The sequence below is a fragment of the Arachis hypogaea genome, chromosome 4 (assembly GCF_003086295.3).
Source record: "Arachis hypogaea cultivar Tifrunner chromosome 4, arahy.Tifrunner.gnm2.J5K5, whole genome shotgun sequence".
NCBI classification, from domain to species: Eukaryota; Viridiplantae; Streptophyta; class Magnoliopsida; order Fabales; family Fabaceae; genus Arachis; species Arachis hypogaea.
This window is the reverse complement of record NC_092039.1, coordinates 118,569,529-118,640,698: the sequence shown is the minus strand read 5'-3', so window position 1 is coordinate 118,640,698 and position 71,170 is coordinate 118,569,529. Positions and strand designations below refer to the sequence as shown.

Sequence of the window (71,170 nt, the reverse complement as noted above, 5' to 3'; positions counted from 1 at the left end):
CTCATGGCAAATGAGATAGATCAGGTATCATTTCAAAACTCTAACACTGAAGACCTCCATCTTATGATAGATCACCTTTCTAAAAAAATAAGATGTTTTCTAACTGAGAATCAAGATCTTGAACAACAAAATTTCATTCTTAAAGCTGAAAATGATTTCCTCAAAGAAAAACTAAGAGAAGCAGAAACTGCTTGTGATCTTGTGGAAGAAAATAAGCAGTTAAAAGCCCAAGTTAGAAGTTGTGAAAGTGACCATTCTGTTCTTGCATATGTGAACTGTTTTAAGCAAAATGAAGAGTTGCTCAAAGAGGTTAAAAGACTTAAAGATGACTTAGCCAAGTTCACCCAAAGTTCTGAAAATTTGAACCAAATCTTGGCTAGTCAAAAACCTCTTTATGATAAAACTGGGTTGGGATTTTATAAATCTGAAAAATCACATGTTGAAAATATTGCTTCATCTTCAAATGATGTAAAATATCAAGACCCAACTCACTTTAACAAAATTGCAACTCCAAGATTTTGTAGACTGTGCAACCGAAGTGGTCATTTTCCAGTTCAATGTTTCTTTGGAGAAAGAATGATAGGTGATAAAGTTTACAAAGTTGTTTTTGATTACAATGATCTGGGACATAAGAGATGGTTTAACGTGAAAGGATCCAAGAAAATTTGGATACCTAAGGTCACTTGAGTTTATTTTGTAGGTCTGCCTAGCATCCAAGAAAAAAGAAAATATGTGGTACATTGATAGCGGATGCTCTAGGCATATGACCGGAAAGACAACCTTCTTCATAACACTTGATAAATATGATGGAGGACTTGTTACCTTTGGTGATGATGCAAAAGGAAAAATAGTGGCTGTTGGGAAAGTTGGTAAAAACTTTTCTTCTTGTATAAATGATGTGCTTCTTGTAAATGGTTTGAAACATAACTTACTTAGTGTTAGTCAATTGTGTGATTTAGGTTTTGATGTTATCTTTAAGAAGTTTGTTTGTTTGGTTGTTTGTGAGAAAACTGGGGATATTTTATTTGAAGCTAAAAGATGCAATAATGTGTATGGATTAACTCTTGAGGATTTAAAAGAACAAAATGTAACATGCTTTACCTCTCTTGAATCTGAAAAATGGCTTTGGCATAGAAAGTTGGGTCATGCTAGCATGTACCAAATTTCTAAGCTAGTCAAAAAGAATTTGGTTAGAGGAATTCCAAACATCAAGTTTGATAAGGATCTTACTTGTGATGCTTGCCAATTGGGCAAACAAGTAAAATCTTCTTTTAAATTAAAAGATGGAATCTCAACCAAAAGGCCATTGGAAATGTTACATATTGATCTTTTTGGTCCTACTAGAACTCAAAGTTTGGGAGGTAAATATTATGGTCTTGTTGTGGTTGATGATTACTCTAGATTCGGTTGGGTACTTTTCCTTGCTCATAAGAATGATGTGTTTTATGCTTTTTCAACCCTTTGCAAGAAAATTCAAAATGAAAAGGATTTGAAAATTGCCCATTTGAGAAGTGATCATGGAAGAGAATTTGAAAATCAAGACTTTGAAAAATTCTGTGATGACTTAGGGATTTCTCATAATTTTTCATGCCCTAGAACGCCCCAACAAAATGGGGTGGTTGAAAGAAGGAATCGAAGCCTTCAAAAAATGACTAGGGCCATGCTATGTGAGAATGAAATTCCTAAATTTTTATGGGCTGAAGCTGTGAACACAGCATGTTATATTTTGAATAGAACAATCATTAGAAAAGGATTAAAGAAAACTCCTTATGAGCTATGGAAAGGAACCCCTCCAAATCTTAAGTACTTTCATATTTTTGGATGCAAATGCTTTGTGCTTAATAATAAAGAAAATCTTGGAAAGTTTGATCCAAAATCCTATGAAGGAACGTTTGTTGGATATTCCACCACAAGCAAGGCTTATAGAGTTTATCTCAAGGAGCATAGGACAATAGAGGAATCCATACATGTTACCTTCTGTGATTCTAACTTAATTCCCAGTATTGTGAAGGATAATGATTCAGATTGTGAAGAGGCTGAAACAAGTAAAGAAAATCCCAAATCTGTGCAAAATGAAGAATCTGTCAACCCGGTTTTGTCTCGTCAGATTGAAGGAGAAACTTCCATTTTGTCTCCTGAGCAGGGACGAGAAACTGAAACAGTGAGACCACCAGAAGTTCATCAAAGCTCAACACCTGTCCGAAAGCCTAGAGAATGGAAGTCCATGAGGGGCTATCCTCATGACTTCATCATTGGTGATCCCTCTCAAGGTGTAACCACAAGATCCTCCACCAAAAGGCAAACCGAACCTAGCAATCTTGCTCTCTTGTCACAAATAGAGCCCAACAATGTCAAACAAGCTCTTGAGGATCCATCATGGGTCAAAGCAATGCAAGAGGAGCTTGCTCAATTTGACAAGAATAAGGTTTGGACACTAGTACCTCATCCGAATGGTAAGAAGGTAACGGGTACTAAGTGGGTATTTAAAAATAAACTTGGTGAGGATGGACAAGTTGTTCGTAACAAGGCTAGATTAGTGGCCCAAGGTTACGATCAAGAAGAAGGTATTGATTTTGATGAGTCTTTTGCTCCGGTAGCTAGAATGGAAGCAATTAGGTTGCTTCTTGCCTATGCTGCCCATAAGGGTTTCAAAATGTTTCAAATGGATGTTAAGTGTGCCTTTCTTAATGGTTTTATTGATAGGGAAGTGTATGTGGCTCAACCCCCCGGTTTTGAACATAAAGAATTTCCAAATCATGTTTTTAAATTAACTAAGGCTCTGTATGGTCTTAGACAAGCTCCAAGAGCTTGGTATGAAAGGCTTAGTGCCTTCTTGTTGGAAAATAATTTTCAAAGGGGAACCACCGACACTACTTTATTCATTAAAGTTTCTAATGATGACATCCTTCTTGTTCAAGTTTATGTGGATGATATTGTGTTTGGATCGGCCAATGAATCCTTGTGTGAAGAGTTTGGAAAACTCATGACTAGTGAATTTGAAATGAGTTTAATGGGAGAGCTAACTTTCTTTCTTGGCCTCCAAATTAAACAAACTCCTAGTGGTACTTTTATTCACCAAGGCAAGTATGCAAAAGAATTAATAAAGAAATTTGGCCTAGAAAATTCCAAATCAATGGGCACTCCTATGCATCCCAATACTAAACTTGAAAAGGATGATGATGGCCAAGATGTGGATGAAACAAGGTATAGAGGAATGATAGGTTCACTCATGTACCTTACCTCCTCTAGACCGGATATAGTCCAAAGTGTGGGTGTATGTTCAAGGTTTCAATCACATCCAAAAGAATCCCACCTTACGGCTGTTAAACGCATCATTAGATACATTAAGGGAACTTGTAATTATGGATTATGGTATCCTAAATCTGATGATTTTTGTGCAGTAGGTTTTTGTGATGCAGATTATGCGGGAGATCGAGTAGATAGGAGGAGCACCTCAGGCATGTGTTGCTTCCTTGGAAGCTCACTCAACATGTGGTCAAGCAAAAAACAAGCCACAGTGGCTCTATCCACTGCTGAAGCCGAATATGTTTCCGCATCTGCATGTTGCTCACAATTAATTTGGTTAAAAACACAATTGGAAGATTACAAATTAAAAATCAATAGTATACCCTTATTTTGTGATAATATGAGTGCTATAAACATTTCAAAAAATCCTGTTCTGCACTCAAGAACTAAGCACATTGAGATAAAATATCACTTTATTAGAGAACATGTGCAAAAAGGTACTATTGATATTCAATTTGTAAAATCTGAAGACCAAATTGCTGATATTTTTACAAAACCTCTCTGTGAAGACAGATTCTGTACATTGAGAAAAAGTTTGGGAATGTTTGATTTGAGTTTCATTGAAAATCCGTGAATGTGTGACTCTGTTCTGTTTTGCTCGTAGGTTTGGACGAGATGAAAAATAATGGCATAATGGAAGAGCTGTGGTCAAGGGGGAGGCAACGCAGAATTCAAAATTTTATGGGCCCCACCAAAATTCCATGACCCCACCATAACAGTTTTGTTAGTTTCCCATTTTGTTTGAAAAATAAATCCACAAAATCTCTTGGTTGTCTTATCATATCTTTTGGAAGAAGCATAGGTCAAATCAAATCCCTCTTTTTCAACAAATCCCTTGATATAAGGAAACCATCTTTTCAAACTCTTGGAAACCACCCTGGTCATTAATCACCCACCTTGTGCATTAACTATCTCATATTCTCCTTTCATTCAACATTTATCCCATCCATCCTCTCTCACACAATTAGGTTCAATTCACTCTCTCATCTTCTACCCTTTCACTCTCATTATCATGAACAAAAAGGACACACCCGAAAAGAGCACTTAGAAGTTTAAAGGGATTGCTTTGAATGACACCAAGGAGCCAGCAAATTTGGAGTCATGGGATTTCAAGAAAAGGTTTCATAAGCCACATTCTCACTATGATCCATCTAGGTTCGACTCATGTGCTTCCCATGAATTCCACAATGAAGTTTTGAAAGAACGCGATCTCTGTGCTACTTATCTAGTCAGCCTAGACTCACTCTCCAACAAAGGGATCAATGTCTCCTCTCTGTTTGATAATCTTCAATGGACTCCTCTGCTTCACATCCGGAAGCCAGTTTACCCATGTTTAGTTCGTGAGTTCTACGCCAACATGAGATTTATTGATGGCACAATCCACTCATATGTGAAGAAGCGTCATATCACTCTTGATACTGGAACCATTGGGATGGCTCTAGGTTACAAAGAAGAAGGACCAAGAACATACATGTCTAAGAAATGGGATTTACAGGTTGGAATCACCTACCAGATGGCCTTAAATCACACCTGCGAAGGTCTCTCCAAAATGGATGGTACGGCACCAACTCTCAGAGAACTTGGTCCAGATAAGACAATTCTTCTTTATAAGATCATATCTCATGTTCTCATACCACAAAGTGGTCCACGCCATCGGGTAACAGTGTCTGACTTTCTTGTCCTTTTCACTCTTGTTACTTCATCTCAAATATCATTTGCATACCTTATGATAAGGCACATGTGGAAATCTGTCAAGAGTTCAAAAAGGCCTAATCTTCCATATGTGATGTTTCTCACCTGCATCTTTGAATATCTTAGAGTTGATCTAACAAATGAAAATGTTGAGAATAAGGTTTCATTCATAAAGGGAGAAGGAGATGGTAACAAGAATGCTGATTCTGAATCAGGAGTACAATCTATCTGATGTCTTATGTGAATTCTGATGTTATTTGGTTCATGTTTGAACTTCTAATTGATTGTATCGATACTATGATGTACTTTTGCTACTTTATCTTGAATATTTTGCTATATTGGTCATGTTTTGTGCAGGTGCCCCTTTGATGACAAAAGGGGGAGGAAATTTAGGTTCCAAAATTGAAATTGGAACGAAACAGGGACTGGAAAAACAGGGCAACAGGGGTTGAAATTTTCAATTTTGAAAATTCATGATCACTCTTGTTTAAAAGAATGCATGTTATTATTGCATTTGTTTTACTATGGTCATTACTGTTTGAACTGCATTTTTTGGTTTATCATGATTAGTTTATTTGGCATTAGGTTTATAATGATTGATTTATTCTGATGCCTGGCTGTTTGTTTCATCATTGATAAACTTGTTGGATTGAAAATTTATTTTTGGCAGTTCCTTTAATTTGTGTAAAATATCAAAATTGCCTTGTTTTGTTCTTCAAATATTTTTCATCACGTTGATTTGCTCTGATATTCTAAACAGGAAAATGTTTGAAAAATATTTGGATACCTTTTGTGTTGAGCAGTAAATCAATTTTGATATCAAATGAATTTTGATTATAAATTAAAACTGCTTATAAATCAAGCATTTAGCATTATGAATAAGTATGCTAAATAACATTGTTATTTTGAAGCTTGATTAAAATGTTACAGGTTTATGCTTCCCTTGGTAAAATAGCATATATTAAGGGGGAGCCATGTAACAATTTGGAAAGGGAGAAATTCAATCCTCAAAGGGAGTACTCGTACTCAATCTTTAAATTTCTTTCCATTTCAATTTTAATAATGTTTGTCATCAAGGGGGAGATTGATGAGTTTGGAAAACTCCAAATTAATTTTTGTGATGAACAAACATTATTAAAATATTTAATTACAAAATTATTAATTCAATGTTATTTGATTATATGTTAATTAATAATTTTGTAATGCAGGAATTGAATTGGGCCGAAAATAAAATAAAATGCTGTAGCACAAGTGTGAATTTGCTTTCCAATTCAGCATTGATTCAAAAATATTCAACGATATATGGTTGAATTATTGTGATGGTTAACTGGGCTAGATTAATATTGTTACTACAAGCCCAAAGAAAGCTTCCTATGTTTGATCCAAATCCATCAGGAAAGCAATTGTTACTAGTTGGGCCAAGAATAATCCTTATTGCAACCAAGCCCAAAATTATTGAATGCTTCCATGTATTACCCAAATCCATGAAGCTTCCAACGGATTCCAACTCACTTTTTGAAGGATTTGAAATTTAATTAAACTAGCATGGGGAACATGAGAGAGAAAGTGTGATTGACATGATGGTGATCATTATGATACACGCCACTCTAAGCTAGGGAAGTGGGACTTTAATTTCATTTTGTTATTACCCATTAGTTTGAGTTCAAACTTCTCTCTCTTCTCTCTTACCTTTGCTTCTTCTCTTCGGTTATTACACAGGAAGCCATGGAAGCTACTTGGAGCTACCAAAAGGAAAGGAAAGCAAGCCTAGAGTCCATCGAGTTGATGGCACGAAAAAGAAAAAGAAAAGTATGATGTGGCTGAGATTATCACCTAATCTGGTAAGATTTGGTGAGGTAATCTCGGATCCTTCTTACTCAAAAAGAAGGATGAAGATTCGGCCAGTAAGGAAGATCTTGGAGGCGTGGCTTGTCTTTGATTCTGCTCAACCACCACAGGGAGTAGCTAGAGTGGCGAAGTGATGGTTGAAGGCAGAGATTGAAGCAGATGAAGTCATCATCATCATGAAGCATCAAGGGCCAGAAATCCATCTTGGAGAGGAAGCCAAGGATGGAGTGCTCAGATTGATGAAGAGTGATGACCAAGGAAGGACTAGAGGTATTTGCATGTTGGTTTTTTGCATGAGTTACCTCTTCTCTCTTTGTGGCCGAACCGGTTGTGTTTTGAAGGAAAAGAAGCTGAGCTCGGGTTTGCGTTTCAAACCGTGAAGGCTTCACTTCTCTATAAAAGGGGTGAACAGTCATGGTTTGATTCAAGGAGTAAGGTTTGAGAGTGCAAGGCACAGAGTTCTCAGAGCTACCTAAGCTAGCAGTTCTTCTTCTCCTTCAATGTTTTCTGTTTAGTATTTTTCTGTTTAATTTTGTCATGTCTTGAGTCTCATGGAAAAAGGCAAACAGTGAGGTTTGTAAGAAAAAGCCATAGAGCGGAAAAAGGCAGAGAGTGCAAAATTAAAAGAAAAAGCCATAGATGTCTTAGAGTTCCTTTGTACATCTGTGTTGTGTTTCATGATTCTGTGGGAATCCCCTTGTAAGTTGGGTTAGCACTTTACAAGTTGTAATCTGGATGATTATAGTGAAATTCCATCATTGTTGTGATGGAGACTGGATGTAGGCTGCACTGCACTTAGCAGCTGAACCAGGATATATCTGGGTGTAATCTTCTCTCTCTCTTCTTACTTCAATTCTGTTTTTACTGTTCAGATGAAAAATAAAAAATGTCTCGTGTCAAGTGACGAGATAAAATGAAAATGTCTCGTGGCTAGGGACGAGCTAAAAACAGAAAAGTCTCTTCTAAGTCCAGCAAGTGTTAGCAAGCGAAAAAGGGGCTAAGATTCAACCCCCCCTTCTCTTAGCCACTGAAACCATCAACACGACATTTTACAAACATCTTTATTGGTTTTGATTTTCTCTGATGCCATCATTAAATAATTTTAACTCATTTCTTAGTTTATTTTGGTTCATTTGTGTGTTAATTGAGGTTCACTTGATGCTACCGATAAGTATTGACCAAATTTTTTATTCCCTAAATAATTTCGGTTTATTTCTTAGTTTAATTGATATTCATTTGGATTTAAAAATGAATTCGATATCTTTTTGTTAATGATTGAGTCTTTTTGACTGTTTGTTCAAATCTGAACTAATTTCGATTCATTTGTGTGCTAATTGAGGTTCACTTGATACTTCTGATAAGTATTGACCAAATTTTTTAGTAAGGAAGAATGAAATTATTTATTATCACTTTATTAAATTGCATTAGATTCCACTCCATTCCATTCAATTAGTTCAATTTTGAACAAATAGTCAAAAAGACTCGATCATCAATAAAAACACATCGAATTTATTTCTTAATTCAAATGAACCTCAAATAAACTAAGAAATTAATTGAAATCACTTAAGGAATAAAAAGTTTGGTCAATGCTTATCAGCAGCATCAGACGAACCTCAATTAACATACAAATGAAACGAAATTAGTTCAGTTTTGAACAAGCAGTCAAAAAGACTCGATCATCAACAAAACACTGATTCGGGTGGGTTTCGTGAAAAATAGATTAAGTGAAAAATAATGGTTAGGATGAGAGATTCGGGGTAAGTAAACTTATGAGAAAAAATACTTCTATTAATGACAAATAAGCAATACGAGAACTAATTATGAGAAATAGAGGTGGAGAACAAGTGTTGAGACCTTCACTAATGTCACAAGAGAATGAATGAGCTTTGTTTAAAGTGGACAGGGGTTGGTTAATGGTTGTCAAGTATTTTGGGAGAACACCTGAATGTCAGTTTTTTACTCGTGAAGGCGATTAATGTAATGAAGAACAAAATGAGAGAAAATTTGGGGAGAGAAAAAGATGGGTTTTTTAGTTTCTCAACTTCAGAAGTAAGAAAGGTCTAGAAGAAGGTGAAAGTGAAAGTGAAAAGTCTGGTTGAAGGTCTGTAAAGAAGAAGGTGATAAAGTGAAGGTGAAGGTGAAAATAAAGGGTAAAGGGTGAGAGTGAAAAGTAGTGAAAGTGAAGGTGAAAGTCTGGTTGAAGGTCTGTGAAGAAGAAGAAGATGATCGTAATGGTAATGGTGAAAGTAAAGGGTAAAGGGTGCTTTACAAAGGTGGCTTGAGGTCCTTTTTATAGTGTAAAACCATGATGAATAGGAAATCTATTGTCCAATGGTTTTTAATCTGATATCTGGTTTACTGCTTTTTCCAAAATATCTTTAGGTGTTCTTGTCACCTCAAGTCTTGTCAACTGGAAAGGTAAGAAATTGATTCCCGCACGTTAAACTAAAGCTCCTGATATGTGACATTAGTGAAAGGACATCTAGTTTGGTTTTCTTTTAACTAGATGACACATTTACACTCCAAATCCAACCAATCCACTTCCACCAATATAGTTTCCACTGAAGAGAAATTCAACTCCTCAAGGTGTTCTTTTGGGTTCTATCCTTTTAGCCTAATACCTTTAGGAGGAACTTAACTCTTTTTTGACCATGTTTGTAGGTCATTATAAAAATTAATTATGTACAAAAAAAGGTTTATATTTTTAATTCACAATCATAAGCCCCATGCAGTCTTTGAGGGTAAAAAGTATTTCCTCAAGCTGCATTGAACTTTTTTGTACTCAATAGAACAAGAATAATTTAATTTTTTTTTGTTAACATACCATAACTTTAAAGAATCAAATCTCCCCTCTTTTATTCATTTTTTGTCATAATGAGATATGTATTTGTAAATATTATGATATTAAAATATAAATATTTCTATATAATATGAATATAATTATGTACTCATAAAAAATGAATAAAAGAATATTTTTGTACAAATATTTTAAATAAAATAAAATAAATAAATAGATAAATAAGATTAGTAAATAAATATATTCATAATTTATTTGTATATACGTATGTATTTATTCTTAAAAGTAGTGTATGTGTGTACATAATATTATTATTATTATTTATTTATACATATATATACATATATTTTTTTATGAAAAAAGAGGGATGATTTGATTTAATATAATAATTTAATATATAAGAGAATAAGAAGGGGAGAAACTCTTACCATTTTAATTGGATGCGTTTTAAATTTGAGTACCTGAATTTGGAGAGACACATAAGGAGAGAGAACACCTGGAAGGGTAGAGAAGAGGTGTTCTTCATCATCTCTGCTAGGGTATTTTTTACACAGCGCTATATCATCACTGCTATTACCACCACCATCCAAATCATCTGTCTTCTTCAACAATTGGGAGTTTTTTTAGGGCAAAGGACAATTCCACATTCAACTTTGCTCTGTCTTTTTACTCTGTCTTCTTACTTGGTAAGACCCTTTTTCTTCTTTTCTTGTTTTTGTCTTAACCCCTTTCAGCCCCCATATATATCGGGTTGCTAATTTTGGAATTAGTTATAGAGATTCTTTGATAAAGATCTTTCACCTTACAACTTTGGATGTTATATCCTGATTTGTATATGTTTCCAATGAAATCACAAATAAAAAAAAAGAAATTGAATTAAAATTATGAGCAATGTTCGTTTGTAACCATAAATAGATATTTAAAAATAAAAATAATTTATTTTAATTATTTTTTTGTAGGGGAGTGTATGATTTTAAGAAAAGCAGTAGCCATTTTTTTCAGCTTTTTTTTAGGCCAAAAAAAAGGAAGGTACCTATAACTTTCTTGCCCTATTTATGCTCGACTCTTTTTAGGAGCTTGGAGGGTGGGACACTTCACTTTTTTGAAATAGTTCCAAAAAAAAAAAAAAAACGGAAGGTACCCATAACTTTCTTGCCCTATTTATGCTCGACTCTTTTTAGGAGTTTGGAGGGTGGGACACTTCACTTTTTTGGAACTATTTTGTATTGCAAATTTCTTAAGATGCATCACTCACATTTTTTAAGTGTATGATTGCTAAAACAGTTTTCTCATGTATTGCAGGAATCAGGATGCTTGCAGAATAATATAACATAAACATTGGCTCTTGATAAAAAAGCCTTTTGGAATTAAAATTTTAACTTCTAAAACTGAAATTAGGCATAGCACTGTTTAACGTACTTGAAATTGATGGGGCCGATAGTTGTTCCATGATCTGGGTCCAGCAAGATGCGGTGTCTGTTGGGGTGTACCTCAGAAACAATGTAAGGAGCCTCCCATTTGGGAGCCCATTTTGGCAAAGACATCTTTCTCATTACTGCGTCTACTGATTTTTACTACCAGATCTCCCTCTAGGAACACCCTGGACCGAATGTGCTTGTCAAAAGCTAATGCTGGTCTTCTGGTGATATTCTTCCATCTTGCTTCCCACAACTTCTCTTTTTCCTTCCAACTCTTGCAACTCAACTTCAAGATCCTTTGCCTTTTAGAATACGCGTCAACTCCCTACGAGTAATTGGGGTGTTATCGTCTTCCTCCATATTCTCCAGATTCGCAAATGGAGGTGGTGAGGGAGTTCTATACCTCGTTTGATCTCTAGCCATCACGTCGAAGTGGTCCTCCCCAGTGGAGTCGCCAGGTGATTCGGGTGGGTTTTGTGAAAAATAGATTAAGTGAAAAATAATGGTTAAGATGAGAGATTCGGGGTAAGTAAACTTATGAGGAAAAACACTTCTATTAATGGCAAATAAGCAATACGAGAACTAATGATGAGAAATAGAGGTGGAGAACAAGTGTTGAGACCTCCACTAATGTCACAAGAGGATGAATGAGCTTTGTTTAAAGTGGACAGGGGTTGGTTAATGGTTGTCAAGTATTTTGGGAGAACACCTGAATGTCAGTTTTTTACTCGTGAAGGCGATGAATGTAATAAAGAACAAAATGAGAGAAAATTTGGGAAGAGGAAAAGATGGGTTTTTTAGCTTCTCAACTTCAGAAGTAAGAAAGGTCTAGAAGAACGTGAAAGTGAAAGTGAAAAGTCTGGTTGAAGGTCTGTGAAGAAGAAGGTGAAGGTGAAGGTGAAAATAAAGGGTAAAGGGTGAGAGTGAAAAGTAGTGAAAGTGAAGGTGAAAGTCTGGTTGAAGGTCTGTGAAGAAGAAGATGATCGTAATGGTAATGGTGAAAGTAAAGGGTAAAGGGTGCTTTACAGAGGTGGTTTGAGGTCCTTTTTATAGTGTAAAACCATGATAAAGAGAAAATCTATTGTCCAATGGTTTTTAATATGATATTTAGTTTACTACTTTTTTCAAAATATCTTTAAGTGTTCCTGTCACCTCAAGTCTTGTCAACTGAAAAGGTAAGAAATTGATTCCCGCACGTTAAACTAAAGCTCCTGACATGTGACATTAGTGAAGGAACATCTAGTTTGGTTTTCTTTTAACTAGATGACACATTTACACTCCAAATCCAACCAATCCACTTCCACCAATATAGTTTCCACCGAAGAGAAATTCAACTCCTCAAGGTGTTTTTTTAGGTTCCATCCTTTTAGCCTAATACTTTTAGAAGGAACTTAACTCTTTTTTTTTACCATGTTTGTAGGTCATTATAAAAATTAATTATGTACAAAAAAGGTTTATATTTTTAGTACACAATCAAACACATACAATTTATTTCTGGATCCAAATGAACCTCAATTAAACTAAAAAATGAATTCAAATTACTTAAGAAATAAAAAATTTGGTCAATACTTATCAGCAGTATCAAATGAACCTTAATTAATTTAAAAATAAACCGAAATTAGTTCAATTTTAAACAAGCAGTCAAAAAGACTCAATCATCAACAAAACACACATCAAATTCATTTTTGAATAAAAATGAACCTCAATTAAAAGGAGGAAAAGAAAAAGCAACAACAACATCAATAAAAGAATTATGATTGAGAGAAAACATGCGAAGAAGAAGAAGACAAAGAAGAATATGTGTTGCATCAATGACTAATTTAGTGGCTGATTTTTTGTATATATAGTATTTTTGTAAATTTTTATGTGCATAGATTGTTTTCAATTCATTAAAAGTCAAATTATTTTCGAAATATATTAGGTATATTAAACTTTTTCGAGTTAAATAACATTCAACGTAATAAGATATCATTACACAATAATCCCGTCCAAATTTATTTCTTTACAGAAAAATAAATCAACTCATTAAATATTTAATTTACATTTTCCCCTAAAAGGGAAAAGAAAGTTGACCTCTTATGTAATGATTAAGTTAGCTATAATACCGGGTCATTTAGACCCTTTTATATGTGGAACATTATTTCATCTCTGTTTCTTACCACTATTGAGCGCTAATTACTCTCTTGTATGCGACTAAATCGCTAAGGAATAATATAACACTATATATACATTATTTTTCACAATGATAAAGAACAAATTAAAGCAAAGAAAACTTGCATATACAAACTAAACGTATTAAAAACAAGAAGAAAAAGAAAAGAAACAATGGCAGGAAGAATTAATAGCCTAGTTAGCTCCCTCCCCAAGTTTGGGCATGCTGGTGCAACCATTGCTAGGGCTCGTGTATGGAACCCTAGGGTTTTTGCAGCTGTTACGCCTAGGCCTATCCAAGTAATTTACTCATATCATAACAATATAAACAATTTATATTCATATTTATTTATTTACGTGTCTATATAACTATTCATGTATATATTTTTTGTTTATCAAAATTTTTATAACTTAGAAAGTTTGAAACTTTTTTTTATACTGTATTATTAGGTGTGAAATTTTTATGATAAACTAAACTATGTGTTAAATATTGTTATGGCTATTTACAAAATATCATTAATGTTTTGTGTTTTGATAATTAAAATAATATTTTTTAACAAAACATCATTGGTGTTTTGTATTTTAATAATTAAAAAATATTTTTTTATTATAAAACGTGAGTAACATTTTGTTCTTTTATAATAAAATTTTTTTTATTACAAAATGTTAATATTTGTGCTACTACTATAACCTTATAAAATACTAAAATAATCAAATATTTTTGTATTTCACATTAAAATTATTCATATATATATAAATTTTAGCCGAAAGTTTGAATTTCAACTTTTATTAACCCATAAAAAAAGAAAGAAGACCTATATATCTAAAATTTACAGTGCGTAGTTTAATTTTCTTTATATATATATATATATTGTGAGTATTACCAAATGATGGTCTTAAACTTTAGGTACCACCCCATAATAAGGCAGAAGGCACAGCACCTGGTACTGATGGCATGACGAGGCAAGAAACAACTGAAACTGTTTTTAACAGCATGAATGATACTACCCAGCAAGACAAGTCTTATTCCACAGCTGAACATGTAATTACCTTTTAACTTCAATTTTATCACATTTCATACATTCATACAATATATTACTAAATTATTTTTGTGGAGAAAATGACAGGTGGCACACAGGGCAGTAGACAAGGCAGGAGAAATGGCAAATCAAGTGTCACAAACAGCACAAAACATAAGTGAGAAAGCAAAACAAACAATGCAAGAAGCATGGGACACAACAAAGAGCACAGCCAATAGGGCAGCAGCACATACCATCACTGATAAGGCAAAGCAAACCATGCAAGATGCTTGGGCATCTACCCGCAACTCTGCTAATAGGGCTGCTGATTCTGTTCTTGAAAAGGCTCAAGATTCTGCTGATGCTGTCAAGGAAAATGCTGAGGCTATAAGGAGGAACATCAAGAAGAACTAACTCATTTAATATATCTATCTATACACATGCTAGTGCCATGTTTTCTATTTAGACAACCTTTTCTTTTTAATTTTGTTATTTTTCTTGGCACCAATTGTGAGAAGATTAGATGTGTCTTCCCGGTGCCTTTGATTTGGAACAATTAAAAAATGCCATTGTTTCAATCATTAATAAAGATTTGGACTTTTTTTTAAGATTTTGCTAACTTGTGCCCTTAAAACATTGGTTAAACATATTATAAAAAAATTATTTTATAAAAATTATTACAATTTTTTTTACGTTTTTAATGCATTGAATACATTTAAAATGTTAAAAAATGTTATTATTATATTTTTAAAATGTATCCTTGTAACACAAGTTAGTTAAATTTTTTTATTAACTAAAACTAAAAATAGAGAATTTACATTAAAAAATTAAAATGTTCAACTTTACAATGCATTAGATATTGTAAAAATTTTTTACGACTATTAAAGGTGCTACTAAACACACATATGAGAGTAGACACCAAAAAATAAAAACACACACACACACATATGAGAGTAACTCTCGAGTCAAAGGCCTTTCTTTACCATTTAAGAATTTCATGGAGTTAAATGGTAAGTTTTCATTTGAAGAAATAAATTGCACATGAACCAAAATTAAGATGAGTAAATTTCAATTTATCCTCTTTTCTTTTAACTAAATTTTATCCTACACTTTATTGAGTCCTTTTTTAAAAGTTGAGAAATAAGAGAAGGTTGTTTCCCTTTAATCACATAAGAAACTAAAACAACACAACTAAAGTTATTCCAGATTTTCTTATCCATTACATAGTTTATCTATCTATCTATTCTTAATATATAAAAGTAAATAAACAAGTTTATCTACTTTACTTGTAAAGTAAAACATTTCTTTCCTTCTATTAATACCATGTCAGCAATATCGCTTATTTGGCAAAATTTTAAAATTAACCACTCAATTCTTACCAAATCAACTATTATTTTTAAATTAACAAAAAACTAAAAAATACAATACAATGAATTTGTAACCTACAAATACATTGAATTCATATTCCTATATTTATTATATCTTACCGTTATAAACAATACAATAAATTTATAACCCCAACAATTAATTTATTAATTTTTATAAATAACTCACTAAAGATAATAAACATCCATATTACAAATGTCATAAAAATATTATTAATCATAATAAATTTTACGTTACAAATATTTAATTCCATACTATTTAAATTACTTATATAAGTCTCTTATGACTATTCCTTCCAATAACATCAAATTTAGCACAAAAAATTTATTTTCAAACTACACATCTTAAACTTACTCAATAGAGCATAATTCTTTCAGAGCAGAATGATTAGAAATCGAATAACTATCCAAAATCTAATGGCCATGCAATGAGAATCTGATGATCAGGTATGACAAAAAAAAAAACACACAACATGCATCTTACATTCATACTTACTCAAATACCATATACCTAATGATAACATAAATTGAATATTAGAATAGGAAAAGATCTTCACAATTTTAGTAACTATAAACGAAATTGATAACAAATTTGGATGGAACTATGTTAAATGTGAAAAGTATAAGAAGAAAGCATATAAAAAAGGAAACAATTACATTTATAGAACATGTAATTAAACACCACAATATCCAACAATAAGGTAACTCTATATAGTTTTTATAATCTCATCTATCAAATTATTAGTTACTAACCCAATATTTATTCTAGGTTCAGACTTCAATTAAAGGTTTCAGATTAAAGTGTTGCAACAACTTTTATACTATTTGATGACGAAGCAAAAAAAAAAAATATTGGACACAATTGTTTCAAACTACCAACTAAAAGAAATGCAAAAATCAAATTGTCAAATAAAAATGTTACTTTTTACAACTCTAACATTCAAATTTTTTATACTACAAATTATTTTAAATAAAACACTTTTTAAATTTAACTTTAATTTACATATATTTAATTTATTTCTACAAAATATAATAATTTTTAATATTTATTCTATACTATTATTAATTTATCGCCCCAAACATCGTGCGGATCTCATTTTAATTTGAAGTAAAATTAGTAAATATTCTTAAGTTTCAGTCAGTAATAACCCGTTCAAGCTAAGTAGTTGATTTAAAAGATCAGTGTTCCAATCTTTAATGAATGATAATTGAATCAAATCAAATAGATTTATAATAAACACTATAAAAAAGTAGTTGAATACCATCGAATTTAATGGTGAATTTAATAAAAAAAATTGTCAATAGTTTATTTACTATCAGATTTAATGGCAAAATAAATCTGATGATATAAACATCACCGATAATTGTTTATCGGCGGATTTTTTCACCTGTCGCTAATTACCAGCAGATATAAATTTTTAATTACAAAATTATGGAGCCTGTTATCATTTGATTTTTTTTCGATAAATCCAACGGTAATATATGATTTATTATTAATAATTAAATTAATAATTACCGGCAGATTTAACTGACGGTAAATCTAATAGTAAACGTAAATTTTAATTTTTTTTTTAAATTTTGTTTGAAAATTTACTATACAATTTTAAATATTTAAATTTAATAATTTCTAAACTAATAAAATTTAAAATTTTAGAATTTCTTATAATAATTTGTCTATAATTTTTAGTTGAAAGTTCACAAACAAAAATTTTGAATACAGAAGGTGAATCAGATTTTTTTTTAATCTCTTTTCTTCTACTTTGGAACTACTTCATTCATTCATGAATGAAATCTACCACTTACACTGAAGTTAAACAATGACAAATCAGAAAGCTAAAGATTCAAAAAATAATTTCTATATAATTTGCAATCCAATTCAACAAATCACAAGATCATCAAATTGAACAAACTCCTACACCCTAAATAAATCACAAAATCATAGGAAAGTTGAAAACAAAAATAACAAAGTATAAAGAAAGGCATAATTGTTCATTTTATACAAGCAGTACACAATCAAATGTCACGAAAAGAAAAAAACCAATTACTTACCTTATAAAACATACACATATCGATAACATAAATAGAAATCATTACTATGTTATTCTCTTTATTTTCAGATTCTACATGTTACAAAATCACAAAACCAAATTTAATGAAGTAATTTAACTTAATTCAGTATCACATAATGTTATCAAACACCATTTGACAATGAAGTAAATCACCATTAGGGAATAAAAACACAAAAACAAAAAGAAAAAAGAGAAAGAAAAAACAAAGTAAAAACAAAATAAAACAAAAACTAACTTATATTATATCATCCTCCATGATGTCGTTTTCCACCATTTTACTATCAGTAATTGCTGAAAATCAAGTGGATGAGTTGCAACTTGAATTAAAGGATTGCAAAACACTATGGAAATTATGAAATATATAATTTTTACCTACAGAAAAGTGCATAAACAGAACTATAACCTAATCAAATACTGTAATCACCGATAATAACTGATGCCAGGGCATTTAGGCCAGTTTTACTGACCTTTTCTTTACTATTTTATGGTAGTTTCATGCATTTTCTTAGTGAATAAGGCAAGTTTTGGATGAAAATACACTTACACCTTGATTCAAGCAACTATTGTGAATTTTACATGATTTCATGAGGATTTTGCAAGGATTGAATGACAAATTGATGATGCATAATCTCATGACTTGGGCTAGAGCTTTGATGCACTTTATTTGCTTGATTTCAGGACAAAGAAAGCAAGAAAGAACCATGTTAATAGCCACGTTAATCTAATTAACGTGACCACTAACGTGGAATGGGAATGAGCTTGCAACGTTAATGAGAAAGGTGGTCGATAATAACGCCTGCGAAGCCATCATAAGCCCACGTTAATTGCCACGTTAACTACATTAACGTGGTTGTTAACGTGGAGATAAAGAGAGCTCCAGCGTTAGTAGTAAACGTGAACACCACTAACACTCCAAAAGTTGGCAATTGGCCACGTTAAGAGTCACGTTAACTTAGTTAATGTGAACTCTAACATGGAAGGGAAGACAATGCCAACGTTAGTGATACTCACCTTTGTCACTAACGTTGGATCAAGCTAGCATTGCCCACGTTAGTGGTCACGTTAAGACCACTAACGTGAAAGTTAACGTGGAGCTAAGATTGATGAGCCAACGTTAGTGACACTCACCTTTGTCACTAACGTTGGAGATGGCATTCACTACCATGTTAACCTAGTTAACATGAACTGTAACGTGGGGAGGAGGGACGTTTGGAGCGTTAGTGACAAAGGTAAGTGTCACTAACGCTCTCGAAGATTGGCATGCCCACGTTAAGAGTCACGTTAGTTATACTAACGTGAACTCTAACGTAGGAAAAGAGGGGCACAAGGCAACGTTATTGGAAAAGGTGATTCCCAATAACGCTTGCGAAGGATCATAAGGCAACGTTAGTGGTCACGTTAGTGCCACTAACGTTGAAGTTAACGTGGACTATATGGGGTTGGAACGTTAGTGAAAAAGGTGATTGCCACAAACGTTCTCGAACCCACAATTTCACTTAACGTTAACATTAGTAACGCCCATGCCTAACTCACACTTTTCTGCAAGCTGAGTCCACTAAAGATTGTAACTGCTTCAACTTAAGATCTAAGGCCCACATCCAAAACTTAAAGAACTCACTAGAAGATCAAGAAGAGTAGTATATATAGGAGTAGTTTTGAACTATAGAGAAGCTTGGCACTTTGGAGAACTACCCTCTGTATATTTACTTTTCTGCATTTTGCTAGTGAAGCATGTATTCTTTTCTGCCATTTTCCATTTCCAGAGCTATAAACAACTAATCCCCTTTCATTGGGTTAGGGAGTTTGTTGTAATTTGATGGATCAATTATAGTTTTCATTCTTCTTCTTCTTTTTTCTCTTTTGATTTACTAGAAAGCTTTTGATCTTAATTCAATTGGTTAGTTGTCTTGGAAAAGAAACTCTCCATAATTGGATCTCCTCTGAGCCTTGGAAAAGGGATGAGGAGATCATGCTAGAAATGCTTTCTCATGTTGGACCAAATTGGGGTTTGGGCGGATATAGTGACATGTAATCCTCCCAACACTTTGATTTGGAAATACATGTGGTATAATCAGTGACCATACTTTATCTCTTCCCATGAGCAATTAAATCAAGGAATTGGGCAATTGTTCAAGCTTAGAGAGATTGGATTGCCAAGGAATTGGGATCCAATCACCTAAGATTGCCAAGGAGATCAATAGATGCATAGATTGAGGAAGAGATGAAAATGAACTTGATCCAGAGAATGCAACATCTCCTGAGCCCAATGAATTTTCCATTTCTGATCTTACCCATTCTCTTTACGTTTTGCTATTTATTTCCATGTTCATCTCCCTGATTCCCCATTTAAGATTCTGCACTTTATTTTCTGCTATTTACTTTTCCGCCATTTAATTTTCTGCAATTCTCAAGCTATACTCTGTTTAGCTCAACTAGCATACTCTTCCAACTAAAGTTGCTTGACCAATCACTCCCTGTGGGATTCGACCTCACTCTATTGTGAGTTTTTACTTGACGAAAATTTGGTATACTTGTCGAAGGAAAATTTGTTGAGAGATAAGTTTTCGTGCATCAAGTTTATGGCGCCGTTGCCGGGGATTGATTTTGTATCAACAATGATTAAGTTGGAAGTTCACTAGATTGAGCATTTTTTTATTTTGTTTGTTTACTTTATCTAGTCATTTACCTTCAGTTTATTCAGTTTTTTCCTCATCCCCTATGCCCTTTATGTTTTCTTTCTTTCTTTGTTATTAATTACAATTCTGCTCACTAACCTACTAACTGTTTGATAAATTGCACCACTCACACTAACAATCACTCTAACAAGAATAATCTCTTCATTTTATTTCTTGCTGTGTGCTATGTTTGTTGTATGACAGGGAGAAGAAGCGAAGCTTCAACTTCCTTCGATTCAGAACCTGAGAGGACCTTCTGGAGATTAAGGAGGGAAGCAAGAGGAAAAGGAGTTGTTGGTGCTGAGGAAGAGGAAGAGTACTTTGAAACAAATATGGAGGAGAATTTGGAAAACAATCATGAAGGAGAAGCTCACAACCATGCCAGAGAAGGCCCTGTAAATCATGCTGGGCAAGAGAGGAGAGTTCTAGGCTCTTACATCAATCCAAATCCAGGAAACTGTGGAAGTAGCATCCAAAAGCCCACCATACATGCCAACAACTTTGAATTAAAACCCCAGCTCATCACACTTGTTCAGAACAACTGGTCATTTGGAAGAAGTGCCCAAAAAGACACCAATCAACATCTAACCACCTTCCTGATAATATGTGACACTATGAAGTCTAATGGAGTTCATCTGGATGTCTATAGGCTGCTTTTGTTCCCTTTTTCACTCAGGGACAAAGCATCCAAGTGGATGGAGTCCTTCCCAAAGGAGAGCTTAACAAATTGGGAAGATGTGGTGAAAATTTTTTTGGCAAGATTCTACCATCCTCAAAGAATTAACAGGCTGAGAGCTGAGGTGCAAACTTTCAGGCAACAAGATGGTGAAACTTTCTATGAGGCATGGGAGAGGTTCAAGGACTTAACAAGAAGATGCCCACCGGACATGTTCAATGAATGGGTTCAACTTCACATTTTCTATGAAGGTCTTTCCTATGAGTCAAAGAAAGTTGTAGACCATTCATCAGGGGGCTCTCTAAACAAGAAGAAAACCATTGAAGAAGCCATAGATGTCATTGAAACGGTTGCTGAGAATGACTACTTCTATGCTTCTAAAAGAAGCAACACTCGAGGAGTAATGGAGCTGAATCACATGGATGCATTGCTGGCTCAAAATAAGATGATCACCAAGCAGCTAGCAGATCTTACCAAGAAGGTGGAAGAAAATCAAGTTGCAGCAGTCATCACTTTATCACCAGCTCATGAAGGAGTGAATGTAGGAGAAGAGGCTGATTGGGAACAAGCCAACTATGTTGGAAACTCACCCAGACAAATCCATAATCCATACTCCAAAACTTACAACTCTGGATGGAGAAATCACCCTAACTTTGGATGGGAAAATCAACAAGACCAAGGTCAAGACCAGAGACGCCACAACCACAACTCCAACAACAATGCAACTCACCAACATACCTCACAGAGATCTTATCAACACCCACCTAACACCCTTCGTAACCACCCAATCTCAACCTACCATCACCAATCGAAGATAGACGTTCCAAGATCGAGACTCTTTTTGAAAGCATATGTAAGGAAATTCAAGATAGTAAAGCTTTCTAGGAAGAAGTGTGATCCAATATGCAGAATCAAGATGCTGCCATCAAGAAACTTGAAACACAAATTGGTTACTTATTCAAGCAAGCCCATGGCCACAACATTTGCAGCAACACTAATTCAACGCCAAGGGAGGAATGTCAAGCTATCACCCTCAGAAATGGGAAGGAATTGAGGGAGACCCACAAGAAACTACCAGAGAAGAATTCGGATGAAGAAGAAAAGGGACAAGAGGGAACTCGAGTCTCCACTCCTAAGTCACATCAAGAGGGAGAAGCGCTCAAACCATGCCTTTCAAAAGCTCCATACCCCCAGCAATTAAAGAAGAAGGGAGAGGATAACCAATTCTCAAGATTCTTGGAAATCTTCAAGAAACTACAAATCAACATACCTTTTGCTGAAGCAATAGAGCAAATGCAACTCTACGCCAAGTTCTTGAAGGAGTTGATGACCAAGAAGAGAAGCTGGAAGAACAATGAGACTGTGGTACTCACCGAAGAATGCAGTGCCATCATCCAGCACAAATTGCCCCAAAAATTGAAGGATCCTGGGAGCTTCCAAATCCCTTGTATCATAGGGGAAATCATAGTGGAAAAGGCTTTATGTGATCTAAGAGCTAGCATAAATCTGATGTCCTTAGCAATGATGCGGAAAATGAGGATTGAGGAGGCCAAACCAACAAGAATGGCCCTGCAACTAGCAAACCGATTATTCAAGTTTCCTCACAGAATAGTAGAAGACTTGTTAGTGAAGGTGGGAGACTTTATCTTTCCAGCAGACTTTGTAGTATTGGACATGGAGGAAGGAGCTAAGACCTCTATCATCTTGGGAAGGCCATTCTTAGCCACTGCCAGAGCCATCATTGATGTCCAAAAGGGTGAACTTGTCCTTAGACTACATGAGGAGAAAATGATATTCAATGTGTTCAAGGCCATGAGTTACCCACAAGACTCATTGGGAGAATGTATGAGGTTGGACTCGGTGGATGCTGTGGTGCAAGATACTCTTGAAGAAGAACTTGAGGAGTTAATAGAAGAAGAGGAATCAGCATCAAGCGAAGAGGCTGCAACAGCTAAAACGCATATTCAAGGCACACTAGAAGGGAAGGATAAAAGAAAAGAAGCACCCAAACTTGAGCTAAAGGCACTGCCACCCACTCTCAAGTATGCATACTTAGGAGAAAATAAAAGCTATCCAGTGATTATAAATTCAGCCCTCAGCCAAGAACAAGAGGAAAAGTTGCTCCAAGTCTTACAAAAGCATAAGGATGCCATTGGATGGACACTTGCTGACTTGAAGGGAATCAGTTCGGCCATATGCATGCATAAGATACTGTTGGAAGATGATGCCAAACCCTTCATTTAGCCCCAAAGGAGGTTAAACCCAGTTATGAAGGAAGTGGTACAGAAAAAAGCCATGAAGCTATGGCAGGGAGGAGTAATCTACCCAATTTCGGATAGCCCATGGGTCAGTCCAGTCTAAGTGGTCCCCAAGAAAGGAGGAATCACTGTGGTACCCAACGAAAGAAATGAGCTAATTCCTACAAGAACTGTCACAGGATGGAGGATGTGTATTGATTACAGAAAGCTTAATGAAGCCACAAGCAAAGATCATTTCCCACTTCCCTTCATGGATCAGATGCTGGAAAGACTTGCAGGACATGCATATTATTGTTTTCTAGATGGTTATTCAGGATATAACCAAATAGTGGTTGATCCAAGAGACCAAGAGAAAACATCATTCACTTGCCCATATGGAGTGTTCGCCTACAGGCGCATGCCATTTGGGCTATGTAATGCACCTGTAACTTTTCAACGCTGCATGCTTTCCATCTTCTCAGATATGATAGAGAAGTTCATTGAAGTTTTCATGGATGACTTTTCAGTATTCAGAGACTCCTTCCCTAATTGCCTAAACCATCTTGCCTTGGTGTTAAAAATATGTCAAGGGACTAACTTAGTCTTGAATTGGGAAAAATGCCACTTCATGGTGACGGATGGAATAGTCTTTGGCCATAAAGTTTCTAACCAAGGCATTAAGGTAGACAGAGCTAAGGTGGAGCTAATTGAAAAATTACCTCCACCAGGTGATGTCAAGGCAATTAGGAGCTTTTTGGGCCATGCTGGCTTCTACAGAAGGTTTATTAAAGATTTTTCAAAGATAGCCAAGCCCTTAAGCAATCTCATTATGTTTGATACACCATTCATCTTTGATGAGAAGTGCATGCTTGCATTTGAGAACTTGAAAAAAAAGGCTATCCTCTGCTCCTATCATTACCCCACCTGATTGGAATCTACCATTTGAACTGATGTGTGATGCATCTGATTTCGCAGTTGGGGCAGTGTTAGGGCAGAAAAAAGAAAATTTGGTGCATGTCATATACTATGCCAGCAAGGTCCTTAATGACACTCAACAAAATTATACCACCACCGAAAAGGAGTTGCTGGCAATAGTTTTTGCATTTGACAAATTTAAATCCTACCTCATTGGCTCTAAAGTTATTGTTTTCACTGATCACACAGCACTCAAATATTTATTTGCCAAACAAGAGTCAAAACCAAGACTAATCAGATGGATCTTATTGTTGCAGGAATTCAACATTGAGATTAGAGACAAAAAAGGTGTGAAGAACAAGGTAGCAGATCATCTATCCATAATTCCTTGTGAGAAAGATGCTACACATGATACAAGGATAAATGAGTTCTTTCCAGATAAGCAGTTAATGTTGGTTCACAAAGTACCCTGGTTTGCAGATATTGCCAATTTTAAAACAGCCGGTGACCTACCCATGGGGTCAACAAACATCAAAGAAGAAAACTCATCAATGATGCTAAGTATTTCATTTGGGATGAACTCTATCTCTTCAAGAAATGCTCAGATGGAATCCTTAGGAGGTGCATTTCAGAAGAAGAAGGACGAGAGGTCCTGTGGAGTTGTCATAACGCTAGCTATGGAGGTCATTTTCGAGGAGAAAGAACCGCAGTAAAAGTACTGCAATGTGGGTTCTTCTGGCCCACTATTTTTAAGGATGCTAAGGAACTGGTGAGGAGCTGCAATGAGTGCCAAAGGGCTGGCAATCTGCCCAACAGAAATGAGATGCCACAGCAATACATTCTAGAACTTGAACTGTTCGATGTATGGGGGATCGACTTCATGGGACCATTCCCAATCTCATATTCGAATAAGTATATCTTGGTGGCAGTGGACTATGTATCTAAATAGGTGGAGGCCGTGGCAACCCCAACATATGACAACAAGGTAGTCATAAACTTTCTTAGAAAAAATATCTTCACCAGATTTAGAGTCCAACGAGCCTCATCAGTGATTGAGGGAGTCATTTCTGTAATAGACCATTGGAGACTCTACTCCTAAGATATGGGGTGAAGCATAAAGTTACCACACCTTATCATCCCCAAACAAGTGGGCAAACCGAGATATCCAACCGAGAGCTAAAAAGGATCTTGGAAAAGATTGTGGGGGTATCAAGAAAAGACTGGACGAAGAAGCTAGATGATGCTCTTTGGGCATACAGGACATCCTTCAAAACACCAATTGGGATGTCCCCATATCAACTAGTATATAGAAAGGCCTGTCACTTGCCATTAGAACTGGAGCACAAAGCCTTTTGGGCTCTTAAGATACTGAACCTGGACAGCACCGCTGCTAGTGAAAAAAGGGTCTTGCAGCTGCAAGAACTGGAAGAGTTTAGGTCTCAAGCCTATGAAAATACCAAGATCTATAAGGAAAAAGCAAAAAGGAGACATGATCTCAACTTGGCACCGAGAAGTTTCGAAGAAGGACAATATGTGCTTCTCTACAATTCGAGACTGAAACTCTTTCCTGGGAAACTCAAATCAAGATGGTCGGGGCCCTTTCTAGTTACAAAAGTCTCACCTTATGGACACATAGAAATCATGAAAGAAAGCTCAAAGAGAAAATTCACTGTGAATTGACAAAGACTCAAACACTACTTGGGCAGCATGGGGGAAGCCCCCAAACAGAAGTATAACCTCAACTAAAGAAGCAATCGTCGAGCTAGCGACGCTAAAAAAATGCTTTGTTGGGAGGCAACCCAACCTGAGGTAATTCTCTTTTCATAAGTTTCTCAATAAAAATTTCAAGTTGAGTTCTCTGCAGTGTGAGTAGCTAAGTTTGGTGTTACACACCAAAACAATTCAAGGGTGAATATAGGACTCTAAGTTTGGTGTTCCACAAAAAAAAAAAACTCCAACTGAAGAGTGCATTGCAACCCTTCAGTGATAAAGCATTGCTCTAACAACCAGAGAACTCACTTGACAGAGGTCTAACCTCTAATGCATAGTTTGTCTTCTTAGCTCATAGTTGTTTTCTTAATTAAAAAGCACATAAGTTTTCTGCATGTATCCAAATTACTGAATTAGGCAAGGAACTAAGTTTGGTGTTCACACACCGAATTAAGTTCAAAAATTCACAAGCATACATGCATGCTAACTATTTTCCAAGTGCTTGGGGAACAAGCAACTTCCAATAGTGTTACAGGAATTCAATCAATCTCAGGGAACAATCATACCTCATCCTCCAAGGAAACAAACAAGGATGCAAATGCTAGGATGAAAATGCCAATGAAGACATCATGAGGTTGTATCGAACTGTCTCTGAGTTGAAGTACTTTAATTGAAAAAAAATGATTGAATGTTGTCCTAGAAACCTTCATATTCTGCTTGTTCCTCTTTATTCACATCCAAGTGTGCTAGTCTAATGTCCCTTCTGCATTTTCACCTTTCTTACTTGTATGCTTGTCCTTTAAGTTAATTAAAAAGATGTTATGAAAAGAACAAGAGTGGAGTTATCTTGTGAAGTAAGTCCTGAATAATTGTGGTAGGGTGATTAATTAGCTAAGTTGCTTCACCAACAAGGTAGGAAGGCAATTATCTATCCTGAATCCTATGCTTGAAACACATCCTATGAGACTAACCAAATAATAAGATCCCAATAAGAAAAGAGAAAGAGCAATAAAAGTTGAAAAGGAAAGAAAAACAATAAGAAATAATGCTAGGCACTAAGGGTTTGAAGATTGAGGCATGTGTCTGTGGTGTTCATGTGCAAAGGATATGCTTGGATGAATAAGCTCTTAGGGGTGCCTTATCATCTGGTAACTTGGGTTAACTAATCCAGGATTATCAGCTGAAAGTCCACTATCAAGAGTTACCTTTGCCACAGAGCACTTAGCAACCCAAAGAGGTACTGGACACCAAGGTCTCAAGGAAGAAAGATAACAAACCATATGCTTGTGGTGTGTATGTATGAGGGAAAGAGACTTGAGGGAGTAAGTCCTTAGGGGTGTCTTAACACCTAGCACCTTGCACCAACTGGTTCGGGAGTGTTGGCTGAAAGTTTACCTTAAAGAGTCGCCCTCTTACAGAGCACTTAGCCTAAAAAGGAATGCAATAAATCCTGGAAGGGAAAGGAGGATCAATAATTAGGAAGTCTCAAAGGATGCAATCAAACAAGTGTTCAAGGGCATGATAAAGGCCTAAAACCCAGTAAAGGAATGAACCTAAGTTGCTATGCATGAAATCCCATAAACTAGGAATTTTACTTTTATATTGTTCATCTTGTTTCTTTCATTCATTCTTCCTATGTTTTAGTACTTGCTTAGGGACAAGCAAGCTTTAAGTTTGGTGTTGTGATGTCAGGGCATCTAGGCCAGTTTTACTGACCTTTTCTTTACTGTTTTAGGGTAGTTTCATGCATTTTCTTAGTGAATAAGGCAAGTTTTGGATGAAAATACACTTACACCTTGATTCAAGCAACTATTGTGAATTTTACATGATTTCATGAGGATTTTGCAAGGATTGAATGACAAATTGATGATGCATACTCTCATGACTTGGGCTAGAGCTTTGATGCACTTTATTTGCTTGATTTCAGAGCAAAGGAAGCAAGGAAAAACCACGTTAGTAGCCACGTTAATCTAATTAACGTGACCACTAACGTGGAATGGGAATGAACTTGCAACGTTAATGAGAAAGGTGGTCGACAATAACTCCTGCGAAGCTATCATAAGCCCACGTTAATTGTCACGTTAACTACATTAACGTGGTAGTTAACGTGGAGATAAAGAGAGCTCCAGCGTTAGTGGTAAACGTGAACACCACTAACGCTCCAAAAGTTGGCAATTGACCACGTTAAGTTAACGTGAACTCTAACGTGGAAGGGAAGACAATGCCAACGTTAGTGACACTCACCTTTGTCACTAACATTGGATCAAGCTAGCGTTGCCCATGTTAGTGGTCACGTTAAGACCACTAACGTGAAAGTTAACGTGGAGCTAAGATTGATGAGCCAACGTTAGTGACACTCACCTTTGTCACTAACGTTGGAGATGGCATTCACTACTACGTTAGTGGCCACGTTAACCTAGTTAACGTGAACTGTAACGTGGGGAGGAGGGACGTTTGGAGCGTTAGTGACAAAGGTAAGTGTCACTAACGCTCTCGAAGATAGGCATGCCCACGTTAAGAGTTGCATTAGTTATACTAACGTGAACTCTAACGTAGGGAAAGAGGGGCACAAGGCAACGTTATTGGAAAAGGTGATTCCCAATAACGCTTGCGAAGGATCATAAGGCAACGTTAGTGGTCACGTTAGTGCCACTAACGTTGAAGTTAACGTGGACTATATGGGGTTGGAACGTTAGTGAAAAAGGTGATTGCCACTAACGTTCTCGAACCCACAATTTCACTTAACGTTATCATCACTAACGCCCATGCCTAACTCACACTTTTCTGCAAGCTGAGCTCACTAAAGATTGTAACTGCTTCAACTCAAGATCTAAGGCCCACATCTAAAACTTGAAGAGCTCACTAGAAGATCAAGAAGAGTAGTATATATAGGAGTAGTTTTGAACTATAGAGAAGCTTGGCACTTTGGAGAACTACCCTCTGTATATTTACTTTTCTGCATTTTGCTTGTGAAGCATGTATTCTTTTCTGCCATTTTCCATTTCCAGAGCTATGAACAACTAAACCCCTTTCATTGGGTTAGGGAGCTCTGTTGTAATTTGATGGATCAATTATAGTTTTCATTCTTCTTCTTCTTTCTTCTCTTTTGATTTACTAGAAAGCTTTCGATCTTAATTCAATTGGTTAGTTGTCTTGGAAAAGAAACTCTCCATAATTGGATCTCCTCTGAGTCTTGGAAAAGGGATGAGGAGATCTTGCTAGAAATGCTTTCTCATGTTGGACCAAATTGGGGTTTTGGCGGATATAGTGGCATGTAATCCTCCCAACACTTTGATTTGGAAATACATGTGGTATAATCAGTGACCATACTTCATCTCTTCCCATGAGCAATTAAATCAAGGAATTGGGCAATTGTTCAAGCTTAGAGAGATTAGATTGCCAAGGAATTGGGATCCAATCACCTAAGATTGCCAAGGAGATCAATAGATGCATAGATTGAGGAAGAGATGAAAATGAACTTGATCCGGAGAATGCAACATCTCCTGAGCCAAATGAATTCCCCATTTCTGATCTTACCCATTCTCTTTACTTTCTGCCATTTATTTCCATGTTCATCTCCCCGATTCCCCATTTAAGATTCTGCACTTTATTTTCTACTATTTACTTTCCCGCCATTTAATTTTCTGCAATTCTCAAACTATACTCTGTTTAGCTCAACTAGCATATTCTTCCAACTAAAGTTGCTTGACCAATCAATCCCTGTGGGATTCGACCTCACTCTATTGTGAGTTTTTACTTGACGACAATTCGGTATACTTGCCGAAGGAAAATTTGTTGAGAGACAAGTTTTCGTGCATCAATAACCATAATAGTTAATAAACCACATCAATGATATGAAAATCGTGCATTTCAACTATCAGGAAACACAAGCTATACTTATGAAATGGTCAACACCCTCTTTTTCCAATGATATGAGCTACTCTTTTTCATCAACAACATAACCTACTAAGAGAGAAGATTCTTAGTTACTAACAAATCTTACTTCAGTTTATCTCCAACTCAAATGACTATCTCATCCAAAACATATATAAACAAAGAAAACTAAATAAGAAAAGAGAAATCAAACCTCGAACCACTTTGTAAGCCTACCTCTTGAAGAGAAAAAGGGCAATGAAGAAAGGTGTTGTAGCACCAATTGCTTGGTTAAACGACACAGGAAGACACCTCAGCAACACGTTCCCAAACACAATGGAGACATAGAAAACAAAGCTCAAAGCAGAGATCTAGAAGAACATAACAATTATTAGCAAAAAATTTAATAAATCAACAAGAATAATAACAGCAATAGCAACAATCACTAACAAATCAACAAGAACCATAACAGCAATAACTACGATAACTGAACAATAATTATTAGCAAAAAATTTAAGTAATCAAGAACAGTAGTAGCAAATAAATTCAATAACTACAAGAACTGAACATCTATACGACAACAACATAACAATTAACAAGAAGAATCACCAACAAGAAGAACAACTAACAGAAGCTGAAGAATATCAGAACAATCAGCGATGAGATGCTGTTAGGGTAAAAAGGGGATTAGGACAAAAAAGGGGTTAGGTTTTTTATTAAAAAAAATAACAGCAGAATGGAATAAGGAGAGAGATGGGAGCAACCTACTGGACAATGGTGGAGAGACACAGCTTCTGTGACAGAGGGGGCAGCAGCTGCAAATCTTCCAACGATGGCGGAGACAGAAGGAACAACTCCGTTTGAATCAACAAAACACGATCCAGGCAACTTTACGCAGACTTTAGAGGAGAATGGAGGTGGACAGCACTAGCGGAGGGTTGCCGGAGGATGTTGTAGGGTAGAGAGAAGAGAGAGGAGAATGGGAGAGAGAAAATCAAAGGGTGTTCTCGAAAGTGAGGGGAGAGGCCAGTAAATTCAATGGTAATGCATTGCGCATGACCAAAACGCAATGTTTCATTAATTAAGATTTACTGGTGGATAAATCTGACAGTAAATTATATGGTCATTTTGGCGCCAAGTTTTTTTTATTTTTCCTCCAATTATTACTGACAAATTTACCGTTGGAATATCAATCCGGCAGTAACCTTTTTATCTAATAAATTTATTGCCATATCTGCTAGTAAATTTATTGATAAATCCGTCGTCAAAATCTGCCGCTAAATTCGGTTGTATTCAACGTTTTTTTTATAGTGAAATTTATTTAAATATATTAATATAAACTCTTAAAAACCTAAAATCAATAATTCAATATCAATTAAATTACATAATCGCATAATAATATCTACCTTCACTTTTTTTTTCTTCTTTACAGTCTTTTAAAAGGTATAACTAAAATGTCATTCATGGGATTTGAGGATTTTTTTTTTTTGTTTTAAGAAAACAAAGTTTGCTTAGCCTAGCCTATCAAATAATCATAGGATGATTAGACCAATTTTCATCGGTTTGCAACAGATATCTTGAAGTTGGTTATTAAAAGAAAAAACAAAAAAAAAGTGATTAATTTTCGGTTGAATCGATTAAATGGTGTAATCTAACCCAATTCTTAAAACTATAGAAATTACTAAAGTTCAAAAACTTGAATCAATCTTCAAATAGATAAGTTTAAAGGTTTAAAAAGGATTTAATTGAAGTTGAACTGTATATAATAAAATAATATATTTATATATGAAAATATATTTTTTTAAAAAGATATTTTTTGTATTTTATTATTTTAGGTAAAATATATTTTTTGTTCTTGAAATTTGACAAAAAATTTAAAAATATTCTTAAGTTTTATTTTGTTTTAATTTTGTCCCAAAAATTTTCGATTTACATCAAATATATTCCTGACGGCTAATTTTTTAAAAAATTTAAGACCAATTCAACAACAATTTCATAAGAATAACTCTTAACACAAGCAAATCAAGTATAATATTTATGCATTATTGTTAGATTGGTCTTAGACCTTTTGAAAATTTAGCCGTCGAGGATATATTTGATGTAAATCGAAAATTTTTAGGACAAAATTAAAACAAAATAAAATTTAAGAATATTTTTAAAACTTTTACCAAATTTTAGGGATAAAAAATATACTTTACTCTATTATTTTAAATAATTAATTATTAAAAAATCAGATCAAATTAATCGATTTACTAATTTTTTAGTTTTTGATCAATTCATCGACGACTAAATTTTATCCAAAAATAAACCAGTTTTGGTGATTAATCTATTTATCTATTTAAAATATATTAAAACAGAATTTAAAGTAATCTTCGAATACATTTTTAGACTTTTACTTATTTCATCTAGACCTTTATAATTTTGTTAAGTTATTTTTATTGTTAGTCTAATTGTATTCATTAGTTATTTATTTTCGAATAATTTTTTCAATCAAATTAATCATTACATAATTTAAATTTAATCACATCTATTTTTCGTCAATAAATTAACAGTTTCCGTTAATAATTTTCTAATTTTGTAACAAGCAACCATATATATCACCAAAACTTCCTCCTCCAAGGTCGCCGCCTCTCTTATTCCAACAATTTCTCATGAGTCATGACCAAAGGGCCTTTTGGGTGATGATTCCGCCATCCGCCACCAAATCTTTCTAAGGCGCTACTCTAGCCTCCAATCAGACTCACCATTTTCAGCATTCACAGGTTTAATATTATTAAAAATATGCTACTACTACTACTAATATTAATTGTAAAATTGATTGTGATGTGAAATTATTTCCCGTGGCCCTTGCAAAATTGGAAAACGGCAAATGAACAAAAAGATAGAATTTTGGGAATAAAGTAAAAAAAAAAATGTGCAACCTTTTCATTAGAATGAATTACGAAGAACTGGTTCACTTTACTAGCAATTATAAATAATTAAAATAATATCAAAAAATTAAAATATTTTGTTAACAGAGAAATTTCAATAAAATATGTAATTAATTTTGTGCATGTTTGGGCGCCGTTATTTTGTTAAAAAATATCTTTTTTCAATGAATTTTTTTTAATTTTTTAACGTATTTGGTAAATTTTTAGTAGTAAAAGTAAAAGTACTAATAAAATAAAAAAAGATCTTTTTTGAGAAGTTGTAATTTATATCTTTTTTTAAAAGATCTTTTTTCCTTAAAAAAAAAGATGTTTTTTATGTAATAAATAAACAAAAAAGTATTTTTATATTATTATACTCAAATATAATTGATAGATAAAAAGACCTTTTTATATAAGATATCCAAACATAAAATTACTTTTATTTTTTTATAAAATTTTTTAAAAAAAGATAATTTAAAAAAAGATTTTTTCTTAAAAATTTACACAGACAAGTCCTTTATCTTGGTGTTTTTTTCCATTCTAATCAGTAGAGTGAAGAAGAAGTGAAACAAGATGAAATTAACAATGTAAATGGAGGAGTGAAAGAGTTTACTCTCAATAATCATACAAAATGGCAATTTAATCCTTACAATCAAAATTGCATCGTTTGTTTTAGGGATGGTTAACGTTTTATGTGGCTTTTCTTAACAGAATCTGTTAAACCATTAATGGAAGGACAAACACGGTTAAATTTAAATTTTTTAGGACTAATTTAATTAGAAAAATTATTCGGAGACAAATTTAACGAATAGCCAATCTTTTAAAAATTAGTTTAACCAGTAGTCATCTTTTTATTTTAAAAAATATATTTTTAACATAATAAATAAATATAAAAATATTTTTATATTATTTTATCTAAACATAATTATTAGATAAAAAGATATTTTTATATGAGATATTTAAATATAAAATTATTTTTATTTTTAATTTCTTTTTAAAAAAATCATTAAAAAAAGTTTTTTGTAAATGCTCATCCAAATAATTCTTTTGTCCTATAATTTTTTAATATTATTATGCCTTGTCATAATTAATTGGGTTGGCATCATGTACTTACTACTTATCTGATTGAATTACTTTTTAATTTTTTTATTTTTGATTGAATTGATTTTTAATCCTTTTGTTTCTATTTTTCATGTGCTATAGCTTAGAGTTTTTTTTTTTTTTTTTCATTTTCCTTAGCTTCTCACTCTCATGAGTTATGAGTCATGAGTCATGACATTTATTTTTTTTATATTCTTCTATAATTTTTGTATTTAATTATTATTCTTTATTTTTATATAAGATATTATATACTTTCAATGTTAATATTATTTTTTTAATAGGTATAAACATAATTCATCACCTTCTTTTATACTCATTTGTTTTTATATTTATTATATAAAATTACAATTTAGAATTCTTTTTTATTTTTTTCTCATTCTTATGATATTATTTTTTTATGTTACTTTATATTTTTCATATTCTTATTCTTTATTTTTATGTAGGATACTATATGATTACAATGTTAATATTTTTTTTAATAAGTATAAATTAAGTAATAAAATATAATTCATCATCTTCTTTCATGCTTCTTTATATACTCCTTCTTATGTTTACTATATAAATCAACATTCAATTCGCACATATTCTTTATCTCCTCTTTTCACATAATCTCGTGTCTCTTATTCTTTTTCCTCCATTCTTACTAATGTTTTGCACAAATATTTAAAGATTTGGTTGAAGTCCATAATTTTTTTTAGTTTGCTAAACATGTATATTGGGTAATAAATTCTTAAAACATTAGAACTTTACAATTTTTTTTTTCAAATTTTTTATTTTTGATCTAATAGTATGCATTAGTTATATCATTTATATATATTTTTTCTTTTTCAATAATTTATATTTTTTAATATTATTTAATTGTAATATCATTAAAAATATATGGTATTATCGTGAGTCATAAAAAATAAAACTAAAAAAATATTAATTTTAACTATATATCATATATTTTATAATTTTATTTTAGTCTAATTGTTTTATTAGTTATAATATTTATATATCATTTTTTTTCTTTCAACAATTGTATTCATTAGTTATAATATACATATGTCACTTTTTTTTTCTTTCAACAATTTATGTTTTTAATATCATTTATAATATTATTAAAAATACATGGTAGTATTGTGAGCCATAAAAAACAAAATTAGAAAGTGGAATGTTGAATGTTAATTTAACTATATATCATGTCCTTTATAATTTTTTGTTTTACAGTTTTAGTTTTTCAAGTCTAATTATATTATCTTCATTAGTTATATCATTCATATATCACTTTTTTTTAACAGTTTATATTTTTTAATATTATTTAATTTCGATATTATTAAAAATATATATTATTATCGTGAATAAAAAAATAAAATTATAAAATTTAAAATTAATTTCAACTATTGAATCTTATATTCAAACTTGTATTTCATCTAAATAATTGTATATTTCTACTATAGTATTTAAATATAATCTATAAAAATGACTACTTAAAAAAATTAAAAATAATAATATAAAATTAAAAAAATTCAAATTAAGTATTTTTATAATTTACTTAAAATTTAATTTATGTATAATTTTTTTTATTTTATAATTATTAATTTTAAATTAATTTATATATTTTATAAAATATATATTCATTTTATTTTTGCTGGGTGGATCTAAATTGAGTTATTAATTAACCCGGTCAATCGGGTCACTTCAGTACGGTTCTGGTATCCATAGAAATTAGTAAATTACATCAATTCTAGTAAATACTAAAAGTATGAAATCTATGAATTGACCCTTTTTTTTTTTTCGAAAGGGTATGAATTGACCCTTTTATAATACAAAATCAGTGTATTTTATCATTATTCAGAAATGAAACTATACTTGTTGATGACCAAACAAACGTGGCTTACTATGACACGAACATATTTAACAATGGAAGCTAGAGAAAACGGTATCTTGTAACCAAGTTGCACATGTTTAGCATATGATGGTTCCAAAGATTCCTATGTACAATCCGACACACTCGAGTTTTGAGTGTTCTCCATTAACCACTTACTTATCTCTTTCCAAGTCCTAACACTAACCCAAACTGTTACCTTTTCTTTTTTATTCTATTTGTGAAGATTATTATTGGTTTGGTGCTTTGTTATGTTACCCATGGCTTCCCATGTTGCTTTTCCTCATGCTTCTCCTCTTTCTCTCTCTATTCCCAACAAACGATTCAGTTACAAACAGCTTCACATAAATGGAATCAAATCCATCACTTCTTTCTCTTCATCTTCTTATTATTCTTCTTCTTGTTGGTCCTTCCGTTCACTTTCTACACAAAGAGGGTATTGTTCACCTGTGATTGCATGTTCCTCTTCCAATGGAAGGGGCCCTAATAGTTCTAAGGACGAGGATGGTGTCAAGAGTGTTGAGAAGCTTCTTGAGGAGAAAAGAAGAGCTGAATTGTCTGCTAGGATTGCCTCAGGTGAATTCACAGTGAAGCAGCAATCTGGGTATGCATAAACAACCTTAAAGTTTCTGACTTTACCTTATTTCATGCATTTGCTTTTGTAATTCTATGATGGGGTTAGTTAGTTACTCACTCTGTCGGTTTGGAAATTTGGTACATTCATAATTCAATAAATTTGGATATCACTGTAACCATATTCATTGAACTATGAATATACTAAATTTCCAAGATGATAGATATTTTGGAATAGAGGGGGGTAGTTAGCTGCAAAAATTGAGAGATATGGTGTAAGAACTGGTTATGATCTATAAGAATATGACATGGTTTTTATTTGCTTATGTTATGGTTTGTTCTGTTCTTGTGGGTTTTGATCTTAGTTTAAGTTCTATGTTGAAGAAGAGCTTGTTAAAGGTGGGGTTGCCCAAAGAGGTTGTGGGGTTTTTGCTCGGTTGGGCGGCAGGGGAAGGTGATTACCCCGAAATTCCTGAGGCAAAAGGATCTGTCAAGGCTATTAGAAGTGAGGCATTCTTCATTCCATTGTATGAACTTTACCTCACATACGGTGGAATTTTCAGGTTGACTTTTGGACCAAAGGTTAGTTTCATCCCTTTGTAAGCAATTCCTTATTACTTACTACACAGGAATAGGATAGGCAATGAGGATTTTGCTCTCACCGGATCAATTTTTTGCTCCTGAAAATTGATTCAAATCCAGTTGATAACTGAGTTTCTCTCTTTGGTTTACAGTCCTTTTTGATTGTATCTGATCCGTCTATAGCAAAACACATCTTGAGAGACAATTCAAAGGCTTATTCGAAGGTGATCAATTCGATAGTGAAGAATGACTACCCTTGTAAAACAGCCTTTCTGCTTCGGCCCTCATTTTGTACTAGTTTCCATTTGCAGGGTATCTTGGCTGAGATCCTAGAGTTTGTAATGGGGACAGGGCTCATCCCGGCTGATGGGGAAGTGTGGCGAGTTCGACGACGAGCTATAGTCCCAGCATTGCATCTGAAGGTTTGTCTAGTGTTTTTGGACAAATTTATTGAAGTCCCAAAAAATTAATATGCTAGATAGAATTATGGTGCATAGGTCATGATTTAAAGGGTTCACTTCTTATATTGGATGAACTAATCCTGCATTGTGTAGATAAGCATGTGTATCTCTGTTAGGAAGTGTATATTGAACCGTGCATTGATTGGATATTCGATAGCTACTTCACCCTTACTTTTTTGTAAATCTTTGCTACAACTTCTTGATCTCTTTCTTGTTTTTGTTTCTTGATTGTGATGTAGTACGTAGTGGCAATGATTAGCCTTTTTGGACAAGCCACAGATAGGCTCTGCAAGAAGCTAGATGATGCTGCATCTGATGGGGAAGATGTTGAGATGGAATCACTTTTCTCTCGATTGACGTTGGACATCATTGGAAAGGCAGTATTCAATTATGATTTCGACAGTTTAACAAATGATACCGGTATAGTTGAGGTATGTTTTTCGAATATTCCCCTACCCTTGTATGTTTATCATGTTTGGTGTTTGAGTTTAGCAAGTATAGTGAAATCACTTTATATACAAGCTTCATATTGTTGTACCTTACCTAATTAGATCAGGCTGTATATACTGTACTGAGAGAAGCAGAAGATCGAAGCGTTTCTCCGATTCCAGTATGGGAGATCCCAATATGGAAAGACATATCACCGCGTCAAAGGAAGGTTTCTGCTGCTCTCAAATTGATCAATGATACACTTAATGAGCTGGTAGCAATATGCAAGGTAATATTCACCATAGGGTGATGCAAGCTTAAATTCTCAAAATGGTTTGTTTAATCATACTAGAAGTTCTTCATTGGATGATAAATCAAGTCGCTTTTGTTTAAAAATTTTGGTAATCAAGCCCTATATTTATTCTGAAAATTTTGGTATACTATGGAGATTTTAATCATGAAAAATTTAAATGTTTAAAATATAAGGACCAAATTAAAACTTTTTGTATAATGTAGGCACCTAATTACTATTTACAAACTTTTAAGCTATAGGGACCCGATTGAAAATTGAGTTAAATTATAGGGACCTCCAAAATAATTAACTTGATTCCCATTGTGAACCTTTACAATGCTAGAGTGTGCTAAACCTGTGGTGGTATCTCATACATTTTTAATATTTTTTTTAATTATCATTTGCAGAGAATGGTGGACGAAGAAGAGTTACAGTTTCACGAGGAGTACATGAATGAGCAAGATCCAAGTATTCTGCATTTCTTGTTGGCATCAGGAGATGATGTATGTTAGCTTATTTCTCAAGTTATTTTAGTTGAGGAAACAAGAATTTGACATAATTGCAAACTAATGACTCTGTAGGTGTCGAGTAAGCAACTCCGCGATGATTTAATGACAATGCTCATTGCTGGACATGAAACTTCAGCTGCTGTTTTAACTTGGACCTTCCATCTTCTATCAAAGGTATAATTTGTGGTCTCACTGCTGCATTATACACTCGCACACACACGGGCACACACGAATAGTCACATGCACGTACACATGCATGCAAACAGATTTGTGGTTCAATTTAATAATGTGTAAACTTGACTTATAATGCATTAATGTCTAAAATAATAGTCCTTTTATTTGCTGTTTCTGTTGGCTGCAGGAGCCTAGCGTCGTGTCGAAGCTCCAAGAAGAGGTTTCATGAGATTCTTTTTTAGCTTTCAGATTGTTATCAGAGTAAAGATTAAGTTTCCCACTCACAAGAATCTAACAATGTATAAAATTTCATAGGTTGACTCTGTACTAGGGGATCGATTTCCAACTATCGAAGACATGAAGAAACTCCGATATACAACCCGAGTGATCAATGAGGTAGAAAGGAGACTTGCTATAGTATTAGAGCTGATTTTTTTATAATTGTTAAACTTATTGAAATCTATTCAATATTCAGTCAATGAGGCTTTACCCTCAACCACCAGTGTTGATCCGTCGCTCTCTTGAGAATGATATGCTCGGCAAGTATCCTATAAAAAGGTAATGCTAATGGATTCTTTGTCTAGTTTAGTAAGTCTTTTTCGTTAGTAAATTACACTAACCAGTCTAAGATTTCATTAACTTATATCTTGCTTTTCTTCTATCAAGAAAACTACCCTGTTACAGAAAACACACTTACCTCCCTATATAGAAAATTTCATGGCTGAATTCACATTGCGCTATACACCTACTACTTCACATGTGAAATCACAGTAATTTCTAAAACAACGAGGATGTAACCTTAAGGGATGAATATCGATCATTTTTGTTTCGGCCAACTTAGAGTATTCTTTTCTGAAATGTAATGATTTTATGTCATCAATTACTTGCAGAGGTGAAGATATCTTTATATCTGTCTGGAACCTGCATCGTAGTCCAAACCTATGGGATGATGCTGATAAGTTTCAACCGGAAAGATGGCCAGTAGATGGACCTAACCCCAATGAGACAAATCAAAACTTCAAGTATATTTTATCTGCACTTAATTTATTTTTGTTGTTCTATTCTGTACTTTATTTTAATGCAAGTAATATTGCTACTCTCTCTTTCAGGTATCTTCCATTTGGGGGAGGACCGCGGAAATGTGTTGGTGATTTGTTTGCTTCATACGAGGTAATGTGAATGTTATATTGTTGTGACTTGTGAGGTTAAGGGTGTATTTGTTTGTTCACCGGACTGTCCTTTTTATAGGAGATTCGAGACGTAAACCCTATGATAATATGAGACATGATTTGCTATTCCTCACATACTAATGAAAATTTTTCACTTGCATGATCTTATGATACTTATGGTAGACCATAGTAGCACTTGCAATGCTTGTTAGACGGTTCAACTTTCAAATGGCAGTTGGAGCCCCACCAGTAAGTTTGTTTCTTTTGTTGTGATATTTAACAATGTTTGATCAAGTCTCAGGAACCTGTCATTGTTTTTAACAAAACTTTTTGCCTTGAATAATGGTCTTAAAGCAAATTCAATTGCTTCACTGAAACTGCAATGTACTAAGCAGAATCTGAATGATTAATTTTGCTGTCATAGGTTGAGATGACTACTGGAGCAACAATTCATACAACACAAGGGTTGAAGATGACAGTTACACGCAGAATAAAACCTCCAATTGTGCCCTCGTTACAAATGTCAACCATGGAAATTGATCCATCCATGAGGAAAGATGACACAAGTCAGAAAGGCGAAGTTTATCAGGCTCAGTCCTAAATCTTTGAAGTTGTGAAATCAATTATGTATAGTTCTTTTGCTATCTTCCATCCATTTTTTTATGCATGTAATGAGATTGGAACACAGCAATCTTTCACATCGTCATAACTTCTAAAAAAGTTTACCTGAATTCACAAACTATAAATTCATCTATAGAAACTTAGAGAAGGATGCACAAAATACTCTGCTTTTCTAGTATAAGTGTCAACAGAGATTGGAATAATGATATCTGAAATAACATATGTAAGAATCCGAGTTAATATACCTTGATTTCTTAGTATAAGACAAAGGACCTAAAATATATGGAATTTACATTCCATCCAGCAGTGGGTGTAAAACAAGTAGCATTGATCAATGAAATGAAGAGCAGGAACATTCACTATTTGCTGCTAAATAAGAGAGAAGAGTGATTATCATTTACAAGTAAATTGGATCCTGATGAATCATTCAGAAATATCCATGGAGATGATTACACAGAACAAAAAAACACGATTTACATTTCTTAATGGCACATTACATTAGAATAGACTGAAGGGTGAACATGTGATTTAAGTGAGCAAGTTAGTTGTACGAGGATTTATATCTATCTAGAATAACGAGGATTGATATCTATCTAGAAGTTGTGGATTTAGATCTAGAGAGACCAAAGCATCCTAGGAAGGAGAACCCAAGTCTAGGCACGGTGGCTACTGGTTGATGGTTGGTCTCGGAATCAAGTGTTTGAGGATGATAATGTTTATAGAAGGCTGCAACTGCTCCTGCCACCCCATCTTCGTGTTTCATGGCATCGGCAAGTTCTTCGGCATTCCTTTTCACCTGTGAGATGTAAGTTCGATGTAAAACATGTAGTGCTAATAAAAAGCCAAAATTGTGAACATAACTTGCATTTGTTTTATTTATACTCTCTTCTGTATGATTCCATGCTGTATTTTAGGAGGAAATTATAAATGGATCTTATGCTTGGCTTTGTCTCTGATGATTAGTTCCCTTTACATCTAAAAGCCTTCTCTACTTTCCTTTTTTCTGGTACATATGGTATGAGACAAATACTAACCACTTTGATCGCATATATATATATTACCTCTGGCTTCAGCATATAGTTTATAGCATCAACCAGCCTGCCTAATGTAAATTCATCCACTGGAATTGGTGCCGGGCCTACTCCTCTGGCATGCACTCGCTCTCCCCAAAATGGCTGGTCCCCAAAGAATGGTACAATTGTTGTTGGGCACTGCAGAAACAAACAGAGATGTTCTTGTTGTAGGATGAATATACCACTTAGATTACAAAATTCACAAATGCAAGATACATTACTGCAGCTCTAAGACCAGCAGCAGTTGTTCCAGCACCCCCATGATGCACCTGGAATTTACAACATCTTACAACCAAGTTTCAATGTTATGCTCAAAACAATTGACTTCTAAGCCACTTAGAGAAGTTGTATACTTACCACAGCCTTGCATCTTGGGAATAGCCAATCATGTGGACAGTTGTCCAATAAGTACACGGAATTCTTTGTTTCTGCCACTGAGAAACAGAAATTACTATATGCTTCACAATGAGGTGAAAAATGCAGTATACTGCTGGCATGATACAGGCAGAAAATCAAGACTCACAATTCCCAAGTCCACCCCAGCCTTTGTTGATGATTCCTCTCTGCCCGGTTTTATCCAGAGCTTCAATTATAATTTGTGTCATTTTGTCTGGCTGCTCTAGAGGCTGCTCAAAATAAGATTAAAAAAGAAAAGGAAATTACATTAGAATGGGTTTGCAGACATTTTAGTAGTGGCAAATATTTTGACAGTTAACTAGATCAAGTGTAGAATAACAACATAGAAAAAAAAGAGTAGCTCAGCGGTTTTCTATATCTGCTTTGGCTATTGCCAAGCATTTAGCTTCTAGGGCTATCCTTTCATGATGTTTTGCCATCTAAATAAGATTAATCCTTATACACCACTCAATTCAGGAAAGAGCTCTCATAATTAGTGTTGTTGGTATAGGAATACTCAAACTTTAGTTGTGGACACTTCCTGGAACAGGACATAATAATTAGGCTCTTAACTATCACTTCCACATTAAATTTTCCAAAGTCCCATCACAAAATAAGTTAAGTTACATTCAATTCAATGCCTGAATAGGGACAAGCCACTGAGTTAATTATGGTTCATTGCAAAAGTTACCTGAGAAAGTTATATTCAGACAAAAAAGAATGCACCAATAATTATTGGTTGAACTTATTCTCTTTAAGCAGGGTCTCAAGTTCGAGTGCTGCTTATGGAAATAATTAGTGCTGGGATATCACTCCATAATGGACAGACTTGACAACTACAGTTAGATTATACTGGTTGCTAGACTAGAGGGAAAAAAACTGCAAATTTATTGCTGTGTAATCACATATCCAAAAGACCAAACAAGTGAACAGTCGCAAAGAAACTCACAAGGCTACCAAATCCAATATATATAGGTTTTTTGCCTTCCTTTTCGCCTTCTTCAAGCCACTCTAATAATGATATTGGTGGCTCATAATCTGAAGCAAGGTCAAGGAAACAAAATCCAACAACATCAATGTTGGGTCCCCAATCTGCAAAACAAGAAGCAAAACACAAACAGTCTATCGTAACATCATCAAGAAACAGCTTGGAGTTAGAGAGTGCCAAAAATGGAAAGATGAGATGACACTATAAAATATAAATGCATATCTAACCTTTTGGTTTAGGGACCAAATGAGGGCTCCATATATAACCATAGGGCATGTTAGGAGGGGACGTATAAGATCCACTTAGATAAGTAATAGGCCTTAGCTTTAGCTTCTTCTTCCTAAATTCATTTATTAAATCTCGTATTCCAAGCCAGATTAAAGAATCAACTATTTGATACGACAGCTGAAAGACATACAAAAAACTGATAACTTAGTCATATCAAGTGAAACTAATAGATTGATTATGTTGGATTAACTCTCCGAGGCCATGTAACTTACTCTATATGCAATTTGTTGCTTAACGCGGGAAAGAGGATGAGGGAATTCATTTGTTGGCCTGAAAATATAGTCAAACATCATTAGAATAAGATCCTTATACCTATATTAGTTGCTCATATAATCTTTATGCTAACAACAAATCAATAAACGAGCCTTACTGAGAACCTTCCTAATGCCCAAGTCAATGAATGATGCAATATAGCAGATAATTCGGTCAAAAATACAGGTGACTAAGTGCAGGATTAGTCCGTGTACCAAGCAAGACTTACGTCCATGGCATTGTAAAGAATATGTGAAGTGGAACTTTTAGAAACTCAGCAACATGAGTATGCGCTGCATAATTTCATACATTAAAAGAACGTGAGATACTTTTTCATTATACATTGGATGTAAACAATGCCACGTTATTTGTTAATTTTATAGTCATTTCTATACTCTGTCGATGAATTTCTTTCAATTTGCTATTAACAATTTGTGATTGACTTTTCCATTCTTAGTTACACAAAAGGAGGAAATTCTTGTCAAGATCTTAAGATATGATTCACTCATTATGGACATTGTAAAAACTAAGACATCAAATCATCAATGGTGAAAGGCGTTTCCCTTTCCTTCTCTTTCTGCCATGATTTGATTCTCACAGCCGCTGAAACAGGTCGCAAGTTAATCTCTCCTATATAACTCTTAGCAATATACCATTTTCATTATTTTACAATGTAATCTTCAAACCATTGTACCTTTAGGTGATACTGTAAAAAATAATTTAAACTTAAGAATGGCATTCTATGAAATGCACTTGCACTTATGGATTAGCAGCTTGGATTTTTATACAATACAAGCACAGTATAATGAACTGAGATTACCATTCTGCACTTTAATCTGTAAACTGTACCTCTACACTTTAGAGGATCAAATTCCTTAAATTTTACCAGGCAGCAAGTTTGTTGTTGAATCCAGTTTCGGTTACTATACAATCTATTGTCATTTGATAAAATGTTTTATTACATTCTCATTACAATAGAAAAACACTTTGTTGTCTATGTTATTGATTTTGTTATTGTGATGAATGGAAAGGGACAAAAAAAATTTAGAGTCTAACCGTATGCTGGAGGGTTGGCAATTATTGCATCTGCATTAAATGCAACATGAGTATCTGGATCAGCACTGTTGCAAGCTGGAAGCAAAGAGTTGATAATAGCCTTTATCTGATTTCTTTGTTTATGAATTTCTGAGCGGCCCGACGGCAAGAAGCCTTTATTCTTGACCATATCTGAAGAAAGCATATAAATAAACATATTAATAATATGAAAGCATGAGCAAGGAGAAGAAATCTTTTTGATATGGCTACTGGTATGTGGTCATGCATTCAAAAGAATAAAACCAACATTCCTCTCGTAAAAACTGGCACATCCAATTTTTTTTATCTTCCTTTCTTATAGAGTAGATCACATTTCTTGATTTGATATCAATTCTTCAATTACCTTCATTGAAGTAGATCAAAATATTTGAACATCTGTTAATTTGTCATTGTATCAATTCAAGCCATATTTTTCTTCATGTTTGCAAATAAATGTCTATTTCTACAGCATAAGTGTCATGTTGACATTTCTTGTTAACAGGGCAAGGGTGACAGAGAGTAGCTCATTTGAAAAGATGAAATGGATCTAAATTATGTTTGAAAAATAGCTACATGAGATATCCCACTATCTAAATTGGTCCTGAATTTGCACGCGAGCCTCAATTTAGTCCCTAAAGTTTCAATTGTCTCTATTTAGTGCCTGAAACAATTTACGACGCACATACATTACGTGAACAGCCGGATGACACATTGTACTCTATAAAATGACGTCGTTTTGGTTTTGGCACTCAAATAGCCCAAAAACATCGTAAGTGGTGTTTATTGAAACTTTTCCTACCAAAGCAAGTGATACGGCGTTGTTTTTGGGCTATTTGAGCGCCAAAACCAAAGTTGCATAATTTTACAGGTTCTAGCGTGGCACCTGACTGTCCAGGTCAGCGCTCCATTAAACGTTTGTGTGCCTAAAAATTGTCCCAGGGACTAATGCTTTGCAAAGTTTGGAGACTAAATAGAGGCAATTGAAACTTCAGAGACTAAATTGAAGCTCCCGTGCAAGTTCAGGGACCAAATTGAGTATTAACTCTCTACAATTCAATTTACACCAAAATGTGAACCCACTTAAAACATAGGAGTTCTAGTGAGCATATATACTCTTTAATCATCATTAAATTAAAACAAGCAAAATTCAGAATGGTTATCTAAGAGGTAAGATAAGAAACACTTACAACCAGCAAGAACCTTGGGATCTCCACCTAAAGGGTAAAACTCCAAGCCTGCACTCAAAACAAAATCTTTGAAATTCTTATGGCTAGCTAGCCTAACTCTGTGGCCATCTTCCTGCAAAAAAAAAATTCCGTCTTAGACAGGCTATATTACAGCACAAGAGTAAATTACAAGAGCTGCGATTGTCTAAGAGGAACAAATGAAAAGAAAAATTGAAACATAAAGACATCTAGATTTTTGAAAGACTCAAAAAGTTTTGATATTGTTCTGCCCTAACTAAGAAGCACAATTGACATTCGTTACAGGATACAGGAGAGGACAACAGTATAACATATTAGTCCAAATACACAGCTGGAGGTCAAGAATAAGCCAAGATTCCTATGGAGTGGGTGCAAGGGAAGGCAATAACTGTAGTCTCAAGAGACCATATTTTATCTTAGTCCCTAAAGTACTTATGATAAATTGTTTCGGCAAGTTCAAATTATTTGAAAGGGCTTAAACCAAATCATCCTAATATCTTAGTGAGTTAAAACAAAAATATTACTTTGGTGCATGGACCAGGAATTATACATGAGAAACCAGGAATATAAAAAAAAACCTGTAGACGCTTCCCAATAGCAACAAATGGCTGGACATCTCCCCGAGTGCCAACTATAAGCATTACTATTTGAAGTGGATGAATATCATGATAGGGTATTGCTTCCCCAGATTCATTGCAAGGTTCCCTAGAGGTAACCGTAGTTCCAATGTTTTCTGGGGGATTGATATCTCTTGGTACATCAAATTCAACAGTGCCATCATCCTTAATCACAGAAGCTCTTTTTAGAAATCGAAGCTGCAACATTTGCAAATGTATTTTTTTCAGATTCAAAATAGAAAATTTAAGAACACCAAACTATGATGTTTGAAACCCAAGATACAAATGTAACACTAGTAGATGCAGATGAATGCCAGTGTATTCAGTAAGTGACATCTTCTTCGTATATAAAATATTTACTAGTAACAAAATTATTACCTGCAAATTCATTATTTTTTCCAATCTATTTTATTTAATAATCTAAGTAATCTAATCTATATTTTTTCTATGTGGCCTGCAATGCAACCGCTTGTCATAGGCTAATGCTCAAGTGATAAAAAATAATACAGGACCAAGGTAACAGCTAAAATGTAATATGTATATATCATAGCATTATGGTAGCTTGTTATTCCAAATGGCATTTAATAACACTTCTAGGTAGCAGAACTTCCCTGCAGTCATCTAAATCAGTGATGCAGAAATCTAATATGTCCAACACCTAAATTCCTTAATTAAAATATTTAATATAAAACTCCATGAAGATAAACAATCAATCAAATGTGATATTTTGTGGTACCCTTTTCTTGGCGGGAAGATTCTCATCAAGGAACTTCATAATGGAGCCGATTCCGGTGTTCTTCCTAACTTTAGTAGCACTCTTTTGGCGGTGATACCGGCTATGACGAGTCGGTGCAGGTTCAGCTTCAGCTTCAGCCATAGCCATAACTTCAGCCAAACTATGCCTAGTAATTGACGTGTCCCTGTCAACATGCCCTGCGTAAGGCCAATCCAAAAACACAAAAATAGTACCATTCCATATTTGAAATACACATTGTATTTTAATTTCACAGCCACTATTCCATATTCTACTATAAACTACACTAACAACAATTACACTACCTTAATCAGAACGCAATCTACAAAAGGCCGAACTTAACACGTGAACTTTGATTAAACTATCCAAAAAATACACACTGTAACCACATGAACTTTGATTCTTCACTGTTCCGATAAAATTATATCAATTCCACTACCTTACATGAGATTAAGTAGAACGTAACGCGATCTAACACCGTAAAAGAACCATGATATACCTGAAGAGGATGAGGTGGTGGCAATGTCGGTAGTAGATCGAGGTTCGGCGTCCAAGTAGACTGAAACCTCGTCGGAAGAATTCGATAGGCGAGTGTTGCTCGAAGATTCCGCCATCGTCGAATTTAACGGTGAAGGTGTATAACGATTGTTATCTTTTTCTTTTTCTTTTTCTTTTTTTGGTTTACTTGATTTCTGGAAAGATCGAGATGAAGAAGAAATAGGTGTGAATTGGTGGAGTGGTTGGGACAAGAAAGAGTTTGGTGATGACGATGGGTAAGGTATAATAGTTTCTTACGAACGCTGTTTTCTGATTTTTTTTTTTCTCTTTTTGGGGTACTCTCTCACTTTCCCTTTCGTCTTGCTTGGTTTCTTTTTCTCGGAAAGTGTGAGAAAGTGTTAGAGGAGGACACGTGGAGGAAGAAGAAGACATTCACGAGACCGTTGAGACTTGAGACCCACGTCTACCTCAACAACAACTCATTAACTGCTCTTTTAATTTTTAATTTTTTATTTAATTTATTTAACTTATAATATACTTTTAAGGTCATGCATTAGTTAATACTTGCTCTAAACTCTAATGCTAATGCTAATGCAAAAGAGTGTAGTTTTTTTTTTAAATTTAATTGTCATTAGAGATTAAAAAAATATAAAACATTTTAAATTTTATATTATAAACATTAAAATTGAATTATTATAAAATAAAATAAATAAAAAATAATATTTGTTTAGTTACTAAAGAATATAATATTCTTTATTTAATAAATAGTGTTTAAGTATTTTTTTAAAATATTATTCAAAACAATATTTTACTAAAAGAATTATTAACAAAAAGTTTTTATATTTTTAATTCATTAAATACATATAATTACAAAAGTTCTTTTTGTTATATTTTTATAATATATTTTTAAAACAAATAACTAAATTCTAAATCTGACTTAATCTAATCATGCATATTTTTACTGTATCTTGCTGAGAAAAATGTTAGGATCATGAGAATTATTATTTTTTGTTATTATTTAATTGTTTATTTAATATTTTAAATTTATTAATATTACAATATATTTTATTTTATATTTTTAAATATTAATAATTAATTAATGATAAGAAAATAATAAATTTTAATAATTTTTTAATATTTTTGCTCTGCTAAAAATAAAATATACATTAATTCTACTTAATATTTAATAAATATAAATAATTTTTTTGTTACGCGCACGAAGTAAGCGAATAAATGTCGCGTCGTGGCGTCACGCACGCATGCATTGGAGACATAGGTCACCGAAAAAGTAGCTGTTTACTGTATCAACAATTCAACATCTCTCTCTCTAATTAAGTATTAATAATTTAATTCAATAGAAATCTGTTTTTGTTGCATAAAATAATATTGAAATAATCAACATACTTAAATTTTTTACTGATGAACCATGCATATACATTCATAAAATTTTCTGTAATGTCAGTGTCAAATATTTGGCAAGAAAGTAAGAAACACACGGTATATGCATGATTTTTTTTTTTTGGTCATGGCGGTATATGCATGATGATATACCAATCAACTTTTTCTTTTTGGGCTTATATGAACGCAGGTGGGCTTCAATGTAGATAATGAGTTATGTAAGTAAATGCAATTAAATAATCAGGCCCAATTTGGCCCAATAAGATATTGGGACTACAAGTTATATAGAATATAATTTTATCCTTTTTTGGTAATATTCACGTGTGCATTTAATAACGATGATGGATATTGCAGTGACAATGCATTGCAAGCAAAAGCAAGGTTTATAACTTGTGTCAGTCAATGTAGCTGGCTTCTGGTACTAACTTTCCTTTCTTGTCAAAAGCATAGTAATTGAGTCTTTTCTTTTTTTAATTTTCAAATGTTTTTAGAATAATGCATTCTAATTATTTTAATAATTAATTTCAATTAATATATATTAGATATATTTTTTATAATTAATATTATTAAAATATCAATATTTTTTAAAATATTTTAAAATTTTCTTTTATTTATAATAATATTGTACATTATAAATAACTATTAATTAATTATTTATATAAAATATACATTAGAAAATAAATATATTGAAAATATATAAAATAAGAATGATTTTGATACTTTCTGATTTAATAATGTTATTCTTTTACTGTATATTATTTTAAAAATATTTTTAATAAAAAAATTATAGAAAAATAAAATAACAATAATAAAGAGTAATCTAAAATAATTAAGTTACTCTTTTATAGATAATGGGACAAAAAGCCCAAAAAAAATCAGACAAAAACTATTTTAGAAAATGCCATTCTAATGAAGTCTACATGAAAATTTAAAGAAATACATAAACATTTTAACTGAAGTTTATGTTCTTGTCATATCAATCTATTTGTACAAGTATTTGCTTCTCAAAACTCACCATAGATGTTTTAATTATTTAATCTACTGCAACGATTTTTTATAGATGTTTTAATTATTTAACCTAATGCAACGATTTTTAATAGCTAAAACTAACGCTGTTGTAGAGTGTAGTTCAACAATTTTTTGAAGACAAAAACTTACTACTACTTTAAAATTCAGTTCCATATAAGTATTTATGTACCTAAATATTTAGACCATTTTTAGTAGAAAACTTATCTCAATTTTTATTTATGACCAATTTATCATAAAAAAAAATTTATGTCAATTTTTGCGTCATAAATAATAAATAAAAACTCTAAACATTTTTCTCTTTTCTATTAAAAAGAACTAAGTTTAATCTCTATTGTGGTCATACTTAATTAATTAATTAAAATTAATATAGTTATTAATTTTTTACAATAATTAAATTAAAAAATAATTTACTATTATAAAAACTAATATTTTAAAAGAAAAATAACTTCATAAATAATAATACATAATATATAATTATAATTTAAATTAATTAACAACATTAATTAACTTAAATGAATATTTAGCTACTAGGAGCATTGTGAAATTAGCAAATGCTTAATTTCTATAATCATATTATTAAAATTTTTAATTTATTTTAATATTTTTTTAAAGTACAATGACACTTATCATAAATTTATTTGTTATTTTTAGTTCCTTTTCAGAGAGACTCCCTTACCTTGTGAAATGAGTAAAGTTCTTAACATTGTTTCTCCAATAGATATAATAATTAATAAGTCTCAATTTCAAATTTTTAATTGCTTCAGAACAAAAACTCAAATTGTCTACCATTATAAATGCTCTTAGACCCATGTCCAAATTACTCTTTTATATATAAATATATATTCATATATAATAACTAAATTAAGTAATTAATTTTTAGGATATATATAATATTCTTTATTATCATATTTGTGTTCCTAAATGTATAGTAACTAAATGAATGAATAAGTTATCTGTTAACTAGTGTTAGAACTCCAACAATAATAACATATTTAAAAATAATTTTATTTTATTCATAAAATATAAATATAATCTAATTCCAATAAATTTATTTTTAATATAGGTGTAAGATTTTTTTTAAATAAATAATTTAAATATTTTTTTATGAATATAGATAATTTGTAGTCTATTTATTAATTTATATTCTTTTATTTATTTTGTTTACAGTATAAACAAATTAAAGTTGATTATATCTCATTTACATTTTGTGTTGCACATATCACGTTTGCACATGTAATACATAAAAGAAAAGGATAAACACGTATCACGTTTATACTATAAACAAAATACGTTCAACCTCAATTTGTTTACCATGTGAATGAGATATTAGATAAATTAATTCGTTTGCACTGCAAAAAAAATAAAATACGACAAATTTCGAGCAGCTATAAAAATATCTGCAACTATTTATATTTTTTACAAATATTTCACTTCTTCTTCTCCTCCGTTTTTCAATAAATTTAGTAAAAATGTCTAATGATAGTGGATATGTTGTTGTTAGTGTGTATCCCAATTGTCATATAGATATAGGCGTGGGTGATGACGAGTCCAATAAGGAGTATGTTGTCGATAGTTGTGATAGTGGTTCTTATGAGGATGATGATGAGGAAGAATTTGTACCAGAGATTTCTGTCGCTGCTTCAATTCGGTATCTTCTGCCTGTCCCGCAACTAATTCTGGAACTATCAATTGTACCTAGTCATTATCATACATTGGATTTGGACGTGATGCACGAGAAAACTCCATTTTTTAATATGAATGGGGACGATTACAACATAGACGGTGGTGTGGAATTTCACATTGGTCACACATTCAAAAATAAAGAGGCAGTCATGCAAGGTGCGAAGAATTACAACATTCGAAGAAGTGTTGAGTACTGAGTTGTGGAGTCGGATCGATCAAAATACCACATGCATTGTAGGCAATTTCCAGCAGGATGTCCTTAGAAACTATGTGTTGTCCTCCGATAGAATCTCAAATATTGGTAAGTCTTACTTTATATTGTAATTGATATTCTTATTTATCATGATTATTTTAGTTTTAAATGCCTATCGATTATATTTCAATTCTTGAGGGAAGTGTGTAACTTTCGGCAGTCCGCACACCTGTTTAGCTCCCACTATGTCTTAATACCATCGACAATTGGACAACAACTTCATTTGTAGTGTCATTCTATCTCTCATCCTCCACGAATGCAGTAATCAAGGGGTTGTCAACACAAAATTCCTGAGCTGCAATGTATCGCCAAACCCAACATCCCTCAAGTAAGGGAGAATGATGTTTGATGGTGCGAGAGTGTGGCTAACTCATCTAGGGAGTAGTATGCGAGACCTCTGTTAAAATATAAAAAATTTCAATAAAAAATCTATTTGATATAGGACATATTTGAAATCCAAAATAAAAAAAATTTAAATTTCGAAATAAAAAGATAAAATTATAATAAGCAATTATTTCACACTTCATAATCTAATTGAATTTAGAATTAAGCTAAATACCGTAAGTCCATAAATACATTAAGAATAATTAACTTTATAAATCAAACATTTAAAAAATTTATCCAACAACATTACAATAAATATTCAGTAAAACAAGTTACTTAGTATGTTTAAAATTAAAATTAAAAATATAAAAATTCAAATTAAAAAAATACAAAGCATAATAAATATTTATCAATTAAATTAAATTAAATTAATTAATTAACATTTACTAATAATATATTGCACCATCTAAAGAATACTAAATAATATGACAACTAACCTTTTTTTATGTTACTAAATAACATATACTTTAATCATATATAATAAATACCAAATCTATAAAAGTATCCTAAGTATAACTATACAACACTAGTTTAAAAAGTCGATCGCTCCAATAATATGTCATGTCGTATTTAGATGGTTGATGTCATTATCCCGTATATTTGTTTGTGCTATAATGTCTGAGTACCTCAAAAATATTAAGAGAAATGTCTAAAGAAAGGAAAAAGGAAGCTAAAGAGAGTGTGAAAGTGACATAAATCACGCAATAAACGACTTTTATATATGAACTTTTTAATTTTAATATGGATAGAGGGTTGGTGTATAATAGGGTTATGGAGATATATGGTGTTTCACCAGAGTATGAGAACTGTGCAAGACAAATCATATCGTCCAATTGGAGGTACTGCAATCGGACAGATCGAGTACAGAAACTCTTGGGTCCAGTTTGAGTACAAGCTCCACATGGCAGACGATACAGAAAATTTTGAGTCCGATTTCAGTATGTCACACAAATCGAACGGTCCGATTTGTGTCTCTCTCTCTACAATGGAATTGGACTGTCTGATTTCTTCCTACTAAAATAAAAAATTAAACACTATTACAAAAGTATATATCCCTTATTACATCATAACTCAGCATAACTCATATGCCAATCTCATATAAAAAAAATTAGCCTCCATGTATAAGGGCAAACCTTACTTATTTGGTATGAACAACTTTAAATTGGTAAATAAATTATAAATGATTTATATCTGTAAATAAAATATTTAAATTATTTATTTAAAAAAATTCGATAAGTGTCACATCGCTTGAAATAAATAGACATTTCAAAGTGTTTTTAACTCTTTTTTTTTTTGGCAATTGATTGTCAATACTCAATAGTATTTAATGAATGGTTCAGATGATATCAGAAAAAATCTAAAACAGAATATATTGTTTATTTAAAGTCAAGCAGAAATTTATTTTTATTTTTTTTTTGTAAGATTATTTCGTTACTAAAAGAGAAAAAGAAAATTTACAGAGTCCACTTGTGGAACTACGTAATTGTGAAAGTACTAGAGAGTAAAGACACGCACGCAGAGAGAGAGAGAGACAAGAGACACAAACATTGGAAAAGGTTTTTGCTTTCACTCCTCTCACCTCTGTTTCTCCTTTCATCTTTTGTAAGCTGCTTCTGCTTCTTCTTCTTGTTTTGCTTTACTTTTTCTTTTGGTTTTGTTTTTATACTCATAGCTTCTCTTTTTTATTGTTTATTGATTTTCTTTTTCTGGAGTGTTCACTATTTGGTATTTGCTAAAGATTGATTCTTTTTAAAATTTTTTGGTTGCTAACTGCAGAAATTTACAATTTTTCTTCTGGGGTGTTGTGAAAATAAAGGAAAATGGCTGATTGAGGATGAACTTGAAAGCTCATGATTCTGCAGTGTAAGTGAACTTGTTCTCGTGCTGGGTCTAACTGCAAGAACTCAACTTTTTAATTTTCTTTTGTCTATTTTTTAATGTGTTTAGAGGGAAAATATGGCGGGGTTTATGTCTGAAATTTCTCAGGTTTCAATTTATGTGTTATGCTCCAGCCAAAAAATGGAGCATTTATGAATATTCTTTTGAAATAATGAAGTGTTGATTATGGTGATTTGGTAGAGTTGAGGCTAGGATAATGCTTTCTAGAATAGTGTTTCTGTGTTTTTTCTCATGAAAAGAAAGGACCTTGTTCATTTACAAATCCATTCAATGGATTTTGCATGGCTTAATGTGTTATATGAGAGAAAATTTTCATGCTTTATGGTTAAGAGAGTATGACCATTGAAATGGGGAAAAAGAGAATCCTTTTTCTTATTGGGCCAAATATTGAATTCGGTCGAAGTTCGGCAAGTTTCTTCTGGAATTTGTGGTTGCTCTTGAAGAAGGAACTTGTCGAGAGTTGTTGAATTCTAGAGTTTCCTCATATTCATAATGTTCTATTCGTTTAACACTTTTATGCTTTTCCTTATCTGTCATTTTAGCGTATCCCTTTTAAGTTTTAACTTTGTCTTTGTACCCTTTTTTCAGTGCTCATTTTAGATTCCCAGCTTAGCCAACCATCATGCACATTGTAACCTAACTGAAATTTTGACATTAGTACTTCGAAGCATAGCATCAAGAATTGTAGAAGCTGTATTCACATAGGTATAAATGTTCGGCCGCAAAGTTTTCCTAACATACAAAAGAAAGCGACAATCATCTTCTGAAGATGCCCATAATTATTCTTTATCTGCACAAGATAAACATGACAAGCAAACTGCTGAGAAGGCAACGGAAAAGAATGAAGAGAAACGGATGGTGAGATTTTCTCAAATGAAACTTCTGAAAATCTGAATGCTTTGATTTTTACATGTAGCATTTATCTTTATTATTGTATTTATACTAAATAAGTGCATTGATATACATTTCTATGACTGTAAAATGTGAAACATATGTTTATTTATTACACTTTATTTTCTTGCCAAGCAGCGAGGTTGTTCATCATGGCTCCCGGTTCGCAAACCTGACAGCCTTAGGTCCGGAGAGCAAGGAAATTGTGATGCAACAGAAGTAATGGTTACTAGGTCTAAATCATTTTCATCAAGGCATCAATGCGAGGATACCTCAGAGACGGCAAGGGATGCTGGTGAATTACTTGCTGTACACGCAGAAAAGGCTTCAAAGAATGCTTCTGGTCCTCTTGGAGATTCCTGTGCCACTGAAATCTCTAAGAATGAATTTAGCAATTGTCCAAATATACAATGCACTTCCCCTTCAGTTAAATTGGATGCCGGGAATGGTTTGAATTTAGTTGGCTCAGAGGCATGCATTACAAGGGAATGCAGCTCTCCAAAAGGCAATGAATCTTCTGTATTGAATAAGTCAATAGAAGAATTTACTGATTCACAGTTAAAAGATGGTTTCATTAACCCATCTCGACGTAAGGTTATAAAGACTAAGTTGGGCACCCCATTAATTACCTTCAATCGATGCCATAAAAGAAAAAGAGATTCAGATGCAACTGATGGACAAAGCGAATTATTGCACGGGAAGGAAAATATATCAGCACTAGCCAAGTGGAGCATGCTTGTTGATGTTAATGCCAGTGCTAGTTCTACCAATGAATCATCTTGTGAGGAATGTCCTGTAGATAAAGTACCAGACCTTAATCAATCAGTGGATCATTTGGAAAGAGGGAAGCTGTTGAATCAAATCCAAAATGAAGCATCCTCTAAAAGCTGCTCTACGGTTTTTCTGGCTGACCTTAATCAATCAGTTGAGCTTTCAGAAAGAGGGGTGCTTAATCAAGCTAGAGAAAAAGTATGGCTTTCTGGTGATTTTCTTAAACTTTTGATTTGTTAATATAAAAATCTTAATGCTGTGGACTTGCAAATTTTATGATAGCCAACTGTTTTAGGAGGATTCTAGTTCATAGAACCTACAAGCTTGTTTTGTAGTAATTTTCGAACTATTATCTAAGAATTCCTTTTTCCCCTTAGCTGATTTATGTATTAACTGATCAATGCAACGAAGCATGGGGATGATAGGATGTTATCTAAAGTTTTACACACATTATTACTTTGAAAATGAGGTTTAAGCTGTTGTGTTAACAAGTTCTTTGGCTACTTTATATTATTGGGGAGCATGTAGTTCTAGTGTCGAATGTTGTCAAAGGAAACATTAGTTAAGTATTTTTTATCGTTGGGTTTGTGTTCTATATATAATTTCTATCTTTGAATTTTAACTACAATGATCCTGTAATTCGATCCAAATTAATAATTCTTTATCACTCTTCAATATAGTATTCCAAATCCTCATCTAAAACTTTTCATGCTTTCGAAGGGATGTAGTAATGTAGTGGCAAGGAAATCAGTCAAAATGGTAGATAGCTCTGAGGACATCAGAGTTACACACTAGGCAGATTGAAGAGATCTCTAAAATATTAGGCAACGAAGCTGACAATCTTGAATATGAAATCTGCTCAACTGTTGAATCAATGACGAGTTCATGACAATTTGTGTTTTGCTTGTCTATCGGTAAAACAGTTAATTATATAGGCCTGATATGAATCACACTAGTTTTTTATTTTATGACAGGCAGAAAATGCACCCCATCCGGACACTTCGGGAGTTGTTTCCGCAACATGGTATATTTCCATACAAGTCAATGCAGCCCACATTTTTCCATTATGAAATCCATTAGAAAAACATTAGTTGTGGCAGATAAAAAAATAGAATATTAATGTGTTCATTGTAACAGTGTGACACATTTTGGGGAGCAACTGCATCATGGCGAGGACATAGACAAAACCGGTACCATTGCAATAGAACCAGGCCAGAGTTGCCTAATTCAAAAGGATGCTGAACATATGCATAAGGATTGTGAAGGAGTTTCTATCAATGTTGATTCTAGTGATCCCTGCCCAACCACAACTGCTGATCAGGAACTAGAGTCCGAGCCATCTGTAAGAGAGGCCATGCGAAATGGTACATGTGATGATGCGGAAAAAACCGGAGGACTCCGTGAATTTGACCTGCTTGTTGACTCTTCAGGTACATTTTCTCAGTTAGTGCTAAACATGTAGTTATTGATGATCAACATTTGTCAGGAAAAAAAAGCTTAACCTGCATTTCTTTCAATTTGCCTAGAAGAGCTCACATAGCATATTTTATGCGATACAGACGAGAACATAGTTGATTTAAACTTGGGTGTTGGCAAACATCCTGTAAATTTGAAGATGACAACTCCTGCAGACAAATTGGCCTCTATAAGCAGTAGTTCTGCCACTGTGGAAGATCAAATTTCTCCATTGGAATTGTTAAATGTCAAAGATACACAGGTAGAAATAAATGCCTTTGCTTCTCTATGAATGTAAATAAGATTGAGTTTACACAAAAGTAATTGTATGTTGTTTCATTCAAATGATAGTGTTGCCATTGATTGATATTTATTATGGGTTCAGGCACAAGTTAATGTTGCTAGTAATAGAAAGTTTTAAATAGTTTACTTTAATAAATGCACAACAAATGCATTGAGAATTTAAATTTTGCATTGTTTTCTATAAAAGCTTTCTTAATTGATAATTTTATCATGTGCCCTTAGGGCATATGTTAGTTAAACCATAAACTTAGTTCTTGTTTTCTTGAATATACAGATGATTCCAGAAGGAACATCCAGTGATGTTTGCTCAATCATTGCTCAACCTCAGTCAACTGGTAGCATGATGTCTAGCAAAAGAATGAATGTTCAACAAAGTAAAATTATTCGATCGGAACCTGTGCCAACAGTTTCACTTTCTTTGGGTTTGTCTTTACCTGTTGAGCCTAACATTGGAGGTTGTGATTCCATTACTTGCTTGTCACTATTGCCTTTGCCAAATTCATCGAGTGAAACCAAAGGTTCTGTACAAGACATGTTATCTGAATATTCAGCAAGCCGAAAACCGTGGCATCGCCGACACAAAATGATGCTTGAGAGCATTGTAAGCAGAGCAAGATCTTTGAATGAAAGGGGCATTTTTCAAGATAACTTGATGCCACACCCAACCATGTGGTCTGAAGAGGAGCTGGATTATCTCTGGATTGGTGTGAGGAGACATGGTAAGGGGAATTGGGACGCCATGCTAAGGGATCCAAGACTGAGGTTTTCGCCGTTAAGGTTAGCAAAGGACCTTGCTGATCGTTGGGAGGATGAACAATTAAAAGTTTTGAATGATGTTGCTTTTCCACAGTTCATGTATCCAAAAGCCGCATCATTGGAAGGAAACTTCTGCTTAGATCCTAAAGCAAGTTTTTGGAGAGAAAGTGCAATAGACAATACTAAGCTTTCGCCGGAAGATATGTTTTCTTACAGGGACAGTAATACCCTAAAGAAATCCCGTGCTCGGTTAAATTCTCATGGTAACACCACCGGACGGAATCATAGGCCGGGCTTTCATTCTAGGAAGGCCTCTTACAACAAAAGTGCAGATAATTATGAATGGGGATCTTTTCCTGGGAGCTTGAGTCTTCCCAGAGAAAATTCTTATTCAAATGATTTTCCCTTTAACTTTTCCACAGGAAACAGTAATTTGCCTCACTGGCTGAGAGAAGCAATTTTCGCTCCTCCTTTAAAGTCAGTTGAGCCGAACCTGGCTCCGGCCACAGCCGTTTCTTTGAGTTCTCATCCGGAGCATGGCTTGGATGCCGGGAAGTCTAGCTTTGTGCCTCAAAATAGGTTGAGTGGTTTGGGAACAACTGAGCCACAAATGTCAAATCAAAATGGTTCTTCTCACTGTGCAACCTATTCAAGAAGAAGATTTGGGATGATGAAAGTGAATAAGCCATTGGAGCAACATGTCAAGAAATCAGATGCCTTAATCATTATTGATAGTGACACATCTTCTGAAGAGACCATATCTGATGATAACCGTTCCAGCTTATAACAAACACCAATAAATAAGTGTTTGATGTGGATAACCTTGTTTAATTTATGCTGTTAGCTGTAGAAAAAGGTTGTAGAGGAATGTTCCATATTGTAGATCAGTAATTTGTAAAAATGTAGGGGATCATGTGGACCTTATGCTAAGTGAATGTTGTTTTTCTAATTTTAATTGAAATTCTCAGGGCTTCCTAAGCTTCAAATGCTTAAAATTTACCAATGAGAGGAAAAGAGAATGGAAACTGCTTCATAGCCAGAAAATTTATCAGAATATACTTTCTAGAATTATGTACCAAATGTGATAGGAGCAGTTCTAATATTTTAACAACATATGTGATAAGCCGAGTCTCTAGCCTTGCTAAAAAAATTTGAAAAAAAATTCTGTCATAACCAAATATATATACAACAATTGAAGGGTTTCCTCTATAATTTTGCCAACATTTTCATGAACAAATATCTGGGGTGTCAATCAGGCATCTTAGAAGGATGTGGACTCCATTTGTAGGGATACCAAAATGCTTTCCTCTCCAGATTCTTGAATTGGTCCCCTGGTGGTGTGGCTAGGTGATCCACCATCTTCAGGCGAGATGTGGTCAAGGTCGATAAGTACGGAACTCTTTGCTGTTCTCAATGCTTCTAGTTCTGCTGAAACTTCTTTCATGGTTGGTCTTTTCTTCCCACTGAGTCTCAAGCATCTCATTGCAAGATTTGCAATGGCAAGAATGTGATCTTCCCTTGCTTCCTTGAGCACTTTGGCATCCAGAATTTCAGAAAGCTGGTTCTCCTTCATCAGAGAAATGAATTCTGCTATCAGATGCTGACCCTCATCTTGTAACAATGAAAGTGGTTTCCTCCCAGTTATGAGCTCAACAAGCACAACTCCGAAACTATACACATCACTTCTATCTGTATATTGATTGGACTGAAAATACTCAGGATCTATGTACCCAAAAGTTCCTCTTACTGCAGTTGTCAAGTGAGTATTATCCAATGGAAGTGATTTAGATGTTCCAAAATCAGAAACTTTAGCACTGTAGTTGCTGTCTAGGAGTATGTTTGAAGGTTTGATGTCTCTATGGAAGATAGGAACAGAAGCTGCAGAATGCATATAGGCCACTGCTCCAGCTACCTCACAAGCAATTTGAAGGCGGCCATCCCATGAAAGCGATGATGACTCGTCCTCTTTCACATGAATATGGTCAGAAAGTGTTCCATTTGGAATAAATTCATAGACAAGTAATGGTGCTTCTGTCTCAAGACAACACCCCAAGAGTTTAACAATGTTCCTGTGGTTAATCTGTGATAGAATCACAACTTCATTGACAAAAGTCTGTATCTGGTTCCTTTCCATCTCTTTTGATCTCTTAACGGCGACTATGGTTCCGTCCGGTAACATTCCTTTGTAGACCGTGCCAAAGCCACCTTGACCAAGGAACCTACTCTGGTTGTAGTTATCTGTTGCTCTCTTCAGCTCCTCCTCGGTAAAAAGCTTTGTCCTTTGTCCATTTGTATAAGATGAGACCTTCTCTTGTAGCAAGTAGCCACCATTTTGCTTGAACAGCTTTTCTTTATGAAGTTTTTCTCTCTTTTTCTGTATGCATTGGTACAGCTTATAACCAAGAAGAAACAAACAGAGAAAGCCAGCACCAATGCCAACACCTGCAAATACATGCAAATTTTAGGAGGATATATCATAATTGCTAAACTTAGATATGGCAAATAATATAAACTAAGCCTTTTCTCCTTAATAGTATCAGCTATAGCCTACATGCTATATAGGCCTAAAGCCATGCTAACATAGCTATATTCAATTGCTGTGAGGGTCAAGACATATACATATATATACCTAGTGCTGCAACCAATTTAGCAGGAAATTTTTGACCATCTGATTCTTCACAGTTGAGTCCCATGAGGCTTGAATTTGTGACATCTCCCTGAGAACATGTACAATAGAAACTCTCTGGATCATCTTTGCAGCTCTTACCCCTCAATGGAATCAAAATCGGAGTCCTCGCCATAAGGCTCAAGCTTCTGTTTCCATTTGATGTCTGGTTCAGCTCATTGGCATCAAGAATACTTTGTTCATCAACACCATAAGTCTCTCCTATTGACTTGATTGTGTCGCCTTCGCCAAGCGAGTAAACGAGCAATGATGTCACGCCTTTTGCTGTTTGGTTTGCAGTTGGACAAGCACATAGCATGGGAACTGTGAGCTGAGCACCAATGGCAATGTTGACAGAAGCATAGTAGTTCTGTCCCATCAAAGCCTGGCATGTTGTGAGGCCTTGGTAAGTAGTGTTCACTAACATGAAATATGTGTCATCCTTATTGACTGTGTAAAAAGCATTGTGTTGATAAATATTTCCAGAACAGGAGCAAGACACAGGAACAATTATTGATTTGTTGGTAGGAATTTTTTTATTACTTGAAATTTTGTTGATGGAGGATACTGTGGATTCTTCAGAAGCAAGAAGATTTGAAATGGTTTGAGGGGTGTTATAGGGAGGTTTGGACCTGTAAACTAAGAAGGAAGTGCATGATTTTTTAGGACTATTGCAGAGGTACCCTTTTGGTGTGGAAGGGTTGCTGGAGCAGTCAAAGACAGTTTCATTGAGGAATTGTTGTTGGCAATGGAGATATTGAGGAAATAGAGATAAGAGAATGAAGATTGTGAAAATAATGTTGAGGTATTGAAGCTCCATGATCCTCTTTGATCTTCTATGGAGAAGACAAGAACATAGATGAGTTGCACTTTGTTCTTTTTTATGTTACCAATAGTAGATACTAGATACTTTAATAAGTTTTATCAAAAAGAATTCAAAGCTACCATGTCAAATTGAAAAGAGTAACTATTTGGACTTGTAATGTCTGACAGCAACAGCACTGCTGTTTGGAATAAGTTTGTAAGCATTAAGGCAGGGTTGTTTTAGTATTTTCTTATCCTTCTTTACACTTGCCTAAGCAACATGACTAGAAAATATTGACTATTTGATAATTCAAAGTTGGAGGCTTGGAAGATATTTGACTCATATAAATTTGGAACAAGTATACCAATAATAATAACCTTCAGAGTGAGTTACTTTGAGTAAAAGAATTTTCCTCTTGTTTTAAGAGCTCAACATTTCCAATATGAATTTTCTTTTTGTTTGAAGTGTTAGCGTTCAATCAATCCTTGTGGTTGAATATTCAGAATTCATCATGTGAAGTCAAATGGTCAAACAAGATGAATGGTAATTCATGGTCTCAGGGGCATGCATATGAAAAACAGTGACCAAAAATTGAAACACAAATCATAACAAACATAGAATCAGTTTTTAATGTAACATCTTAGAAGGATGAGGACTCCATTTGTAATTGTAATGACAGCAAAATGCTCTCCTCTGCATATTCTTGTACTAAACTATTGTTGTGTTTATGCGATAATTTTTCATCATTGTTTGTTGATTCATCATGATGATGATCATGGTTATCAACCAACATGGAACTTTGTACCTTCCTCAATGATTCCAACTCAGCTGAAACCTCTTTCATTGTTGGCCTTTTTTTCCCATTTAGCCTCAAACACCTCATTGCAAGATTTGAAATTGCAATAATCTCATCATTCTTAGCTTCCTTCAATACCTTGGGATCCAAGATATCACAAACTTTGTTCTCCTTCATCACAGAAATGAATTCAGCAATCAAATTCTGACCCTCATCTTCTTCTATAAACGAAATCGGCTTCTTCCCAGTTATGATTTCGACAAGCACAACTCCAAAACTATATACGTCACTCTTATCCGAAAATTGACTAGATTGGAAATATTCAGGGTCGATGTATCCGAAAGTTCCTCCTATTTGTGTTGTCAAGTGAGTCTTGTCTTGTGGCAATGATCTTGATGTTCCAAAATCAGACACTTTTGCACTATAGTTACTATCTAAGAGTATGTTAGTAGGTTTGATATCTCTATGGAAGATGGGAATTGAAGCTGAAGAATGCATATAGGCCACTGCTCCAGCTACCTCGCATGCAATTCGAAGCCGGCTATCCCATGAAAGTGGTGAAGATGATTCATGGGGTTTGCTATGAATATGTTGTGCAAGTGTTCCATTTGGAATGAACTCATAGACTAGTAATGGTGCTTCTGTCTCAAGACAGCACCCCAAGAGCTTCACAATGTTCCTGTTATTAGAGATATCAGTGAATATAGAAGAAAATAGTTAGTTATTTACTTGATTGTGATATTTGAGCTTCAATACCTGTGATTAATCTGTGATAAAATGACAACTTCATTGACGAAAGTCTCAATCTGGTTCCTCTCAATCTCCTTAGATCTCTTAACAGCTACTATGGTTCCATCTGGTAGCATTCCTTTGTAGACTTTTCCATATCCACCTTGACCAAGAAACCTGCTCCAGTTGTAGTTATCTGTTGCTCTTTGAAGCTCCTCAGCTGTGAAAAGCTTTATTATTACCTTTTGTGATCCATTTTCATGTGATGATGACACTTTCTCTTGTAACAAGTAGCCACCATTCTGTTTGAATAGCTTTTCTTTGCGAATCCTTTCTCTCTTTTTCTGTATGTATTGGTATAGTTTATAACCCAAGAGAAAGAAACAAAGAAAACCTACACCAATGCCAACACCTGCAAAAATCAAACAATGCTAGTCTTATATGTTGCGCCTACTCCCGGCTAAACTGGGCGTCATATGTTCACGAAGTGTATCGTATGACTGAGGTGTTCAACGTTTACAAGCAGGGGTTTCTCCCACCTATTCCTGAAGGCCTATGGCCTCCATATGCTGGCCCAACCATCATTCCTGACCCTAATCTGCGGCGTGCAAAGGAAGGTCGTCCAAAGGCAACCAGGATCCGTGGAAGCATGGATCAGTCTCAAGAGAATCAGCCGAAACGTTGTGGGCTATGCCGTCAGCCTGGGCATACGCGAAGGAACTGTCACCAGCGAACACATAGTGGTGGAGGGGATGCGTAGATCTCATGTCGTGTAACCCCCTTCTATGCTGTCTCATTTGTTTCATGGTCTAAATAATGTTAGTAATGCATCGTTGGTTAAGTATGTCACCGTCAACATGTTTCATCAACAACAAAATCTCAGTATAATAAACTCCTGTTATTTTATCAGTTTCATTAAACCACTTTAGACATCTTTCATAATGTGCATTATAATATAAACCATAGAGGAACACATCAAATATTCTGAAGCAGGTTAAACTACATGGTCAAAAGATAAATAATATTTAACAATAAGTCTGAAATCCATAAACACTAACTAGCATGCCCAATACATAAACTAATTAGCATGTTCAATACATAAAGTAACTAGCATGATCAATACATAAATAAACAAAGAAAGTACTGGACAGGAACATATAACATAACTAATCAGAATCTTCAATGGTGTCACTGTCATCATCGTCGAACTGGCCAAGCAAGTGCCCTCCGGTGCCACACAAAGGAGGACGTCTAACCCGCCTAGGTCTGTGATCTGCCGCTGGTGTTGTGGGGTGTGCGGGAGCCGCGCTGAAAGCGGAGGCAGGTGTCCCTCCTAAAGCAAACCATGGGTCGGACGGCGAAACTGCTGGCTCGTTCAGGTCAACTGCCAACTGAGCCTTAACATCGTCACTGCGTGGCTGCTGAGCACTAAACTGGGCATGCTCCTCAGGCATCTATGGCCTATAATAGGTCTGATCATCATCCCTAAGCATGTCAGCTATGTCTCTGTAAAACTCGGACTCAGTAACAGGATCAGCAATGTCCACCCCAACAGCCGCGGTCGTAAACTCGGCAAAACCATATGGGCTCACGTTCCCAAACAACTGTGAGCTAGAACCCACGTCGAACGTCGGCTGATCCATAGCTGATGCTTATCCAACTACATCCTCAGCGGCCACGTGACCAGTGCCGCCCCCCTGCTCGGATGGTCCTCCATCAGGCGCACCTCGACGGTCAGGCCGCGCAGGTGGCCGTCTGCCTCTACGTCGAGGAACACGGTAGTCCACTGGATCTCCAGCCTCAGCTCCAGGAACGTCCTGCTCCAATCGGTCGGCAAACTCCCTCCACTCGCGATCGGTGGTCCGGGTCCCAATACGGCGACGCCGATCGACTCGTCTGTTATCTGGTCTGTCATAAACATGCACTCTAGGAGGTGCCTGGGACGACCCTCTGTGACGCGCCTCCTCAGTCAACACAATCGGCCTCGGATCCTGAAATGCTACATCTGGGGATAGGAACCTGTGCGCCACACGGCACCACCACTCTAGGTAATCTGCTGATGGACCAGGGTCGAGGACTCGATCGACCCATATGACTGACTGATGCCGGTTCTCCCAAAGCTGGTGCCACTCCTGATAATATGTAGGAAACCACCGGTCCCCACCCCTACCATCCTTCGCATGTAGCCAATCTATGTTCAGAGCTACATCTGGGAGATGCTGAACACCACCGAACTGGGGTAGAACCCTATCCACCTGATGCCACTCGATCGCAGCAAAATATATCAGGCTAGTGACGGCCGTCCATAGTCGTCGGTGCTCATCAGCTAGTATCTCCGGATGAATAACAGCAGCAACATCAGCAGAAGAATAAGGCTCCCACACAAACTGCATAGAAACAGTAAGACGTTCATGAGGCAGTGGCATGTAAGAAAAACTAGTACGACTATCAGTAATAAATAAATCACTCACATCGTGGACACGCAAACGATCAAGTGCAAGGCGTGCGGAAACTAATCTCTGTGCCCCTGCATCGTTCCTCGGAACAAACTCGGCCCACCTACAATTTAAATTGAAATGATGTCAAAACAAACCATAACACATGCATTTTTTACAATTTATGAACGCATATTTTTAAACCATACCTAGAAGCAAGCGAAAAACCGAACCGGTCAAAACCAGTGGGCCTCAGACTGGGAAACCTCCAGAAAATCCAAGACTGTAGTAGGTGTAGCGGCCCAGCCAAGTTAACGACGTTTCTGTTTGTACCACGACAAAGACACCTATACAACCAGGCTAGTGCAGCGGAGCCCCAGCTATATCTGCCCAAGTCATCCAATGATGCCAAATAAGGCAACCAGCGAAGGTGTACCCTGTTTGCATTCTTGTCCGCAAACAGCTGAGACGACAACAGCATCAGGATATAAGCGCGTGCATATACACGCACGGTCTCATCAGTAGCATCTGCAGGGAGAACTCGGAACCTCTCGTGGAACCAGGTGTAGCACACTGTCATCTGCTTCACTTTACTCTGTGGAGGTAACTCCCCGAACAACTCCCGGAACCACACCCATGCTGGTCTACCGTGTTCCATCAGATTCTCAAACTCAGTCAAGCACCCACTAACGGGTGCACCATCAATCGGCAAACCCAGCTGATACGCAACATCCTGTAAAGTAATGGTGCACTCACCAAACGGCATATGGAACGTGTGGGTCTCCGGACGCCACCGCTCAATAAATGCGCTAAGCAGAGACTCATCAACCCAGAACCACTGACTGTTTAGCCTAGCAAGATGATACAAGCCCGCAGTCTCCAGATACGGTATAATCCGGTCATGTAAGGACATATTCTGCTGCCGCCTAACGGCTGTAATAACCCTACTAGGCTGCAAAACGTCGGTAATAAAATTCCTTAACATACAACCATTACAAACAACAACAAACATAATTTTCGTAGAAATTATTAGACTGCTCACATTAAATTCATGGATTCTGTTATCGTGTATTAAATACTGAAGCTAAGAAAACTGTGCACTCACTACAACAAATTAACAATATAAATACAGAAAAAAAATCTTTCAATAAAATATTAATATTTATAATAAAATATTGTGCAAAAATACTATTAACCATACTAAGAAGATAAATAAGCATAATAAAATATGCATTACTAACAATACCGATAATAACATTAATATTTATGTAAATAATATTAATCAGAATCACAAAACAAATAAACGTAATAAAATAAAAATATTTACTAGCAATATTCCTACTAACATATCAATTGCTATATTAGAATTAAATTTAATTACAATAATAATAACAATAACAGTAACTAACCTCTTCGTCGATATATCCTGCCACGTGAGCGATGCCATTTAGTCGGTACAATCGATCCTCATCCTCCATTGGCCCCACCACCCACTTCTCCTTCGTTGCCTCCAAACCTTTTCCCAAATTCTCTCTACAACAAGCAACCCACTTTCTTCCTTATGTTCCTAATGAATCCGTCCCTACCTTCAGCGGATTACTTATATATGTAGACACACGTAAACCGCGGTGGGTTACCGGGTTTTACGTTCAACATTGTTTCCTCATAAACCGTGGTGACTCCCCACGGTTTATGCACGCCGATTTGCCTTCGTAAACCGTGGTGACCTACCACGGTTTACATGTAAATCCATTTGCTCCTAATCCGTGGTGACCTCCCACGGTTTATGCATGTTTAGAAACCGTGGTGGGTTGCCACGGTTTACATATAAATCCGATTTTGCACATAAACGTAACAACAAACAGATTTGCACATTTAGGTAAACAACTCTCCCATTTTATTTATTTAAGTAAATTGCCCTAAAAATAATTTGAAACGGTAAATACTCAAATTTTGAAAAAAAAAACTATAAATTAAAGTTGAGTGCAGTGAAGTGCCAACTTAATTTTTATACATTTTTTAGAATTGACAACACAACTCTTTAGGATAAAAACAATTCATTTTAGTCTCCTATTTTTGTGATACAATACCGTCTCTGATCTATAGGTGTTTTTTTCATCAACTTTAAATAAAAAACACTGACGTGTCAGGTTTAGAAATGAATAGAAATTTATTTTTTTTAAATTCAAATTGATTAAAGATTTATTTGTCTTTATTCTTTAAATAGTATTTTTTATAAATTATTTTTTATTTACTATATTAATATTTTCTTTAATAAATTATTGAATATATAGTATAATAAATATAAATTAATTTATAAAGTATTTAAATTTTAAAAATATTATTTATTATAAAATTTAATAAATAACTTTTAAATATATAAATAATAAATATTAAAATATGATTAATACATTAATAATAATAATTCTATGCTAAACTATTAGTTTTATCATTTAAATAATTTTTATAATAAAATAAAAAATCAGATTGTTATTATGAGAAATGGATAAAATGGGGTTGGTAATTCCCACATTAAAGTATTAAACCTTAGACAGTTCATGTGTGACCGACTGAGGGCAGAGGCTATTACTCTTTGGCAACGGATTCTGCCGTTAACTACTCTTTCTCTCTACACCAACAAATTTAATGCATTCTACCTTCCCTCATTTAAAGCTTTTGATTTCAATCTCATTGAGCCTCTCCCCGTAAACCTTACTATTAAATGCACCACTCTCTCCCCCCTTCCCCCCCTCTTAAAATATCCCCACACGCTCTCTCTCTTTCTCTCTCACTCTTCTCTCTCTCTCTCTCTCTCTCTCTCTTCACAAATGGATTCACCAAAGAATCACAACAACGCTTTCTCCTTCTTCTTCTCCCTCTCCTCATACCCATGTCCATGTCTTCAACCTCATCATTCCTCAACCACCTTGGCCTTGGCTACTCCATAGCCATAGCCCTTGCTTTCCTCGTTCTCCTCTCCACCCTCATCTTATCTTCTTACCTCTGCTGTAACCGCAACCGTCGCAATAATATTAACAACCCCACCACCACCCACCGTGACGGCGTCGTTCTCCCACGAATAATCTTCGTCGCAGAAGGCGATGATGACGAAGACGGAGACGAAGAGCGCGGCGCGGTGGGGTTGGAACAAAACGTGATAAACTCGTATCCGAGGTTTCAATTCAGCAGGGACAGCAGTAACATCGGACAGAACACCACGTGTTCCATATGTCTGTGTGAGTACAAGGATTCGGAGATGCTGAGGATGATGCCGGAGTGCAGGCACTATTTCCACGTCTGCTGCCTTGACTCTTGGCTTAGGCTTAATGGCTCCTGCCCCGTTTGCCGGAACTCGCCGCTTCCGACGCCGGTTCCCACGCCGCTGTCGACGCCGCTGCAGGAGGTGGTGCCGCTGTCTCAGTATGCTGCTGATAGGAGGAGGAGGTGATGCCTCTTTTTCAAGGGAGAGGGGAGGGGTAATTTGGGTATTTTATTCACTAATTTTAGAAGGAAAAAACATGGGGATCTGATTTTTCTTTTTAATTCTTATTTTGGGGTTATTGGGGTGTTGAAAAGGTTATAAAGGAAGGATTTTTAGTTTTTCGGGTTTGATGTAAGTGGGAATTAGGGAATAGAGAAGTAGTAGAATGCTTAGTGCTAGTTGTTGGACTAATGGAAATTTCATAGGAGTTTTTATTTTTTTCAAGTAGAATTTAACGTATCATAGCATAAAGTTAAATAGTTTGATTCTTGCTTTATGAATTAGAGTTTTTTTGTGTTTACAATTCAAAGGTGCTGGAAAATGATTTTATCTTTACGAAATTCAGATTTGAAAATAGAATTTGATATTTGAGCAATTGTTCTGTGAATATGAAACCTAACTTTTTATGTCTTTGTTTATTTTTTAACAAGATTTTTGTTTTTTTTTTTTCCCAACATTTTTTTATGGGATTGTAATATTGAAGATTTGAATCCCATTAGTGAAGTTGAATGTTAAGTTTCCTTATCTATTTTGTACCTGTCATTAACCTTAGTGTAGATGTACCTAAATAAGATGTTAGATTTGAAACCTATGAAGGGTTTTTCTTTCTCTTTGTCCATATTATTGTACTAGTAGATTATGGTGAACATATTTATAGTATTGGTGCCATGTTTTTAGTGTTGGTGCATACTGCCATGTTTCTTTGCTCAATGTATTTTTGGCGGTTTGGACACTCCCTTCTTCCAGTTCAATGTTGGCTTTCTGAGGATTGACTTATTTTGGTTGAATTTCAATCCTTTTTTATTTTCTTTTAATTTTTCTTTTGCATTTTATTGGTTCAGATCTCCTTTTATGGCAATAATATAAACATACTACCTTTTTACTGGTTAGAAAAGAAGAAAAAATATTGAGAAATTCTTAGGGGTATATAACTTTTAATATTTTTACTTTTTAGCAATTATTTGTGACAATTATTTGGTCAATATAAACATGAAATTGTCTTTAATAAATAATTTTTATTAATTTATGTGTATAAATTTTAAAAATATAAATATAAATTATATATTTTTTGTATATAAAATATTTGTAAATATAAATATAAATTATTTTTGATCAAATATTAAATAAAAAAAATAATATTTACTAATTATATGGGATTGTTTAAAAATATTATGTCTGATCGTCATTATTTTTTGGTTGAAATATTTAGTGTATATCCCTGGCCCAACTCCAAAATTATAATACCCTTTTATGAACTTTATTCTTTGGCTCCACTTCATTTCAGAATAATATACAGCTTACTTTTTTAGCTTCTCTTTCCATGGATTCATTTATTTGTCGTCATATGTAGATAGTTTCGACATGGGATCCACTAATTCTTGATCCTGTTTAATTTTCTCTCCACATTTTTCTTTTTTATATTGTACCTTCCAACTTCCAAGCACGGTTTAAAAAACAGCTACAAAAGTGTCTTTTAATCTTATCAAATAATTAAAAGAATTAATGTCAATTTAGATACTTGACAAAAATAATGTACAATATTACTAATATATGGTTTATACTTCATTCAGAGATCAATTGAAGTGGTCAAGATATTCTTTTCTAGGTACTAGTGGTCAATGATATTTTACGCTTTGCTTCATCTACAATTAATGCTTTCTCCACCTAGAAGTCAAAAGATTGTGTTTAATATGTGGTGTGGCGATAATTAACAACGGGCACTCTACTGTACAGATTGGAGTGGTATAGAGAAATAATATAATTTTTTTTATAGTTAATTTTTATTATTTTATTATTATTCAAAATGTAAATTCTACTTTTATCAATTTTTCTT

At 34.3% G+C, this 71,170-nt stretch overlaps 6 protein-coding genes and 1 pseudogene across 11 annotated transcripts; 4 read left to right on the top strand and 3 right to left on the bottom strand.

The window, feature by feature from the left end:
• Positions 1 to 13,327: 13,327 nt before the first annotated feature.
• Positions 13,328 to 14,839, top strand: LOC112795296 (uncharacterized). The gene is made up of 3 exons (XM_025837234.3): positions 13,328 to 13,512; positions 14,120 to 14,254; positions 14,340 to 14,839. The coding sequence occupies exons 1-3, from the start codon at positions 13,387 to 13,389 to the stop codon at positions 14,643 to 14,645; spliced, it is 567 nt and encodes a 188-aa protein (XP_025693019.1). The 5' UTR covers positions 13,328 to 13,386; the 3' UTR covers positions 14,646 to 14,839.
• Positions 14,840 to 21,145: 6,306 nt separating this feature from the next.
• Positions 21,146 to 21,247, bottom strand: LOC112798965 (small nucleolar RNA R71; annotated as a pseudogene).
• A 14,365-nt stretch (positions 21,248 to 35,612) lies between these two features.
• Positions 35,613 to 40,618, top strand: LOC112797538 (protein LUTEIN DEFICIENT 5, chloroplastic). The gene is made up of 15 exons (XM_025840529.3): positions 35,613 to 36,252; positions 36,587 to 36,803; positions 36,956 to 37,027; positions 37,115 to 37,225; positions 37,504 to 37,695; positions 37,821 to 37,982; positions 38,393 to 38,488; positions 38,567 to 38,668; positions 38,856 to 38,888; positions 38,984 to 39,064; positions 39,144 to 39,226; positions 39,559 to 39,690; positions 39,778 to 39,838; positions 40,021 to 40,086; positions 40,262 to 40,618. The coding sequence occupies exons 1-15, from the start codon at positions 35,900 to 35,902 to the stop codon at positions 40,436 to 40,438; spliced, it is 1,938 nt and encodes a 645-aa protein (XP_025696314.1). The 5' UTR covers positions 35,613 to 35,899; the 3' UTR covers positions 40,439 to 40,618.
• A 167-nt stretch (positions 40,619 to 40,785) lies between these two features.
• Positions 40,786 to 47,992, bottom strand: LOC112797539 (sterol 3-beta-glucosyltransferase UGT80A2). 5 transcript variants are annotated; one of them, XR_011881452.1, is made up of 14 exons: positions 47,605 to 47,956; positions 47,088 to 47,284; positions 46,313 to 46,549; positions 45,717 to 45,828; positions 44,512 to 44,682; positions 43,685 to 43,748; positions 43,416 to 43,473; positions 43,143 to 43,320; positions 42,877 to 43,019; positions 42,055 to 42,157; positions 41,889 to 41,965; positions 41,753 to 41,816; positions 41,520 to 41,669; positions 40,786 to 41,254 (listed from the first exon to the last, which is right to left on the bottom strand). XR_011881452.1 is itself a non-coding variant. In XM_025840530.3 (14 exons), the coding sequence occupies exons 1-14, from the start codon at positions 47,717 to 47,719 to the stop codon at positions 41,048 to 41,050; spliced, it is 1,860 nt and encodes a 619-aa protein (XP_025696315.1). In that variant the 5' UTR covers positions 47,720 to 47,956; the 3' UTR covers positions 40,786 to 41,047. The 5 variants fall into 5 exon arrangements, 4 of the variants coding, with proteins under 4 accessions (XP_025696315.1, XP_025696318.1, XP_025696317.1 ...); XM_025840530.3 differs by having other exon boundaries at positions 41,753 to 41,800; XM_025840533.3 differs by having other exon boundaries at positions 41,753 to 41,800; positions 47,088 to 47,271; positions 47,605 to 47,745.
• A 5,811-nt stretch (positions 47,993 to 53,803) lies between these two features.
• Positions 53,804 to 59,403, top strand: LOC112797537 (uncharacterized). 2 transcript variants are annotated; one of them, XM_025840525.3, is made up of 8 exons: positions 53,804 to 53,906; positions 54,127 to 54,213; positions 54,838 to 55,107; positions 55,279 to 56,109; positions 56,886 to 56,935; positions 57,049 to 57,341; positions 57,471 to 57,628; positions 57,944 to 59,403. In XM_025840525.3, the coding sequence occupies exons 3-8, from the start codon at positions 54,961 to 54,963 to the stop codon at positions 59,210 to 59,212; spliced, it is 2,748 nt and encodes a 915-aa protein (XP_025696310.1). In that variant the 5' UTR covers positions 53,804 to 53,906; positions 54,127 to 54,213; positions 54,838 to 54,960; the 3' UTR covers positions 59,213 to 59,403. The 2 variants fall into 2 exon arrangements, with proteins under 2 accessions (XP_025696310.1, XP_025696309.1); XM_025840524.3 differs by having other exon boundaries at positions 53,814 to 53,952.
• A 172-nt stretch (positions 59,404 to 59,575) lies between these two features.
• On the bottom strand, positions 59,576 to 63,661 carry LOC112795295 (lysM domain receptor-like kinase 4). Its single transcript, XM_029297987.2, has 4 exons — positions 63,448 to 63,661; positions 62,548 to 63,370; positions 61,055 to 61,970; positions 59,576 to 60,867 (listed from the first exon to the last, which is right to left on the bottom strand). Exons 1-4 carry the CDS (start codon positions 63,555 to 63,557, stop codon positions 59,687 to 59,689), a joined length of 3,030 nt encoding a protein of 1,009 aa, XP_029153820.2. The 5' UTR covers positions 63,558 to 63,661; the 3' UTR covers positions 59,576 to 59,686.
• A 4,794-nt stretch (positions 63,662 to 68,455) lies between these two features.
• LOC112797536 (RING-H2 finger protein ATL67) lies at positions 68,456 to 69,712 on the top strand. Its single transcript, XM_025840523.3, has one exon. It carries the CDS (start codon positions 68,578 to 68,580, stop codon positions 69,301 to 69,303), a length of 726 nt encoding a protein of 241 aa, XP_025696308.1. The 5' UTR covers positions 68,456 to 68,577; the 3' UTR covers positions 69,304 to 69,712.
• The last annotated feature ends 1,458 nt before the right edge of the window (positions 69,713 to 71,170 follow it).

Bases quoted from the DNA above. Each gene is read 5' to 3' on its own strand.
- LOC112795296 (XM_025837234.3), top strand. From the start codon at position 13,387: ATGGCAGGAAGAATTAATAGCCTAGTTAGCTCCCTCCCCAAGTTTGGG. The intron at 13,513-14,119 runs GTAATTTACTCA...CTTAAACTTTAG, and splicing joins TTACGCCTAGGCCTATCCAA to GTACCACCCCATAATAAGGC. The intron at 14,255-14,339 runs GTAATTACCTTT...AGAAAATGACAG, and splicing joins CTTATTCCACAGCTGAACAT to GTGGCACACAGGGCAGTAGA.
- LOC112797538 (XM_025840529.3), top strand. From the start codon at position 35,900: ATGTTACCCATGGCTTCCCATGTTGCTTTTCCTCATGCTTCTCCTCTT. The intron at 39,065-39,143 runs GTAGAAAGGAGA...TTCAATATTCAG, and splicing joins CAACCCGAGTGATCAATGAG to TCAATGAGGCTTTACCCTCA. The intron at 39,227-39,558 runs GTAATGCTAATG...AATTACTTGCAG, and splicing joins GGCAAGTATCCTATAAAAAG to AGGTGAAGATATCTTTATAT.
- LOC112797539 (XM_025840530.3), bottom strand. From the start codon at position 47,719: ATGGCGGAATCTTCGAGCAACACTCGCCTATCGAATTCTTCCGACGAG. The intron at 44,683-45,716 runs GTAAGTGTTTCT...TGCTTTCTTCAG, and splicing joins TCCCAAGGTTCTTGCTGGTT to ATATGGTCAAGAATAAAGGC. The intron at 43,474-43,684 runs GTAAGTCTTGCT...CTATATTTTCAG, and splicing joins TTCTTTACAATGCCATGGAC to GCCAACAAATGAATTCCCTC.
- LOC112797537 (XM_025840525.3), top strand. From the start codon at position 54,961: ATGTTCGGCCGCAAAGTTTTCCTAACATACAAAAGAAAGCGACAATCA. The intron at 56,936-57,048 runs GTATATTTCCAT...TCATTGTAACAG, and splicing joins GGAGTTGTTTCCGCAACATG to TGTGACACATTTTGGGGAGC. The intron at 57,629-57,943 runs GTAGAAATAAAT...TTGAATATACAG, and splicing joins TAAATGTCAAAGATACACAG to ATGATTCCAGAAGGAACATC.
- LOC112795295 (XM_029297987.2), bottom strand. From the start codon at position 63,557: ATGCTACCAGATGGAACCATAGTAGCTGTTAAGAGATCTAAGGAGATT. The intron at 61,971-62,547 runs TCATCCTTCTAA...TGGTAACATAAA, and splicing joins TACAATTACAAATGGAGTCC to AAAGAACAAAGTGCAACTCA. The intron at 60,868-61,054 runs GTATATATATGT...ATGTATTTGCAG, and splicing joins TAAATTGGTTGCAGCACTAG to GTGTTGGCATTGGTGCTGGC.
- LOC112797536 (XM_025840523.3), top strand. From the start codon at position 68,578: ATGCACCACTCTCTCCCCCCTTCCCCCCCTCTTAAAATATCCCCACAC.